The sequence below is a fragment of the Clarias gariepinus genome, chromosome 20 (genome assembly GCF_024256425.1).
Source record: "Clarias gariepinus isolate MV-2021 ecotype Netherlands chromosome 20, CGAR_prim_01v2, whole genome shotgun sequence".
Classification (NCBI taxonomy): Eukaryota; Metazoa; Chordata; class Actinopteri; order Siluriformes; family Clariidae; genus Clarias; species Clarias gariepinus.
Genome location: NC_071119.1, coordinates 26,284,874 through 26,355,487, shown reverse-complemented (window position 1 = coordinate 26,355,487; position 70,614 = coordinate 26,284,874). Strand labels below are relative to the sequence as shown.

The following is a 70,614-nucleotide window of genomic DNA, read 5'->3' as shown; positions in this document are numbered from 1 at the left end:
GCTGGCAAAGTGAGTACAGATTTTGTTTTTATTTTATTATAATTTTTTACAGCAAAAATGCCTCTTATTGTCTCTTATTAATTTCCTTACTTTCTGTCTTTCAGCCGAACTCTGATCGTAATCGTGGGAAGCACTTACACTTCTCCAGCTCTGAGGAGGTGTGTAAAGATTGTTTAACAAATATTCAGAAAAAAAGGCTTACTGTATATATTGATTTACCGTATTTACTGTATAATAAATATTTATTTTATTATATTTATTTTTGTTTGTTTGTTTTTTGCTCTATGTGTTTGTTAGAACCAGATGTGGCCACGTATTCCTTCACTAAACGGCCTGACCCCGGATCAGATTCTTCAGCTGTTGCAGACTTACTTAGGTCTTGGACCTACTCCAACTCCAACTCCAACTCCAACTCCGACTTCGACTCCGACAACAGCAGCAACAGCTCCACCTGCTGGACGCTAAATTGTGCTTCTCCTGCTCTGGATTTTTTCCGAAAATGTTTGCTTTTAGTTTAGTGTAGTATGATTTCTGTTAAATGCATAGGATTAATTAAAGCATGTAATTATCCAAATGTTCCCAGCTGATATCATAACCAAATATATATGTTTAGGTTCTTGATAACTGGACAGAAGCTTAAGTAAAACATGTTAAATAAAGGATTCTGACTTGATGTATTTTTTTGTCTGTTTTGTTTTTTATTTAACAATTAATGTATATTTATACATTAGTGGTGATGAAACCAAAACAGGAAATCAACTGTGGGAGCAATAATTAGAAAATGGAAGACACACAAGACCACTAATAATCTCCCCCTGTGGGGTCAAAGTGATCACAAGAACTGTGAGCAAAAATCCCAGAACCACACGGGGGGACCTAGTTAATGAACTGCAGAGAGCTGGGACCAAATTAACAAAGACTACCATCAGTAACACACTGCGCCGCCAGGGACTCAAATCCTGCAGTGCCAGATGTGTCCCCCTGGTTAAGCCAGTACATGTCCAGGTGCGTCTGAAGTTTGCTAGAGAGCATTTGGATGATCCAGAAGAGGATTGGGAGAATGTCATATGGTCAGATGAAACCAAGATATAATTTTTTGGGAAAAACTCAACTTGTGTGTGGAGGAGAAAGAATGCTGAGTTGCATCCAAAGAACACCGTACCTACTGTACAGTGAAGCATGGGGGTGAAAACATCGTACTGTGCAAAGGAAAGAATGATTAGGCCCATGTATTGTGAGATTTTGAGTGAAAACCTCGTTCCATCAGCAAGGCATTGAAGATGAAACGTGGCTGGGTCTTTCAGAATGTCAATGATGATCCTAAACACACAACTCGGGCAACAAAGGAGTGGCTTCGTAAGAAGCATTTCACGGTCCTGGAGTGGCCTAGCCAGTCTCCAAATCTCAACCCCATAAAAAAAAATCTTTGGAGGGAGTTAAAAGTCCGTGTTGCCCAGCGACAGCCCAAAAACATCACTGCTCTAGAGGAGATCCGTATGGAGGAATGGGCCAAAAAAGTGTGTGAAAACCTTGTGAAGACTGCCATTGCCAAAAAAGTGTATATAACCAAGTATTGAGATGAAATTTTGTTATTGACCAAATACTTATTTTCACCATAATTTGGGTTTTTAAATTAATATTTAAATAAATTATAAAAAAATCCTACAATGTGATTTTCTGGATTTTTTTTTCTTATCCTGTCTCTCATACTTGAGGTATACCTATGATAAAACACAGGCCTCTCTCATCTTTTTAAGTGGGAGAACTCGCACAATTATATATTATATACAGTACAAATAGCTTTTCTCTCACTGGTAAAATCATCCTGGCACTGTTTACTATAACACTGTGACCACGTGTGCCTTAAAAAAAATCATTTTGTATTTGTAATCACATGTGTACAGCGTGCATGTACTGTTTCTTTTAACAAACGTGTGTGCGCGCGTGTAAAGCAAAAGAAAGTCTTATCAGATATGTGCTAATGTGATTGTCCTGCGACTTCTTCGCGGTTTAATGACGTAATGTTATTCTCTGGTGGAAGCGTGTGTAAAATTATAACATCGCAGGTGACATGAATAAGGAAAAGCACCCAGCCCCCCCTGCCCCCCCCCCCTGCCCCCTTTAATGCTTATTAGGGCTAAATAACATTAAGGAATCAGTATTTGGTAAATGAAGCATATGCACAGGCTGCAATTATGCTGTTTTTTTCTCCTTCTCCGTTTTAAAACCATTGTGACGTTTCGCGAACTTTGCATATATCGCAGAGCGTCAAGCATACTTCACCTTCGTCTATCTTGGCTAGTGTTTAGTGCAAGAACCTCCCTTTAAGTATGCGCGATGTTTCAGATGGTATGGCAAGTGTAAACACGTGAATTGGATATGAGTCATAGTTGAAAGAACGTGTAAACAGACGGTCAAAAAAATCAGATATAGGCAACAAATCAGAATTGGGCATCGAGACCTGCAGTGTAAACATAGCCTAAGACTTTAATTAAAGTGTTTGAAGTGCTTTCTTTTTTTTGTGTGTAAGTGTTGTTTTCATTGTTATGAAAAAACAAACAAACACACAAATTCATCATTATTTATTTGAGATGTTTTATTCAAGCATTAAAAAAAAACATAAGCATATTACAATTGTTATTAATCCTATGATGCAGGGTCAGCTAATTCAGTGAGGAAATACCTGGCCACATCTGGTTTTAACAAACACATATTAATACGCAGAGCAAGAACAATGCATCAATATATGCATTAAATATTTTTGTAAGATTGAATTAAAGAAAAGGGCTTGATTTATTTAAACAATATTTATACACCTTCTTAAAGTCTAAGTGCTTATAATACACAACTATAATCATTGTTAGGCTAAAAGACAGAAAGTTGATAAGTAAATAAATTAATATGAGACATGCATTTTTACAGTTAAAAATAATAATAAATTAAATCTAAATCTGCACTTACTTCCTAGGTAGGACATTACAATGCGATTCACCTCCTCTAAAGTCTTAGAGTAAACTAAATTATTTACTGTACAGTATGTGCCAAGCCCATTACAGGACTTATATACAGTTAGGAAAGATGATGACAACACATCCATCTTCATGTTTTACTATAAGAAATTTCTCCATATGCAGATTGCTGAAAGAAAGATAATCCTAGCAATCAACAAGTGGCCAGAAAAACATGCAACTTTACATATTTCTTTAATGTTCAGTATTTTTTGTTAATGATGATCAACTAAACAATTGCAAAAACATTCCAAAATGCGACGTGAAGAGTATTTATTATTACTCGAAAAAACTATCAATGTTTGCTCAACACATTGCTAAACATACTTGCATATTTTTATAACATTACTTTTTCAGTTTTTTCGAAATACACCTTTTTAATTTTGCAATAAAAATAAAACAACATTGTTCTAATAAAAAGACAGCAGGGAGTCAAGCAAAAAGAAACAAATCCATAAACACAAATCAAATAAATAAATAGACAAAATTAAATTCAACAACTGTACAAATACAGCTGCTGCAAGTTAAGTACAGAGTTAATAATTATATCTTTATGAAAATATTCAGCGGGACCATCACTACAGGTGAGTTTAGACTTAGTCTTCATTTCATTTGCCTATATGACTTATCATTGGTTTTTATATTCCATGAGACCTTTTAAAAATATGACAATTACTCACTAACTAGATTTCTGAGCTAGAACTAACCAATTTTACAACTGTATTATAAATCTTTTAGCCTTTTTATATTCATACATTTCATGATCAGGTTTTAAATAGAAAGATAAAGTGCAAACTTTATCAGTAACAAACCTTCCATTATAACTTACCCAATTGGGAGGTTTTAAAAAATAATTAAGTAAATTAAATTTGATTAACCTGACCATGTTTAGGATGGTGGAGCCCACCTAATCTCCAAGGTGAGCCTAAGCTGTTTTTACATCTATGTTTAGTCATAATTACCTTTCTTGGGCAACAGTGTTGGTTGCTCAACTATCAGTATAAAGTATAAATAGAGAGACAGAAGCGGGAGACTGAACTAAAAAGAAGAGGAGGTAAGTACCTGCTAATGGAAGAGTGCACCTTTATATTTTATTGATCAATGTCCAGATATTAATGCTTGAATTAATGTAAGGTTATGTCCCAAAAAAAATTAAAATGCAATTGAAATTACTTATGATAAATCAAAGACTTATCTTTTTTTTTTTTAATCTGACTTAGCCTAAAGGCCTTAACTTTTGCTTTTTACAGCAGAAATGGGTATCCTGTTCCTGGTGGCATTATTGTTTGTTGGCACAATTGCCCATGTAAGTTAAGCAATTTGTTTCTTTTCTTAAGAAAAAATCATAAACAAATTTGTTATAATATTTAGTCTTACATTCAGTAATCACTTAACTTGACAATATATAAAATAAACATATAAAAAACACATATAATGTTTAAAAAATTTCTTTATATTTACAGCTAGAAAATGGCTGGCAGCATGGTCAGCAAGGGCCTGGACAAATGGGAGGAGGTCCTGGACCACTGAGTGGAGGATCTGGACCAATGGAAGGAGGAAGTGGGCCTATGAAAGAAGTGACTGGGTCAATGAGAGGAAGTCCTGGACCAATAAGTGGAGGATCTGGGCCAATGGGAGGAGGGTCTGGGCCAATTGGAGGAAGATTTGGTCCAGTGGGAGGTGGATTTGGACCAATGAATGAAGGTCCTGGACCAGCGGTAGGAGGGACTGGGCCAAAAAGAGGAGGATTTGGTCCAGGGAGAGGAGGATTTAAGCCAATAGGAGGAGGATTTAAGCCAATGGGTGGAGAAACTGGGCCAACAGTAGGAAGACCTGGACCAATGGGAGGTGGATTTGGACCAATGGAAGGTAGATTTGGACCGACAAATGGAGGTCCTGGTCCAATGGGAGGAGGATCGGAGTTCATGGGTGAAGGATTTGGAACAATAGACGAAGGTCCCAAACCAATGACAGCTGGATCAGGACTAATGGGAGCAGGTTCTGGGCCAATGACAGGAGGATCTGGGCCAATTGGAGGAGGATCTGGACCAATGAGAGGAGGTTCTGGACCAATGAGAGGAGGTCCTGACCCAATTGGAGGAGGGTCTGGACCAATGAGAGGAGGGCCTGGACCAATGGGAGGTGAATTTGGACCAACAAGAGGAGGTACTGGTCCAATGGCAGGAGGTTCTGGGCCAATGACAGGAGGATCTGGGCCAATTGGAGGAGGATCTGGACCAATGAGAGGAGGTTCTGGACCAATGAGAGGAGGTCCTGACCCAATTGGAGGAGGATCTGGACCAATGAGAGGAGGGCCTGGACCAATGAGAGGTGAATTTGGACCAATGGAAGGTAGATTTGGACCAACAAATGGAGGTCCTGGTCCAATGGGAGGAGGGTCGGAGTTCATGGGGGAAGGATTTGGAACAATAGACGAAGGTCCCAAACCAATGACAGCTGGATCAGGACTAATGGGAGCAGGTTCTGGGACAATGACAGGAGGATCTGGGCCAATTGGAGGAGGATCTGGACCAATGAGAGGAGGTCCTGGACCAATGAGAGGAGGTCCTGACCCAATTGGAGGAGGATCTGGACCAATGAGAGGAGGGCCTGGACCAATGGGAGGTAAATTTGGACCAACAAGAGGAGGTCCTGGTCCAATGGCAGGAGGTTCTGGGCCAATGACAGGAGGATCTGGGCCAATTGGAGGAGGATCTGGACCAATGAGAGGAGGTTCTGGACCAATGAGAGGAGGTCCTGACCCAATTGGAGGAGGATCTGGACCAATGAGAGGAGGGCCTGGACCAATAGGAGGTGAATTTGGACCAACAAGAGGAGGTCCTGGTCCAATGGCAGGAGGTTCTGGGCCAATGGCAGGAGGATCTGGGCCAATTGGAGGAGGATCTGGACCATTGGGAGGTGAATTTGGACCAACAAGAGGAGGTCCTGGTCTAATGGCAGGAGGCTCTGGCCCAATGACAGGAGGATCTGGGCCAATTGGAGGACAAGGATTTGGGCCAATAGGAGGAAGTTCTGGACCAATGAGAGGTCTTGACCCAATGAGAGGAGGGTCTGGAGCAATGGGAGTAGGGCCTGGACCATTGGGAGGTGGATTTGGACCAACAAGAGGATATCCAGGTCCAATGGGAGAAAGTCCAATGGGAGGAGGATCTGGGTCACTAGGGGAAGGATTTGGACCAATGCAAGTAGGTCCCAGACCAATGAAAGTGGGATCAGGACCAATGGAAGGGGGTTCTAAGCCAATAGCAGGACGTTCTGGGCCAATTGGAGGAGGATCTGGACCAATGAAAGAAGGGTCTATGCCAAGAGAAGGAGGATCTGGACCAATGAGAAGAGGTCCTGGGCCAACTGGAACACAACCCTGGTCAATGAAAGAAGGTCATGGACCAAAGCTTTATCCTCACAGGCCAGAGAAAGAAAGTTTTATGCTAATAGGAGGACATTATGGGCAGAAGAATGAGAGTTTTAAGCCAAGGACAGAACATCATGGGCCAGAAAATGAAGGTTTTGGACGCCAAGATGAAAAAAGATCTCAGTCTCCAGTTGTGGTGAGTATATAATAATAATAATAATAATAATAATAATAATAATAATAAAATTAAATAATGAGTCTTCAATATTTTCTTTTCAATCTTTTCTTCTGAGTTGGGTAAACCTGACAAAAAAATCCATAAATACATTGATTAGCTGTATGAATCGGGGTTGATTGACATAACTTTGTCTTACTCTTTAACAGCCTGGTCAGATGAGGGAATCAGATCGTGACCAGTCTGGACTTCAATTTGAGAACAAGAACTTTAATAGTGTAAATGACAGAAACGATGTGGAACAAGACGTCCCAGGCTGGCCAAAAAATGTAATATGGTTAAAGCTGGGGTGTTAACAGATATTTTTTATACTTCATTTTGTAGCCATAAGTGATGTAAATAAATAGAAATACATTTTTCAGTATGACAAGGTAATACATTTTAAGGGATGTAAATAAGCTTAAACAGTGTAAATGTTAGTAAGAAATGTACCTGTACTATTTGTTTTTGGTTTATGGTTCACATTGCACTTACATATATGGATATTTGGAACATAGATAGAAGGAGAATCATCATGTGGGTTTAGTTAAAACAAATCCCAGTCCCCAGCTTGAACAGTACTGTAAATGGCATACTCAAATCTCCCAAAATTAACAAAACCTTAGTTGAACCAGACCTCTGAGATTTACCTTTGGTTTTACACAATAGTGCCAATTCTGTTAAAGTTTAATGTCAATATTTTGGACAGGATTTTGGATCTGCGGGGCCTTTAGATTTTGCTGCAAACAGAGAAGGAACACATAGGGGAGGACAACTTGGGGGAGAACCACATGGGGAAGGACCACACAGAGGAGGACCACATGAAGGAGAACCACATGGAGGGGAACCGTATGGCCCAGTAAGTGCACCCAGTGAAATCCTATGAATTATCTGTCTGAGTAATTAACATACTGTAGCAACATACCAAATATTCTAGAAAAAGTCAGCCCATGCTTGTCTTAATACATGCTGCCTGAAATTATAGCAAACCAAATTGATCTATTTCTTATTAGAAAAGCAAGCATTTTGTTTGTTTGTTTATGCATATTTGTTAGTTTGTGAAACCTTTCACACATTTCAGACAATAAAGTCTTCTTTTAATGACAGAGTAATAAAATATTTTTAAAATTTAAATAAGTAAAATATGTAATATGTAAAAGTAAAAATGTGCAATATGAAAAATATGTTTACTAATCTAAAATAATTATAATAAGAATTAACAAAAGAGATAAAATATATAAAATATTATTTGCATTTTATTTTATTGTTTTAATGTTTATAATAGCAGTAGAACTATTGTGTTTAACTTATTATCAAAAATTTTAATACATTTAATGTCTTTAAAAAAAAATGGAGAGACCTATATGCTCTGTATATGTACGATCAAAGTATGATATAATACAATTTCAAAATATATTATATATTTAATTTTTTCACAATGTGTGAATTTTGTTCCAGCCCACTCCAGACTTCATCCCAATTTTTAAGGTAAGATTAGGCAATTAGCAGATGCCCTTATCCAGAGCGACTTACATTTTTATCTCATTACACATCTGAGCAGTTGAGGGTTAAGGGCCTTGCTCAAGGACCCAACAGGGACAACTTTGTAGTTGTGGGATTTTAACCTGGGACTTTCTGAACCGTAGTCCAATGCCTTAACCACTGAGCCACACCTGGCCCTACAGTGATAAGATCCTACTATTATGCATGGTTTATTATTATTTATTATGAGATGTTATCCATAATCCATCTTTTATAACTTTACATACTGTACAGGTGGACAATATTACACTCCAGGTGAATATATTATTATTATAATTATTATTATTATTATGTTTATAGATATACCACATTGCAAGATATATAAAGATATACCACAGTGCAACCTTGGATTACAAGCACAATTCGTTCCGGAAGCAGGTTCATATTTTAAAACACTTGTAAACCCCAATAAGAAATAATTAAATAAATGCGTAAGAATAATTAATACAACATATAAAATAAAAATAAAACAAATTAAAATTTAAAAATTAATTTTTTTTTAAAATAAATCGCGACAGATAAGTATTTCTATTTATGCACGCAGGCGCTGTGTGTGTGTGTGTCCATGTGTGTGTGTGTGTGTGAAGCTAACATAAGAAAAACCAGCCCTTCCCTTCTTCTCGTCTTACACAGTAACACTTCCTCTCTTATTTGAGTTTCACACACACACACACGCATGCACGCACACAGACACACACATTAATGGAAAGACTGTTTTATTGGAAAAATTAGCAAGGAACATCGCTAACAACTCTCGCATGAGCGCATACTAATGGAATCACTGCTGTAAAGTAAAAATAAAAAACAAATTAACCGCGACAGAGCAGTGTTTCTGTGTAGAGAGGAGGCGAGAGGAGGAGGGTGTGTGTGAAGGGGCATGCTGTCAAATTATACACGCGCACACACATAACGGCATGCTGAGGGAGAGAAAGAAAATGGATGTTTAACCTTTGGAATAAAAAGACTTTTTTTTGCTTTACACGTGTGCGCACACACATGTTATAATAAACAGTACACACGCATACAGACACAACATAAAACATGTTTTATGGAAACAATTACCCACAATTCCGCAGCGCAAGAGAGATCGGTTGTAATCACATGACGCTCGGCATCAAAATAAGAAGTGCATGCGCAATACATGATACTCAGTACTCGTAAAATCGTTTTCCAGGTCAAAATTTATTACAAATCTTTGCTCGTCTCGCGGAACATTTGCAAACCGTGTTACTCGCAATCCGAGGTTTTACTGTAGTGATTTAAAGACAAAACTGTATTTATGAATTCATTTATTTTTTTTTATCTTAGGGTCTAAATTTCACTTTGCCCCTGAAAAAGGTATTACAGTGTATATATATATATATATATATATATATATATATATATATATATATATATATATATATATATATATATAATCAAATTTTAACTTATATCTTTACATATTCATTCTAATTACTTATTTACTGTTTTTCTTTAGGGTGAAAATATTTTCATTCTACCAACAGTACGTACTTGTCTTATTGCTTAACAAGATCATGAGTATAAAGTGTATATATTCCTACTATAAATTAATATAATTGCTATGTTTAACCTCATTCTTAGATCCCAGGGTGGCCAGAGGTAGCTAAACTCCTCCAAATCTTCAGAATATTTTAATATTTTACATGTTAATAATTAATTAATACAAGTATTCATTTAATTATTTACATTCAATTATTTATTATTTATTTTACAGATGGACAGCAATGCTCCTCAGGCATATGGGGTATTTAAACTTATTTTGCAACTTTTATTGAACCTCTCATTCAGATGTCTGAATTTATTAAAATTAACATTCTCTTTATTTTACAGTACGGACCTGTCTTTGGTGCTCAGGTAACACACACACACACACACACACACACACACACACAGAGATAATTCAATATATTCATGTGAATCAATATTTAAAATTTAAATAATTACAAATTAAAACATTAAATTATTCATATTATAAATAAAGTGATTATTCCTCTGTTGTTAAGCCCTATGTGAAGATCGTCTACAACCCCAGTGCTTCGGTAATTAAAATTCTAATTAGTAGTATATTTAATGTATATCTATCACAGTGAGAAAAAAAAATCAAACAATCATCTTTTCTGTTCCAACAGCAACGGTTCTCATTTGAATACGGATTTATGCAATTTGTAAGTAATGATTTAACCAATAAAAAAAAACACAATTTGATTGTATTGTATTTTCTTAATGTTTTCTTTTTTCTCTTCCTTTTTTTTACATTAAAAGCTTCCATCTTTCCTAAAGGTCAGTGTGTCTAATGTTGTATTTACAACATTATATCTGCCTTTCTGTGTATAACACTCCTTCTCATTTTATTTATCTCTTTAGGCTGAATCAGAGGAGCTTCAAAATGCAGTGGTGTAGAGAGAACAATAAGAGTACATCAGGCACAGCTGTAAGGGAATGATCTATCTATCTATCTGTCTATCTATCTATCTATCTATCTATCTATCTATCTATCTATCTATCCATCCATCCATCCATCCATCCATCCATCCATCCAGTTTGTCTCTTTGTATTTATTTTGCATCTATTCTTACCTGCACTGTTGCCTTTTATTTACAGGACACCAGACACCCAGAGATCTTCAATCACTACAACATAAACGATTTTACACATTTGTACGATCATGTATTTTAGAGTCCTTTGTTCAGTTTATTTTTTGCAACTCAAACTTATTTATCCTAATGTGTCAGTGATGTAGATGTCTGTATTGGTGTACTCTGCTTCTTTATTAAACATTAAGCTTGTTTTTTTTTTTATCATTCATTAAACGCATCAGCATCTCTACTGTTCTCTAATGTCTTCATTTTGCTTTAAAATAAACTGATTCTTAGGACACATGACTTGCTACACTGTCACAATATAAACCTACTGGTCCTGTACAGGAACATCAAACTTTTTTATAGTATCCTAGTATTAAGTACACTGTAAAAAATGATTTTGGTGGGTGGTAAATACTACCCTTGCAAATAGTCTACCATTTACCTATTATTTTCGTCATCAAGTTTAATTATATAATAATGAGTAAAATTTACCCACGCTACCTAATTATTTATAGTAATAACTGCAACCTAAAAAAACATTGTAATATATACCCCAAAACATTGGATCTGTTGTAAGCATGAGCTATTTGAGGCACATGTTCATTTGTCAAGCTTCTGGGCTGAATGTAAGATATGTTTGTAACATGCTGTCTATTTATCATATCATGAAAGCAAAGGGTAACATTTATTCTTATCTCTCATAAGATTTGTGGTCATTGTTGTATGTTTGATGAGGAGTTCACATTTGTAGCTTTCTTTAGGCAAACATTTGTCATAACAAGCTAGCTTAGCTAATGGTAATGTACAGGAGAAAAAGTATTTTCCCCCGCATTAGTTAGGTATAAGTGGTACGGAAAAAAAACACGATTTCAAACATTTTACCGGGAATATAATATTGTCTCGTATTTTATGCCTGTAAAGTAATAAAGCACAATTTGTTGTTACCGAAACATTAGCTAGTAGGACAGACAACTCTTATAACTAGCTAGTGACTGCCTTAGCCCAAGTCTAACAGATAAAGTTAACGAAAAAGATAGAAATAACTTCAATTACAGAAAGCTAACGTTTAAATACAAGTATTTGTGTTTTTTGCTGGTAAAACAAGAAGTTTGGAGTTAAGCTTTAGCTACAGCATTTAAAATATGCACTTGCCTGATATTAAAGATGTGTTTAAGAAATGTTTGTCGCTCAAACAAATGTTATTTTTGTGTTGGAAAAATTATAGACATATTAACTTAATTGTAGTTAAATTTTTACTTTAGCAAGCTTGCATAAATTAAAACTACAATTGTCCAGTATATGATGCTAACAGTGCTGTTGTTGATATTGAGTTTAACATAGTGTTGAAATCTAGAACACTTGTTTTCTAAATTATGTTTTTAATCCATTTCTTTATTAAAATTAAAAAGTTTAATACAAACTAATTAAAATTAGGACAGTCACACAACATTTTCCTTTTGTAACATGAATATAACTGACTTTTAGATGTGCTTTTATGAGCTATGATTAGATCAATGCCATATATGTGTTAATAATAAAGAATCGTTATAATCCTATGTTAAATGAAATATTACAATTTGAAATGTTTATACAAGTCTGTCCGTAGGATTTGGACTTTCCTGTCTTTACGAATTGGACTCATTTGTCTGCATGAGGTGCATTTGTCTGCCTTTGACTGGTAAACTTAGCTAAACTCCACACTGAATGGGATAGAGTGCTTCCTTGCTTTATGTTGGGGACAGTTACACAAGTCTAAGTATGGTTATTCAGTGTTATTCTCTTGTTCTGCTATTTTTATAAAAGATAGTTTTGTACCTCGTTTCTTTGTTATTTGATTATTTAATAAAATATATATATATATATAATCATGATACTGTGTCGGGTGAACTTCTTAAATTAAGTTAAACTTTGGCTAGTTAGTCATAAACTACCTATAGAATCTACCCAAAAAATGTGAGGTAACAATTTGCATTAACTTTGTTTGGGTACATTTCACCCCATATTTTTCATAAAAAGTACCAAAATAAATTAGCTATAACATGCCAATTTAAAATAGGTAAAGCCTACTCATTGCATGAACATAATGTTACTTAATTTTAATAAGTAATTCATTATGTGATGCAATGAGTAGACTTACCTAATTTCAATTGGCATGTTATAGCTAATTTATTTAGGTACTTTGTATGAAAAATATGGGGTGAAATGTACCCAAACAAAGTTAATGCAAATTGTTACCTCACATTTTTTGGGTAGATTCTATAGGTAGTTTTTTACAGTGTATAAACATTGTACATGAAGACTTGCAGGTAGACTTTACAGGTCATAAAGTTGTAAGGATGCAGCTAAAATGAGCATTTAAGATCTAAAATATTCTCCCTGGAATCCGAAGCAGAGACCTGAAACATCCTTGGCAGTACAACTGGTTTAATAACATGGAGTTGGAAAGTAAAGGCAGGGTTTTATACAGTATGACTCTTTCAGATTAATGATTGTAAAGATGATAAGATGCAGGATATCCTGAGAGCAGCACAAGCACAAGATAAAAACTTGATAACAATCCTACAAAAAAATCATGGCATGCGAGTTTAATCTGCTTCGGAGTCGAGTCCTTGAGGAGAAATTCCTTAAAAACCAAACTGAAAAGGGCTCTTTTTTTTTTTGCTACCAGTTTTGTTAAGATTCTCAGAACCCATGCTAGTCTTCACTAAAGCTAGTAGAGAATGGCAAACAAATCACCAAAACATATGTAAGCCTGCTTTGACTGGTTTCGGATATGCCGAAAATGCTTTATTTTCTGAGTCAAAGTTTTTTTTTTTTTTTTTTTTTTAAAGGCATATTAAGTAAAAGTAAAAATTATTATAAAATAATAAATATTTTTTCTCAAAGCTTTAATCGGCAGCAATTTTTTTTTTTTTGGGCGGGGGGATCTGAGATGTGTATGTTTATCCTTCTGCGTTTATAAAATCTAAGAGCCTGAAATTAGAATGAAGTCCATATTTCCACTTAAACCATAAATAATTCAATAAAACATGTAATAACAGGATGCATGAAATACAGTATCTATTGTTTGGCATCCCCTCTGTAAAACCACCATCCCCTTTAGGTGACTAATGATTATTATGTAATATTCATCATAAACATAAAATATTAAAACTCACTATGTATGATCATTTTTTTATTTAATACCGGTGATTAGCCGAACAGAATTCAGTATTGTAATGCGCTGCTCACAAGCTTACACAAGTTTGTCGTCTTTTTTAATCCTGTTCGCATTTTCGCAATGGCCAAGAGAAATGTTCAAGCACAGCTTTTGACATATTACAAAAGGAAGAAAACTGAGGGTATGATACATACAGTAAACACAAATAATATGACATATTTTGCAATAATTTTGTATGGTTAGTTATAGTCATATATATTTTATATAATATATATTTTATATTTACCTAATATCATTATATATATTTAAATTAACTATAAAATAAAATAATTTTATGATAAACAAAAATACACAAAGCTACAGCTAGAGTTGCACATTACTGTAAGAACTGCAAAAAAAGGCAAGATTCACTTTTACATTTTTTACTAAACATAATGTAATTTGCTGGTGGATAATGCAGAAAAAACAAGCCTTTATCACTTTTTGATTCACTCACTCATCGTCTATACCACTTTATTCTGTATTCAGGGTCGCGGGGACCTGGATCCTATCCAGGAGGCTTAGGGCATGAGGCAGGGTACACCCTGGACAGGGTGCCAATCTATTGCAGGGCACACACATACACACTCCGGGCAATTTGGGAACGTCAATTAACCTTACCTACATGTCTTTAGACTGTGGGAGGAAACCGGAGTATTGACCGGGAATTGAACCCGGACCCTGGAGGTGCAAGGCGTCTGGGTTTTGGTGCGTCATCATTGTGGTGTATTGTGTGTGTGCGTGTGTGTGTGTGTAAATTTCATGATGGTTCATATCAACACACACTGCATTAGAGAACGTTAAACTGAAATGGACCTTAAAAACAATGTCTCATTATTTGAGAATAAATGCTCAAATCTTGTAAAAACAGGTCCGTATGGTAATCTTATTATCCCATTTCCTTTATGTTTGCTTTTAAAGCTTCAGGCTTCCTTGTATTGTTTAAAGTAGTCTCAATAGTTCTTTAGGCTTCCCGAAGGCTCGCATGTTATATTATGATTTTTTTTTTAAGACACACAGTGACAGGTGAATCATTCAAGCAGAAAGAAAAACATCTAACTTGAGCAATAAACCAGTGAGAAACAGGTGATGACAGATGATCAGGCCAGTAATTAACTTCCTAGATATAAAAATAAATAATAAATATTTCACTGTGTTGTAAATTATGTGTGATACATAATTTGTTATTATTATTATTATTATTATTATTATTAATTTAATATGAAAAAATTAGGCTGGTTAGGACTTTTTCACTTTAGTGTACACACAGATGTTCACACTGTACTATGTAGACATTAAGGTGTCACAATCATGGCAGTGGGTGTAGACGGTCAGTCGTGAGATTAGGTGAGATTAAAGTGACTCACTGGTGGTTTAAGTTTACACCCAGCAACTCACAAAGATTGTACATTCATTCAAACAGAATAAAATACAATAAAAATGTTTTTTTTTTCTTTAAGGACAAAACAAACCTACCAATAAAACAGAGGAATCATAGGTTTACAGATATAATCTATCAAATATTTGATGCCAATATTTAATCAAATGTTTATAATATTCTTACTCACTCACTCATCTTCTTTACGCTTTATCCTGTATAATACTCCTGTTTTCAAAATGCACATTATTATTATTATTATTATTATTATTATTATTATTTACATATCATTTTTCATATTTTCATCCAAAATCCTAAAGAAAATAAATATTTAAACTTAAATAAAAACAAAATATTTTTGGTGAATAATGTGGAAATAACCTTTGCTATATTATGAATATTTCCACTAAAATGCTACCATTTTAAAAATATTAACTTGTCAGATAAATTATAAATCTATGTATTGTTTACAGTAATGTGTACCACATGAAATATTAAATATATTGCAATGAACAGTAAGAAACCTGTTAAGAGCTGAAGAGTAGAGTTGTGTTTCAAAGCTCAACACATATGACGCAAGCTTGTTTAAAGATCAATGTAAATATGGTTTGTCGTAATACCAATTAGACTCCTGAAATATCTTCTTGAGTAACATCCATGGTTGTTCAACGATCAGTATTAATAGAGCCTCAGCAGGCTGAGATGAGCACTGAGGTGAGACGAAGCACAGGTACGAGTCTTCTGGTTTCTTATCTCCTCTCATGTGTGAGTACTTTCTTTTTGACGCTAACATGCAACTATTATTTCAGGCAGCAATGAATTTCCTGTTCGTGGTTGCGTTACTGATCATTGGAGCGACTGCTCATGTGAGTAAAAAGCATTTAATTTTATTTATAAATTTATCATAAAATTTTCTGACAGTACTGGAGGTTTTGTTCTTGATGAGAACAAAAATGTTATTATTAAAATAGAGCACAATTTTCAAGACTTGTCCAGTGATACTACACTGAGAATAAACAGATTAAAAGGCTTATTTGTCATGTATGGAAGGAGTCTCCAGTGTCAGAGCTTAAATTTAATTTCTCACATTTTGATGTCTTGAAGATAGAGGAGTGTATTCATCAGTGTTTTTCTCAGTAAATAATATATTATATATATATATATATATATATATATATATATATATATATATATATATATATATATATATATATATACATGTAAATAACTGCTGCAAGGATGACAACAGGAAAAAAAGTTTCTACTGTTTAAAACATTCAAAAAAGCAGTAAACAATACTAATTAAAACACCTGCATTTTGTTTTTTTCAACCATGCAAAGGTCAAAAAATTTATATATATATATATATAAGTTATATATATATATATATATATATATATATATATATATATATATATAATAAGAAACCAGTACTCCGTGGAACCTGCATACTGGTATATACTTAAGTGAAGTTTTAATCAGAGCTTTTTAATAACAGAATTTTGGATCTTCCGGCCCTTCAAGTTATGGAGCACAAAGAGGAGGACCACCACATGGTGCTGGACGACGACCCCCTCATGTACGTTCTGGTCATCACATGCTTTCTCAAAGGTTTTTTGTCCAGTTTCAGCTTCTTCACTTTATAAAGATTTGCTCAGTTCTCAGAAATAACTTTATTTAGTGCATAAAAGCTTTCCTGCTTCATCTGAAGAAACTGTTAAAGAACCAATATTAGCCGCATAACCTGTCGAATAACATTTCGAATAACAGTGTCAGTTTAGTTCATAGAATTTATTTTTATTTTTTTTTTTAATATTCTGTAAAACATTGTAAACATGATTTTTATTTTCTTGTATACCTTCAGAGAGGTGGAAAACTATTCTGGTCTCATCGCCCTTCGCCAGGTTCCAGTGTAATGCGTGGAAAACTACTGAAACCCAATTACACTGTGAGTTTCATAACCAGTTCCTAACCAAGGAACAACATAAACAGTTTGTAGAGATGCAAAAAAAAAAGTTCGAAATATAAAATATTTCTGTTTATGATAGAAACTGTTTCAAGAATTATTAATTACACAAAAAAGATTTTTATTAAATAAGTTAAATTTATTTGATTTGCTAGTATTAAGTATTATTTGAATTAAATGTTTCTTATAAAATCTCTAACTTTATACATAGATGTAAATACTGTATATGTCATGTTCTTACAATAATACAATAATCATTCAGAATTTATTATTTAACTTATATATTTTTTTCAACTTATTTCGACTTTACTTAATGTGGAGTTGTTTGTTTACCTTACTGATGTATATGTAGTAATCTTTACTATTTGCCTTCAAAGTCTTATTTACTTAAATATTTCTAGTTACTATATGATTTGTTTGAGTGCCATTTTGTTTAGAAAACTTTTTATTGGGTCAGTTTCCATTCCACTGTCTTTTTAGCTTATAGTTGGAAGATCCCAACCTTTAAGAACCTACATGGGCTAATCCAAACACAAAAGCTAAATAATAAATAAAAGTCAGTAGAGAAACGATATGAAATATGAATGAGAGTGATAAGAATATGTCCTTTTTTTTTTTTTAAAGATTATTTAATAATGAGTATTTTTAAAAGGGGAATTCATCATGCATGCTATCAATGTTCAAGATTTGTAGGTCATTTAAAACCAGAACAAACGATGTTAAAATGATAAAAAGCGTTTTAAATATCATTAAGAGTAATGGCGTCATATGATATAGAAAAAACGATGTAATTTTTAAACTTCTTTGTCATTGTACACCAGGGTAACAGGCGGCCAAATGCGCAAATTAAAAAAATAGCCTATATATACTGTGTATAGCAAGACTCGCGTAAAGCGGCGAAGAAGAAGAAGAAGGATTTTAATTGGATGAAAAGTTTTGCACCGCGCGGGGTAACAGCCGTTAGAGAAAGCGCTCGTGCGTCGCGCCAATTTCGCTTGTACTGTAAAAAGTCGTTACTGTCAGCATTTCATCAGCAAGGAAGGAAGAAATCGAACGGAGGAAAATAACCGACGAAACTGTGACTTCGGGAACATTCTGGAACCCAGCGCCGTTTATTTGGCCGTGTAAGTATTGTTTAAAACAAAACTAATATTCAGAATTTTATTTTTAAATCCAAATAAATGTTTCCAGTATAATGTTATTAGGACGATCACAAAGGGGGCATAGTAATTTAAGCAAATTTAAAAGAAGCAAGAATTTCATGCTTCCAACATTACTTCTCATACAGTACTAACCCATTGACCTAACCTTAACACCACAAACATCATGGGGTCACAACATCCCCCTGCATGATCACTCTCGTGACAGACTGGAAGCATTGATTTGCAGTTAAAAACTTTACAAATATTACTGTGTTTCCTGCATACACCTGCATACAGACTATGATTTGTCCATGTGGGTTAAACAGTATGTGTTATTGTCATGATCACTCTGTTATTTACTGTAAGCATCAAACTAGTAGCCCATTTGACATATAACCACCCCCCCCCCCCCCAAAAAAAAAATAAATAAAATAAAATAAATAAATAAATATTTCCTTAAAAATCTTTGTGCTATTTTTCATGATTTTTTAAATGTTAAAGAAAAAAACAGTTCATCAAAATGAGATTTAATGTCATATTTCAATTTGCAGATAAAGAAACTACACTGTTACAAATTACAAACCACAAGTAATTTTTACACACTCTAAATAACATGGAATTTCATAAACGCCTCTGTTCCTGTTTTTTCAGGAAACAGAAGTTACAATTCGATGCATTGCGGTTCTTCGTGGTATCCGTGTCCTTCTTGGGGACAACCCCTCAGAATTTTTAAAAGTTTGCTTTGTAAGTATAGCTGTAAAAATTGATAATTAATATTTTAACATTTTTTTATATGGTTAATGAATTTTGACTGTTTTGTGTGACCAGTGCTACAGAAAGATCTAATATACAGCTCTAATTTCTATTTGCATATATTTACTTTATCATTTTTTTTTCATATTCATATCTATTTAGGACTCAGAAAAAAACAACAAACTTTGAGCAGATTCCTGTTGGCATTCTGTAAGTCGACAACGAGGACTCTCTCCACTGCTTCGTGGATCCCTGTACGTCCAGTCTCCACTGCTATCATCATAGAGGGAGGTATTGTTATGAATAATGTCAGGGACCTGCCTCTTGCTGTTTGTCTCTTGTTTGAACTATCATACACACTCCATCTTGATTAAATCAAAGTGCATGAAGAACACATTCAACTTCATCCAGCAAGTCATGCTTGATCTGGGATCGAAGTCATTAAAACCAAAACTTCAGACTTTAAAGAACCAGTTATTTGCTTAAATCAACACATTTAGGTCAAAATTATCTGACCTGCAGTTCATAGCCACTACTGGGAAGTCATGATTCACAACATGTCATAGCAAGAAACATTTTTTTGTTTAATTCCACTTTTTAAATAGGTTTAGTTTGTTCAGCAATAATATTTGTTTAATAGCCTTAAAACATTTAAATTATAATTTACATCATTTATTTTCTTTGTTTGACATATGTTAATGGATTATAGTGTTCTTGTATTAATGTTATTGTGTTTCTGTCAGCATGGTCTGCTTAAAAGCACTTTAAATAAGGATTGTAAAATGTTATACGAATGTAGAGATGTTTAGACAGCTGAGGTTTTCCATTCAACCGTTCTGTTAACTTTATTTCTGAGATGTCAGTTTAGTGCATTTTGATGCAGTACTTTTCATGTAGCACACATATTTAGCACCTAGTGGCATCATCCAATAAATTATAGTAATGTGTATTGATTAAAATTCTCTCAATTGCTTCAGCCATTTCTGCTGTAATCAACATTTTGAAAAATAAATGTTTTTAAACTGATCTAAATGGAGACCTGTGATTTTTACTAGTTGCAATGTATTTGAAACTGTAAAAAACATTAATAGAAAAATTGCTGTTATTTTATTGATAAATTATAATAATTATTGTTATACCCTATAGTTAAACTTTACTGGTACCATTTCTCAAATCACAGATTCAGTTAAGTTAATAAAACTTAAATGCTTTAAGTAAATGTGACTGGATACAGGTAGGGAATACTTTTGATATATTAGTAAATATGACTTAAATCACACTTGATATAATAAAGTTAATATTACTTAATTGAATTAACGCAATGAAAGCACAATTTAAATAAGTAAACCTAACAAATTACTTTTTCCAGTGTGTTTATAATTTGCTTATAATTTACTACTAAATGTACTACTGTAACATGGATTAATTTTAGTTTAATGTCTATTTGTTTTAAATAAAAGTGTATTAAATAAAATGCAATGTGATGACAGAATTATGACTTATGTTGCAGAACAACCTGAAATTCAGAGTGGTGTACCAGGTGTGAGCTTCATAATCATGTAGAAATATAATAAAATGATTATGATGTAACAAATCTGCTTTAATTTTTTAACCCAATATTTTATATATTTTGTGTGTAGGCTGAGAACGTCACACTGCAGGTATTCATCCATTCATTTATTCATTTGTTTGCTTGTTTGTAAATCAATAAATCTTCTACTGATTTTGTTTCCCTAGAATGCCAACAGCACTCTCCCAATCAAAGAGGTAATGTATTATTTTCAGTTATTAGCTGTAGATATTATTTAATAATATTTAATATTTGTTACATTTTTTTTTTTTTTGTCTGCCAGGGAGAGACGATTTTCCTTCTCCCTTGTGTTGTAAGTTTATTGTTACGTTTTTATTAAGACATTTACAAATTAAAGCAAAGAAATGTTATATATTAAATAATTTAATATATGGTCTTTTAAAATTCTACATTTTAGCCCCAAGGACCTCCACCCAAGGTACAAACAATCTTTAGATCTTAAAAGATTATCAATATATTAAATATATTATTAACCGATACAAGTACAATAATAATAATAATAATAATAATAATAATAATAATAATAATAATAAACATTTTTCTTTTATAGGATGGAAGAAAACCACCTGAGCGATTAATGGTGTTTAAATAATCTCTAAATTAATTTAATCTATGTAATATTACTATAACATAATGTATGTATTTTTTTCCTATTAATGTACCACAATAATAAGCTTTTTTTTATCCTCCTCAGTCCTACGTTAAGATTACCTACAAGTCCAATTCTACAGTAAGTCAATTTTAATTGATCTTAATGCTTATTCTTACATTATGTTTACATATTTGTATAACACTTAAATAAAAATGATATATATTTTTTAATATCCAAATGAATATTTGATCACACAACTTCTTTTATTTTTTTTTTTTTAAACAGACTCCACTTTCTTTTGAATATGGTGTGATTCAAGGAGTAAGAATCAGTTTCTCATTAACAAAGAATATAAATAGATGTTTTTAAAATATTAAAATTTCTCATTTTAACTCCCAAATATAGCTCCAACCATTCATGATGGTAAGTAAAAAATGCAATATTTTTTTTTGTTTTATTTTATGATTGTATTGTTTTAATTTTATTTATTTTTTATTTATTAATTTTTGTATGCTGCAGTTTGGATCTGGCAGTCATGAATATTGACCGCAGTCAAGACGAACGTCCACCTGCACTTACAATGGTACAGATATCAAAGTATTTATTTATGTTATTCATTGTTTTTGTTTCACCTTTTTTAAATGAATAATTTTTTCTGCTCATTATTTTCAGGTTGTCACATGATTTAAGTTCATGTATCATTCTACAATCAACAATAAATTGTGTTAGTAAAAGGAGTGACAAAATCTAAAATTGATTTAACAGAATTATTAGTTAATAATCATTTTCTTTAAATACTTGTAATGCTAATTTGATTATTAAACTCACCCGCATCCATAGTTTCCTGTTTTCCTGTGTTCACTGTGGTACTGATCAAAGGATAAATAATTACATGCACTGGTTGTTTATTATTTATAAAGATTTTTATTGTCAGTTAATACAGGTGAAGTGGAAAACTAAAAGTTGTTATAACTGTTACACAAAGAGTTACATCGCTGGATTCATGGTCATGTTGGACATACTGTAGGTGCGACAGGTTTCAGCTCTCTGGATGCTTCTCAGAAATCTATGGAGGAAAGGAAAAGCCTCTATTTACACCATTATATTTACCTTTATAACCTTTATATTTAAAATGTTTATTTGTAATACTCAAAATCAATCATATGATCAGGTCTGGTACAGTACTCACATGATTCTCTTCTGACCTACGGCTGGAAAAACGCTGGATCCTGTCATTTACAACAAAACAAAAAATCAGTTTATTACAGATTATTAGATATAATAAAGACACAAGTGTGAGTATATATATATTTTTTACCAGCTGTCGTCCTGGAAGATCTCCACGGTTATCAGGGGGCGGAGTCATACGCACTGGCTCGGACATCTTCCCGTTGTTCTGATAAGTTAGAAATATTTTCACCTTTTAAATTCCAAAATTAAAACAACAACAACAGCTACTCTTATCACTCGTCACTAATCCAGCTGTTTAGCTTGCTTCACTATCAATTAATCACTCAGTGCATGTGGAAAAAAATGAGAGCAAAAGAAAAGAGAAAGAAACTAAAGAGACACTGAATAAGCGATAAGATGTAATGAGTGTGAGCTAGAGCAGAGCTCCTGATTGGTTAGTTGCTGTATGACATCATCACCTAAAGCTGTTTGAAAAGCAGTAAGAGAAATGTTTTTTTAATATGAATTTAATGTTTATGTTCTATATGTCAATTAATTTATATTATTTTGGGATCTTTTTGAAAGAAAATTGCTTTAACTTAATTTAGTAATTTACTGGACCTTACCTGTGCAGGCTGAGGGACTTTAGTGGCCCCAGGTGGATTCTGATTGGCCGCATTTTGATTTACTGTGTTCTGATTGGGCAGAAATTTAGGTATTGTGTTTCTTGATGGGAAGCCATAATTTATATAGAAGGGGAAACCCTGTGAAGAGAAACATAAGTGTTAATCTAAAAAATGACTTAAATCTATGGGGTGGGGGGGAGGTAAAAACACACACACACACACATACACACACTTACCTGTCCTCCTGGTAGCTGGGGGAATGGGAAATACTGAGGAATCACCTTTAACACATAAAAAAAAATCATTATTGATCCATACCACATCTTTACTGGCTATCATTAACCTGTACTGACCCTCACTAGCTGTACTGACCTTCCCAGACTAGTACTGACCCTCACTAACTTTAAAAAACATCAATAAATAAGTTTTATATAGTATTTGTGTAGTAATTTACAATATAAACAAATTATTGATAAATAATGAATTTTAAAGAAGTAGTCTGTAAGAAATAGCATTAGGATTAGGATTTTTTCACAGGAGTTTGAGGTTTATTTGCAAAAAACCTACTAGTTGCAAAAGTAGGCTGTACCTGGGCGGGGTCCTGGTTGTTGGGGAGGGGGTTATTGGGGTTGATTGGCCCTATGGGCTGCTCTTGCTGAATGGGGGGCAATAGGAATGAGGGTAGGTTCTGTTGTGGTGGCAGGAACGCTCCTGGAACCTGAGGACCGAAGTTGACCACCTGGGGGAACAGCTGGAGATCCGGCTGGGGCTGGACCAGGAATGGAGAGAGAAACTGAGAGCCCTGAGAGAAAAGGTGAAAAAAACCTGAGTAAATCTTTCACAAATACAAAATACAATGCAGAAAGAAAGAAAGAGGAAAAGAAAGTAGAAATAAAGTATTTTTTGTTTTAAATAAACTTTTAAAGTTTGGTTTTGTATTATGCTAAAAAGAGATTTCCATCATTTATTTTATTGCTGTACCTGAATCTGTGTCTGTCCCAACCCGACACTAGCGAGTGTGAGTCCTGGGAGACGCAGAATCTACAAGCAACAAAGAAGATTTTGTAAACAAATATAAAATATATAACAAACTACAAACATTTGTGAGAATAAAGACCTCATTGCTGTTACTGGCGATTATTCCAAGCTGCTGGCGGATGATCTGGAAGAGGACAAAGTGTTTATTACTGAATGAAGATTACAGAATGTGTGTGATGCAGTTACAATAAAATAGTCGAAGCCAAGGTGGTATGAAAAAGCAATATTACTGTAACCACAGCTCAGTCCATTTTTCACTTTGGCAAGTCTTTTGTTCCTCTTATACCATTTATATTATTATTATTATTATTATTATTATTATTATTATTATTATTATAGATTGTTACATGGTTATTTTAGTTACATTTAGTCTTTCCCTCACCAGTTACAGTTTTTTCTTGTTTTCTTTTTTTGTCTTTTGTTACCTCTGACTGTTACAAAGTGCTAGAACTGGAGACTATTTCCATAAGTGTGAATACATAAATGTATTTTCTAAACAGATAACTTTACCACATGAGGAATAATATATTAAACTGTGAAAAAGCTGTTGCTATAGAAACAATAACATACTGGAACTCATGCAAACAGTTCAACTTTCTCCACTGTCAGAGATGCTGTTATACACTGAAAAAAATGATTTTTTGGTGTGGTAAAATTTATTAAATTAACCATCATAATTTTTACATTGTAAAAATACATTTCAAGGAGAACTAGAATTTTCTAAGTAAAAGTTTAAATACCTACACATTTAATTCATGTAATAAATTAACTAAGTGGAAAGAGTTAAATATTATTATGTATTTACTTGTAACATTTACATGTTTTATAGTCACTGCACATAAACCTAATAATATTAAGTTAATTTTACTTTTTAAGTTTAGTTTAAATTTCAAATTAAACCGCGCATGCGTGTTTGGAGACGCTGTACCCGCGCTGTGGATCAGTCGGTTGGGGATCATCACGGAGGTACAGCACGGCGTGGCTGGAGCTGGAGTTTGGCGTGTTCGAGGTAAGTTTACCTTTCTGTTTTGGATGTGATTCTCACTTTCATGACCCCCAATTAATGTTCATCTTAATCTCAGGACGTACAATTAGCAATATTTCAGTTTTTCATAGTGTGGAGATTCACAAAACACCGTTTTTCGTGTAAAAACCTGAACCTACGGAGCCCCCCAGGAGTCCTGTGGTAAAAATTTAAAAATAAATAAATAAATAAATAAAATAATAACGAACCGAGCGCGTGTTTTAATAGAACGAGATGCGTGTTTCTTACCCCCACCCCTCGTGAAAACGGCGTGTTCAGAGAAAGGCTCGCCAGTGGGATGTCCTTTCTGAACAAACTGAGTCAGGTGTGTTAAAGCATTAAATGGTAAAAGAGCACTAGCAATAAACGGTTTTTTTTTTTGAATCCGAATTTTTATTAATAAGTTACAAGTTAAATTTCAACTGTAAAGAACCTGTACATATGTTCATACAGTATTGACAGAAGCTCTAATTTGTCCAAATCGCATTGCAGACAAGAAAAAGAAGTAGAGTCATCCTGTGACCTTGCATGCTTCATCTTTCCGCACATGATTTTTGCTTCTCACTTTTTCCTTAATCCCTGACTATTCTATCTTGTATTTTTCTAACAATGTCAGAAACGTTGTGTTAGTAGCACTGCTTGACATGCTTGAGGCCTTTCTCTTTTGTAATTTTCTTTAGATAAAGGCAAACTTACAAAAGATAAATAAATGGCTAAATGTAGTTGTACTAATAAAAGATTATGTAATGATACAATGTAAATATTTTCACAGAAACAAAGCGTAGAACTGAGACGTGAATCTGAAGAGGATCTCTGATGATTGCCTGGTAAAGCATTGTTTTCTTATTAATTATACAATTTAAAATGTTAAATTCACTACAAGATAAAGTTAGATGAAGGGGTGGACATTTCCTGCTTAGTGATGACCATCTACAGTTTATCTAGCTCAAACAGTAGAGCATGGTGCTACCAAGGTCATGGGTTTGATTCCCAGGAAAAGCAAGTAATTGTAAATTACAAGTTATAAATAAAAACTTGTACCTTGAATATAGTGTTTGTTGCATTGGACAGAAGCATATACCAAATGCAAATGAATACATAAATCTGAGTAATGATTTGAAGAATTTTCATGTTTGGACTAACTCTTTAAATACAAACTCAGCATTCATCATAGGATTTCCTGACACTGTAAAGGTGCAGAGTAATCTATGGAGTGTAGCCATCTCATGCCATGTTTTAAAATGTTTTACTGATGCAAGATTATTGCTAAAGCAATTTAACCCAAGTTTAACAATCTGAAGTATATGAAGTGATGGTCATTTTTTTTATTATCAATCATTTTTATTATTATTTTTTCTCTGTGATAATGAAGTCATCACAGGTGATTGAAGCAATTTAGATTTTTTTGTTTCTCAAAATATATATTTTTTTTTATTTACTTGTAAATTTTATGCAGGAGGACAGACGAAGTGATGCCAGTTTGCACATTCTTAAAATCCTTGTTGTCCGTGCTGTTGAAGGGGAGGAACCAGTTGGTGTATCCATAATCCTTGAAGGAAAGGAAATTTTGCAAGAATGTGGCAATACTGCAAATGCATGTGCACTGCTTATGGGAATAATTTATGCCATAAACCTTGCAGACCCCCGAGCACTGCGCTATACATTTGAGCTATTTCAGAAAGTTCTTTTAGAACTTGGTGGGATTAAGCTATCACCAAAAGTGCAAGCTTTAAAGATAAAGTTATCATCTTAAAACATTTGATATGGCTTGACTACTTGTCTTTACATGTTCAGTGTTTACATGTTCAGCTTAAAATGTTTTAATGGGTTAAGTTTCAATGGCATACTTTTAAGTGCACTAGTCCAGAGTGCTAATTTGAATGTTGCAACTTCACTGCTACAGAGGGCTATTAAGTTTTAAAGTTTATTCTACAATTTGTTTAATGTATTTTCTGCTGTATTTTATTTCTAAATGAATGCTGTATTTTATTAATTTATTTATTTATTATTATTATTTTACACAATTTTGTTTAAAACAAGTATTTCAGGCCCTGGTGCTGTGCGGATGTTCCTATGGATGCAAAATTTATCTGAATGCACATTTATTAAAAAGACAACCTGTATCTAGACTGTGAATGTCAAAAAATATTTGGTAATGTTGGTGAATAAACTGTTTAATTATATTTTAGTTGTGTGATTTATGAAAGATATAGATGAAATAATTACTTAAGTTTCTTTGCAAAACATAAATTAGCAATGTGTACATTATTATAGGGAGTAATATAAATTAATAAAACCAAGTAAGGGAAAATCTCATAAAACAAAATAATAGTAAGATTTACTTAATAATTTCATAAAATCAAGGTTCCTGCTGATACAACAATAAATTAACTTTACTAGATTATTTTAAATAAATCTAACTTGTGCATTAAATATAATTATGTAACTTTTACTTAATTTTTTTGATTGTTAATTTAATTGTTAATTTAATTGTTAAGTAGATTTTACCTGACAATTACAGGTGAGTTTAACTTAATATTGGAGCAATAAAATTTACTTAAAATCTATGTGTGCAAATTGTTACGAGGATTTTATTAAGTAAATCTTACAAGTTATTTTTTTCAGTGTAGAAAACTAATCATCACCTTCCAGGATACAACAATAATGTAAAAATATGGACAGATACTAGATACTCACTGGAGCTGCAGAGCAAATGCAGAGAAGAACAGCTGAAAGGATGAATGTCTGGAGCTTCATGGTGTCCAACTGAGAAACAACAAAACATCAAGAATCACAAACTTCAACAATTACCTGATTTTTTTATCTGTTATAATAAAGTAGATCACAGTATCCGACTTGTACCTTTACTGTGAAATAGACGTAAGAACTGTGAGGATGTGCTTCTGGCTTTGGCTTTTTAAACCATCTCCAAGCACCTTATCTCACATGCTGAGGCGCCATGTGGTCATGAGCTCATACACACACCAATGACTTCACCTGACCGAGGAGTTGACCAAGCCATAAAACTCAGCCAATTACACCAAGTCTCACCGTTGCTAAAGAACTTCTCCATTCTTACTCATGGCTGTCTAGTTTTGGTCACATGACATCACATACTTCATTTTAACCTGAAAGCTGTCACGGACTTGTTTTAACCGGATCCAACCCTCATGCTGTGTCAGTGACTGGAGTTTGGTGTTAGACTAATTACCATTTTAAGGAGAAGGAATTTTTGAGGTCAGCGTTCTGCTTAATCTGCACCTAAACGCGACGTCTGAGCTTCGTGTCATTATCGGCTTTTCTGACTGGGAGAAAGATGATAAAAAAAAGACATGTGCTAATGTTACAAATTCTGGGGTTAAGCTGTAGTGAAGCTTTACTTTCCGTCTCATCATCTACATACAGTTCTTATTCTCATTAATGGATACTGTTTGATCAGAAGGTGTTTGATCATTTTTTTCTAAAAACAGTGCAGCTGCACATTATAGGTTTAGACATATATTTTAGACTATAGTTTAGACTTTTTATACATACCCATCAGCCATAACATTAACTCTACCGAACAACACTGATCACCAACAATACCCCAGCAAACTGGTGACAGCATCATGGGCACCCAAGGAGCTTGGTCCCAAACTCAGCCTCTAAACTCTGTAGATCCCATTTTGATCATTCACCCATGAGATACGCAGGACAAACAAGTCTGATCCACTACGGCCCCAATCCAGAATCTATTGGCCATGTCTTGATGCCAGACATTACAACAAAACCCCAGAGGTCTTGCGGAGTCTTGCCTCGATTCATTCCTGTAAAGTTGCTTTTCAAAACTGAATTAAATTGCATTGCATTAAAATGAAATTAAATGGAATTAAACTCACATGAATGATTTAAACAAGTCATAGATATGGTGAAGTTTTCTGTAAGGAAAAAAATTCTGTGACGTGTATGGAAGGAGTCTCCAGTGTTGGTATATTTATATTAAACAATGGCTAAATTATAATGAAGTCTTTATTCTTTGTGGTTTCTTTGTTTGTTGCAATTTTATCTAATTGACTTCAGGAGTGAGAGAAAGACTGGCTTCTAAGGAAAAAAAACTGTTTAAACTGCTACAGCATGTTTATTCATTTATTCATGTATTTATTTATTTAACTGAAGATGTTTAAAATATTATGGCAACCTCTCATCATGCAGTATGATAGTTACAGTTGCTAGATAGATAGATAGATAGATAGATAGATAGATTGATTTCCATCTCATTCTCCTCTAAGTAATAAATCAGAACAGTCAGCAAACTGATGTAGTGTAAGAGGAATAAACTGCCTTATTGCTTAATTAATTTAACACTTTATGTAAAATTTATCATACAGTAATACAATGCGTGTTTAAAAAAGTAAAATAAATACTCTCTAAAAATCTTTTTGATCGCCTTCAGTGTCCAATGTGAGACACTATGCATGATGGACGCATATGTTCATGCACTTCTTACCCTGACACACCCATCACTCTGGAATATGCTCATTCTGGACTCATTGGGATCCAATAGTTATGCCTATTTATTTTCTTTTTTGTTTGTTTGCTTGTTTCTTCCAAAAGATGGCCACACAGCTGTTTACCCCAATCCTGTGAGTTCTCATAACATTATCTACTATAAAAAAGAAAAAAAAAACTCTGATTTCTATTGGCCATTTTGTTTTCCCATGCAACTTTATCGAAAGTGTGTGCTCTCTGTTCACACTGACTCATAGTGTCCTGGGATTAATAATGTGTTGGACAGTTCTTAACCCAATTTCAGTCTTTTTAAAGTTTTCTTTGATTAATTAAGGTCAAACATTTAACCACTTTGAAATAGCAAGTTTTATTTTTGGCCAGACAGAGTATGAAAACCTCAATAAAAAAAGCACAACCAATTTTATCATGAATAAATCATTTTATTAGTGATAATTAAATAAATCAAAGTCAGGAATTATTATGCTTTTCCTTTTTTTTTACAATTCTAATTTAATTCTAATAATCAGTCTCCTATATCTACTATTTCTCCAAAAGAAAATTAGGATCCACTCTGGGTCAAGACTGTACATAAGGGAGAGAAAAAGAAAGAATTAACACATTAAATAATACACAATACATATATTTTTTTCTTATATAAATATAAAGATATACCTAAGACATATGATGAAGCAGTAAAACCAGAGCGGTTTACTCGTCAGGGTGCTCAGTTGTTGCCGGGCTCACGGTGGCCTGAAATCAGAAATGAACTGTAAATAAAAAGATGTTGCTCCTGAGCATTGTTAACGTTTCTAATTAGTGTGATCAGTGCATTACCTGATCGACTGAATTGACCTGCATTCTCGACCAGAGAGCACGCTAAGAAAGAAATCAACTTTCATTTAAATTTCTCATTTACTCACTTCATTGCAATTAATGACTTTCAGATTATTACACATTTCATGCTAACTCATATCAGAAATAAATAATAACATATTTACAAGATAATTACATCAGGTGTCTGACTGTAGACTGTAGACTGTAGATGTAATAATATGTTTTTAAAAATTATATAATATTATAATTGAATACTACATGCAAAAATGTGTTTTATAATACTTTTTATTATGTTATTTTATTGTATTTATTGATTTGTATATATTTTAGCTTAATTTTTTTTAAGGTTAAAATTGTGAAGCAGAAACTCCTACAATAATTACCCTGAATCGTTGTGCTGGGCCGGCGGGCATGTCACCCTGCGGCTGCTGCCCGTTTGGATTCATTTGTCCCTGTTAATGCACAGCATGACTCATTAAAGAGAAAATGTCTACATACTCAAATGCACATACACACACACTGTTATTACATCAAGCCTCTCCTCATTATGTAAGTAAGTGGAGGTAAACGTACCGCTGCCTGCTGCTGAGGAGGTAAAACCTGACGATTCACAGGATTCATGAAGGGAAATCCCTAATTGCCACATAAGCAAAAAATAAATAAATAAAAATCTGAATTAGATAACAATAAATGATATTTAAAGTTTATTATAAATTATTCTTGTTTTTTAGTTAAGTAGCAAACTTTTTTTTTATATAAATGAAAGGCATAAAAACAAGTGTTGTGGAGAATAAAATCCTTGAAGCTTTATAACTTTCAAATGAGGATTCAATATACGTACAGTATTTGTTTCCTTTTTCTTTCTTTCTTTTTTAATGTACAGACTTTTTTAAATACACCCAAGGCAGGTTGGTGTGTAACATTAAAGTGAAAATAAATGGAATGAATAATAATAATAATAATAATTATTATTATTATATATATATATATATATATATATATATATATATATATATATATATATATATATATAATATTGTATATTTTTAAAGAAGAAAACAAGTAGAAAAAGTACTATTTTAATAAAAAGTACAATATTAACTTAAACTTAAATTTTAAAATAAATTTACTAATTCTATCAAAAATATCAGTTTAGTCTAAAGCTCCAGATGGCTATAAATGCACATGAGAAAGAATGAGCAGCTTGGTGTTTATCCAAACATGTACACCTCTGTGAGAAATCTTGTTGTTTCCCCAGATAGTTATACAGGATGCATCATAGCAATTAAAACTTGAATCATAAAAACTGTTTACCCCATTAGGCTGGACAGGAAATTGTTGAGGGAGCTGAGGCACGGCGTTAGGGAACCCGAACTGAGGCTGGAACATGTATGGAGGAATCATCTGGAGGAAAGAAAAAAATCCAAAACTGATTACTGAAGCAAACCACATCCCAGACCAGCAATCTTTATAGCACCTAACTGTTAAAATTTACATTACATCTTTAAGTCAGTTTAAACACACAGAGCTTTATCATTATTGCACTCAATAAATAAACCAAATTCCAAAAAAATCCAAATTATTTATTTTTCAATTTATAATATAATATACATTTTTGTAACATGTTTTTGGCAATGTACTTAAAAATATGAAGATGTTCTTACTGGAGCGATGGCTGGCTGGCCAATGAAAGGTCCGCCAGCTCCAATCAGTGCTGGATTCACTCCTCCAACCACCAGCCCTGGATTCAACTGTCCTCCATTTAGACCAACCACACCAGGGTTTAGACCAATCACACCGGGGTTTAGACCAACCACACCAGGGTTCAGGCCATTCAAGCCTCCAACCACCAGCAGTTTCTACAAAATATGGAATATATGATAAAATGTTGGTGATTATCAGTATTTACCACAATATTTAGTGCAGCCCAACATGCAAATGCTGTCAACACACAACCTTATTCATTGGTTTAAGTGTGTTTATAAATTGCAGTTATTGTAAATGGTTTATAGAGTAACAACAAGTTGCTTGTTAAAGATCCAACAATATAGCATTGATATAAAGCAAAATAAAAATCTACAGTACAAACTTTAAGCTGACAGTTTTTTTTTTTTTACCTTTGCTGAAATCACCTGTAAGGATGAAAGCAAGGGAGAAAAAATATTAGTATTAAACAGATAAAGAAATTTTTGAATGATTGGAAAAGATAAAGTTAAATACTTACATAGGCAGCTGAGGCCAGTAAGGCAGCAAAAAGGAATATCTTCATGACTGAACCAGAGAAAACAAAACCTTCAAAAGGAGGAAAAAACACAATTTTATTTTGATTTAGAGTAGAAAATTGAAGTTTAGAATTCTCTTCCTGACAGACAATCATGTTTATTATTGTGCTTGTTATTCATGGTATTCCTCAAGGTTCAGTTCTGGGTCTGGTTTTGTTTATAATCTATTCAGATTTTTGTTTGTTTCCTTTTTTCTGTGACTTACGACTTAAAATATTCAGCTGTTCAAGCTTTAATTTACAAATAAAAATGTTCTGAAATATCTGAAATACAAGACACGAAATATACAGTAGAAAAATTCAATAATCTAAAAATAAAAGCAGGATGGAACTTATCACTGTAGCTGTATTTCCTGGCAAACTTTCATGGAGAGTATTCGAGCTGTACTTACTGTACCTCACCTCAAGCTTGCAATGCGTCTGTACTTTTTCCTGCTCAGACTCTGGCCTTATATCGGTCCTGAGAAATTCCACCTGAATGACTTCCTGCTCACAAATCCAGGTGTTTGACCGCTGTTTGTTTCCCCGCATTACTCTTTCAGTAAATATGCACTAAACTTGTGTTTATGTTTTGTCAAAATCTAAATGCTTTAATCCGAGGTATAAAAATAGATGATGAGCACAAACTCTGTACCTGAATTTTGAGGTTTTCGTTCTTTTTGTATGACCGGTTTTAAAAAGCCACATGACTTCATGACATCATAACGAACACCTGAAACATGTGCACAAACACACGGTCATTAAATGTTATCTTATAAGAGTTAATATTCACTATTATTTCACATGAGTACTATTATTTAAAATAAATAAGATCTTTTAATTTCATCTTTAATTATTTCTTACACACAGAACTGCTAATTATTGCATTTTGATTGGTCAAAATGTTGTTGATTTTTGATATCTTAAACAGGTCAAACAGGCCATGACGATGCCTTAAACTTACGCTGAAAAGTATTTAATAACTTTCTGTGTGGCATTATACTGTATTACAGTTTTTTCTGATTGCTTAAGCACATTTTTTGTAACTATTGGCTATTTTTGCAAAACTCTACACACAAATAAGAAAACCTTTCACCCAATTATCAAAACATTTTAGTTCTCTTGCAAAAGAGTATACATCTTGTTTAACTCTACAAACCTTTGTAAAAATGGTATTTTTGTACCAAACAGTTAACACTAACCATCATATTTATAAGCACACAAAGTGCCAACTACACACTGATGGTATAAATAAAAAACACATCTGGCTTTTGCTTTCTCTGTGCACAAGGTAGGTGAATTTGAAGTAATACTTTTGACATAATTTTGTCATACAAACACACAAGGATTCAAATTTTACTTACTGTAAGTATGAATGTTTATTCATACATATCAAAACGAAGCACAAAAAAAACATACAATTTCACTGAAAGAGAGAGAGAGAAAAAATATCAATCATGTCGTCTTTCTGGGTCCGGCCACAGAATTTCATCGACATCACAAGCAATGTCTTCTTGTCCAAGGCACCGTGGAAAATATCTTCTTGAGTGCCGTATCCAGGCCTGACATGATGCCTGGTCAATATCCTCACATGCCTCTTCCATTGCCTGTAAAAGAGCCATGCGCTGATGGGGATGACGGTCATAGACCTTCCAGCGCCAGGCAGAGAAGAATTCTTCGATTGGATTCAGGAATGGAGAATATGGGGGGAGGTTTAGTACAGTAAAGAGTTGGTGATCTGTGAACCAGTTGCGGACCAAAGCAGCCCTATGGAAGCTAACATTGTCCCATATGATAACATATCTCATCTGCTCTGCTCTCTGAACATTAGTGAGTGTATGATATAGGGTATCCAGGAATGTAATAATGTGTGCAGTGTTATATGGGCCCAGGATTGCATGATGGTGCACAACACCATTTTGACTCATAGCTGCACACATAGTTATATTACCACCACGCTGTCCTGGCACATTGATTATAGCACGTTGTCCAATAAGGTTCCTGCCACGTCTCCTTGTTTTAGTTAGGTTAAAACCTGCCTCATCTACATAAATCAGTTCATGACCCATGGCATCTGCCTCTAGCTCCATCACTCTCTGGAAAAGACAAAACAAATGCAGCACAGCAGGTTCATACACAGCACTACAGGATGGACTTCCACATTCAGTACCAATGATATTATAGCTTACCTGAACATATTCATATCGCAGTTGTTTTATGCGCTCACTGTTTCTTTCAAAAGGGACTCTGTAAATTTGTTTCATTCTTATTCTATTTCGTGCCAGTACACGAGATAATGCAGAGATGCTCACGTTGTTTATGTTTTGGAATGTGATGGTATCCTCTATTATGCGCTGCTGTATTTCTCGCAGCCTAATGGAATTATTGGCCAACACCATATTGACTATATGAGTCTCTTGTTCTTCAGTGAACATTCTTTGTCTGCCCCCAGATGCTGGATTTCTAGCAACTCTGTAAAGTAACAAATTCAGTTTTTACATGTCAAGTACTGTATTGTTTTTCATTAGGGTATGGTGCTACTAGAAAACTTACTGTAGTATGAAGTAACTGTACTAACCGATTCTCATTTCGAAATGTCCTTATGATACTTGCTACAGTGTAGCGGCTGAGGTTAGGCTGAACCCGTTGGCCAGCTTCCCTTAGGGTCATTCCATGGTTGATTACATGGTCTACTATTGTTGCTCTGATGTCATCAGGAATTCTGATTCTTCTTATCCTTCCTCCTTCCTCTTCACCTCCTTGTCCTCTTCCTCTAAATTCACCTCCTAGTCTTTGTCCTCCTCCTCTTCCACCTGCTCCTTCACGTCCTCGTCCTCTTCCTCTTCCTCGCCCTCCTCTAATTCTCACTCTTCTCAGTCTGCCCTCCATTGTTCTCCACATTGAAAGCTTACCTGTGGCTTATTTATAGTGCTCAAGCTGATTGCAAAGTGAACTAATTATATAAAACTGTTTTCACATGTGCAGTGTGGTCAAACAGTTACACAAAAAGTGTAAAAAATGTCCATAAATGTGTATAGTTTTACTAGAAGTGTTCTGATAATTTGGAAATTGTGTGTAAAGTACTGAGTTGTGTTTACAGTTCTGCAAAAGGAGTGCTGTGGATTAGATTGTATTTATACATTTGCAAATTGTGTGTTATAAAAGTGCAAACTGTGTGCAAAGCAGTGTTTGTGCTTTTAATTTTGCAAACTCAGTGAATAGTTTTTCTACAACTATTAATAATTTTAGAAATTGTGCTACAGGAATCATTATTACTGTTTAAGCAATCAGAAAAAACTGTAAGTGACATTATATTCAGTGACATGTTCAGTATCTAATATACTGTATCTAAACACAGTTTATTTAAACATGAAATTCAAGAACATGTAGTGTTTTATAAATCTTTTTTGTTTATTATTTAAACAGAGGTTTAATCATAGTCCAGGTGTAGAGCATATTTCAGTACAAAAAGAACATCGAAGGCCTGAAAAAAAATGATACTTTGGATCAACTTAAAAAAAAATCCCTCAATTTTTTACAAGTATTATTATTATTTTTTACTTTCTATCAAATTAAATGTTAAAATTTTATTTAAGGTTTAATTCTGATGAAATATACATATATTTTTTAAAGTTTCCCCAAAGCAAAAAAAAAAAAAAAAATACCCTATTCTATAAATTTATTTAAATCATAAACAAAAGTTGTTACAATGCCTTAGGCCAGTAAAACTAATTTTTCTACTATGTAACAAGATGATTATATCACTTTAAAAAAACCTAAAATTTAACATTATATTTAAGTTTAGTTTTTACTTTGAAAGAAACAAATTACATTTATGTTGTATTACAGTTTTTGCCTGTTGCTTGAACTCTATAAACCCATGCTTAGGCTTCAAGTAACACAACTTGAAGCTTTTGTTACCATACGTCAAACACATGTACCCATACCTTAAACAAAAGCGCTGCTTTGCACTCTACTGTAGTTGCATGTATGTAACACACTTAATCCTTTATGCAACACACATGGTCCTGCATACTACACTCTATTTCATACATAAGACACTTCGTTCAAAAATGAAATCTCAGGGTGCCATTTGGAAAACACATGTATCCAAAATACAAAACACATTGAGTAATTGCCACCACTCAAATACACACCTGAAGGCACTTACTTGCGAAACTGAACACCAATTAGCCAACTACAAAAAAGAAGAAAATACTTGCAGACAGGCAAGTGTTCAACAACATAAACCATGTGAGCATCACCACCATCAGATGCATTTTGGGAAAACACAGCATCACCATGAAGCATGGTCAAAGGACTTCGAGCTGAATATGTACGGGTAAGTGTAACTGTCCTTTACATTTACAATACAGTATTGGTGAAATCCAGTAGCAGCTGAATATGTACCATATCAGTACCACATGGATCCATTCTGAGAGCTACACAGGTACCTGTGGATGGGGTGAGGGTTCTGTATGTGTAGCACTGTAGTACAGTAATATGTTCTCTTTTTTTTTATAGAGAATCTTGGCCATGGATGGAGCTGCACAGCCTCATGAATTCATTTTCATTGATGAAGCTGGATTTGACCTGTGCAAAACAAGACGACGGGGTCGTAATGTAATTGGCCAAAGGGCACGTCCCAGGGCAGCGCAGGGGAAATATCACATTGTGTGCCGCCATAAGCCTTCTGGCTTCTACATCATCATGCAAAACTAGGTCCATACAATAGCCAACATATACGCACATTTCTAGATGCTCTCCATAATATAGTTGTACAAAACAGACCAGATCAGCCCAGGTTTAGTGTTGATATGGGATAATGTCAGTTTCCATCGGGCTGCTCTGGTCCAGACCTGGTTCTCCAACCACAATCAATTTGAAGTGGTATACTTGCCCCCATACTCAACATTTTTAAACCCTATAGAGGATTTTTTTTTGGCTTGGAGATGGTGTGTATATGACCGCCAACCACATGCCCGCATGCCTCTTCTGCAGGCAATGGAACAGGCCTGCGGCGACATTCAGGTGACAGCAATCCATGGATGGTTTTGACATGCAAGAGCATATTTTCCCCAGTGCCTAGCGGGAGAAGACATTGCTTGCGATGTCGATGAGGTTCTGTGGCCAGACTTCAACAGACAGCGAGATCCATGAGCCCACGTATGCACAATTGTCATGATTTTTTTTGTGTTTACAGTATAGTGTTTTTTCTATTACCGTATTATGTTTTTTTTTTCCTTTGCTTTATATGAATTCATGGTACTGCAATGTACAGTGCTGCAATGTACAATATTGAGTAGGCCTATTTGCTTTTTTGGTTGTTTAAAAATGTGTCTCTTGAAAATATGCCTTCTGAATAAACAATGAAAATCAAAGACTGCAGTGTTTTATATAAAGTAGACTAGTGTGTTTCCCCTGATCTGAAAGTGTTTGCATACTGTATGATGCAAGTTTGTGTCATTTTGTCAACAGAGTTACATTTTGACAAAGGAATGTTAGGTTTTGATAGCAGAGTTTAGGTTTTGAGAGTAGAGTTTCAATTGCGCACAGATGTGAATGGTATATTTCCCAGTGTTGTGTCATGTTTACTTGAGTTTAGAGTTTTGGCACAATGAGCGAAGTTTTGCAAAATGGGTTCAAGCAACAGACAAAAACTGTAAGTAATAGAAGTAAAGTAATCTTTTTCATTATTCTCAAGTTAAACGTATTATTACGTACAAACTTAATTTCATGAATTACGGAATTTACAGAAATCAAATAAATAATGTGCAAAATCTTTAAATACCAAAATAAGCTAATTAGATTAAAAGTGCAGAAAAAAAGGGCCAACCCTGAACATTCAAGTCTAAACCAGGATGTTCATATTACAGTTTTTCTCGATTGCTAAAACACATTTCTTGAAACTATGCCTCATATTCTCACAACAGTAAACACAAATCCATAACATTTCACTCAATTTCCCAAACATCCTATTTTCAGGTCAAAATGAAGCTCTACACTCAAAACTATTCACTCTTGCTGAAAAACCAAACTTTGCCCTCAGACATCAAACACAAGCCCTCAAAAACACACACACTACAACAGAGTTTTGCACACTGGTACAATTAATTCAAAACAATAGTTCCAAAACAATTAGGTTGCTTATGGTTCTCCCCTTCAAAAACCTTTTCACATGATGAACACAAAAGACGCAACCAATGTATGTACAGTGGCACATTTTTATTCATGTACTATACAGTACAACACACACCAAAAAACATTATTCCACCTCAGCATCTTGTCTTTGGTCTGGGTCAGGCCAGAGAATCTCATCCACATCACAGGCTATATTGGCCCTAGCCAGGCAGCGGGGGTAAAATCCTCTTGCATGCCTGACCCACCCCTGGCATGCATCTACTGATATGTCTAGGCAGGCTTCTTCCATGGCCTGAAGGAGGTGAACACGGACATAAGGTTCTCGGTCATACACTTTCCACCGCCATGCCGAAAATAACTCCTCTATCGGGTTTAGAAAGGGAGAGTATGCAGGCAGAAAGATATTAGAAAACCTTGGGTTATTGGTAAACCAGTCACGAACCAGAGCAGCGCGATGGAAGCTGACGTTATCCCACACAACAACGTAGTGAGGCTGCTCTGGCTGTGCTGGTTCCCTGTAGTCCAGCTGGAACATATGTTGTTTTAAACCATCAAGAAAAGCAAGGAGAAGCATAGTGTTATAGGGTCCTAGTACGGCATGGCGGTGGAGTACCCCTCGTTGGCTGATGGCTGCGCACATAGTGACATTCCCTCCACGCTGACCAGGGACATTTACAATAGCCCGATGGCCAATTATGTTCCTCCCCCTTTTCCTTCTTTTGGTCAGGTTAAAACCTGCCTCATCCACAAAGATTATTTCATGGGGAACAGGCCATCCTTCAATCTCAAAGATTTCCTGCAAAACACATAACACAGTAGAGTCAATCGGTACCCTGAACCACAGTTCAAGAGTGCTGAAATGGCAGCATAAACTGCCATGCTGTGATGGTACACAATACTTTATACAGCATCAAAACTCATACCTGAACATATTCCACACGTTGGTTTTTCACTCTGTCAGAGTTTCGTTCGAAAGGGACTCGGTATGCCTGTTTCATCCGGAATTGATTCTTTCGGAGGATGCGGTCAATTGTGGAGAGGCTGATGGCATTTATGCCTCGAAAAAGATCCTTTGAATCTCTTGCAGGCGGATTACATTATTTGCAATTACCATGTTTACAAGTTCCCTCTCTTGCTCCTCCGACAAAAGCCTTAACCTGCCTCCACCAGGTGGTCGTCTCTGTGTCCTACAAAAATAGAAGCACTCATTACTGTAACTGTCACACATTCTTTTTACAGGAAAATAATGGAAACATACTGAAACTCAAGAAACATAAGTTCAGTAACTTAAAAGTTACTGTACAAAGCAGTCTTACTGCAAGTACACCTACCTGTTTTCCTCCCTGAAGGTTCTGATGATGGAGGCAACAGTGAAGCGACTCAAATTTGGTTGTACTCGTTGCCCAGCCTCCCTCATAGTCATCCCATGGACAAGGACATGGTCAACTAAAGTGGCTCGAATTTCATCCGAGACTGACTGTCTTCTTGCCCTTGCTCTTCCCCTTCCTTGTCGCCGTCGTTCTCCACCTCCACCTCCTTCACCACGTCCTCCTCCTCCTCCACCTCTCCCTCCTCCTCCTCCACCTCTCCCTTCTCCTCCTCCACCTCTCCCTCCTCCTCCACCACCTTCCTGTTGTCCTAGACCACCTCCTCCTCCTCTTTCACCACGTCCTCTTCCTCCACCACGTCCTCCTCCTTCACCACGTCCTCTTCCTCCACCACGTCCTCTTCCTTTGCATCTCTTTGGATCCATTGTTTTAAACCTGAATGAGCTGACTTTGGCCCTTTTATCTATCCATCGAAGGTTCTGATTGGTGTGTGATAAATTTTGACTCCTAGTGTTTCCACCTGGTTAATTGTGTGCTAATTGAGCTCAAGCTATGCTGACTTAAGTTAACATTATTGAATGCTAGTGCTTTCTAAATGACTACATGGTGTAAGCACTGAAAAATTTAGGGATTTGTGTGTAGAGTTTTGCAGTAACAGTTCACCAAATTTGACTCATGTGTCAAAGCAGGGAATAGTGTTTATAGTTCAGGGAAATGGGTGAGCTTTTTGAAAAATAACGTTACGGTTTTGAAATTTTAGTTTAAAAGCCTGGTTATAGTGTTTAAGCAATCGAGAAAAACTGTAATCAAATTAAGTTTTGTAAAATAATTTTTTTTAATAATGTCTAAATGAAAACTATGAATGAAATGAAAAATAGCTGAGAGAATGCAGGGCATTTTCATATTGAGATTGAGGTCAGATTATTTTCTAGTGATTATGCTCTGCACTCTACATGTGGATCAGTAGATCAGTGAATCAGTGGTAAAGGCTTTGGGCTAAAGGTTGGATAGATCAGCTTATGCACCGTTTGACTTCAGTCTTCGCAACTGGAAAAAAATTTCAACACTGTAAAATATTTCTGAATGATCGTCAACACACTAGTAAAGAACTGTGGGCCTACTTGTCTTCTATGACTGGTAGCTTTATTTAATGCCAGTGTGACAAAATGATCACTAACACTATTATTGAGTTTTGCATTGTCTTTCAGGTCAGGGCAAAAATGTTAAGCATCCAAACTACAGTAAAATTTCACAGTACCATCAAAACAAATGAGATGTAAGAATCCTCAGCCTGTGGAGTTTTATATTCTTGTTTAAAGGTCCAAGGATCCGATAAAGCATTTTTTTTCAGAAAAAGAAAAGTAAGACACTGTTGTTGAGTCTAAACCTGAGCAACTAAAGCAAACTGAAGATCATAACACTGCCTCCAAAGGCTTGTACCACTACGCATGATGGACGCATAACTTCATGCGCTTCACTTTTTACCCTGACACACATTGCTCTGGAATAGGCTCAATCCGGACTCATCAGGTCACATGACCCTTTATCATCAGTATAAAGTCCAATCTTAATGCTCCCTAGCAAATTTATTTGTTTGTTTGTTTGCTTGCTTGTTTGTCTGTTTGGCCCCAATGAGTCTCACTAACAAGTGGTTTCCTTATGCCCACACAGCTGTTTAGCCACAATCATGTGAGTTCTCATCTCATTATTCACTATAAACCCTTAGCTCGAAATAGTACTGGCCATTTCCTTTCCCCCATGCAACTGTACGAAGAGTTTGTGCTCTCTATTTACATCACTTAAAGTGTCTTTCAAAACTTTCCTAGGTTCAATAATGTGTTGGACAGTTCTTAACCCAGTTCCAGTACTTTTAAAGTTTTCTTTAAACAGTCTCAAAAGTCTCAACTTTTATTTTTGCCCAGACAGTGTATGAAAACCTCAATAAAAAGCAAAAACATTTTTAATTATTCATAATTAATTTTATTAGTGATAATTTAATAAATCAAAGTCAAGAATTATTATGCTTTCCTTCTTTATAATTTTTTTTTATTATAATAACTAGTGTTCTATCTCTAATATTCATGTCATGGATTTTTTTTCCCCCTCTGGGTCAAATCTGTAAATGGAGAGAAAGAGAAATAGTGAATGCATTAAATATAATAATAAATATTTTTTTTCTCCATATGATTAAAGATATACCTAAGACATATGACGAAGCAGTAAAACCAGAGCGGATTACTCGTCAGGGTGCTTAGTTGTTGCCGGGCTCACGGTGGCCTGAAATCAGAAATTAAGTGTAAATAAACAGATTTTTTCCTGAGTATATAAACGTTTCTAATCAGTGCATTACCTGAGCGACTGAATTGTCCTGCATTCTTGCCCAGAGAGCACGCTGAGAGAGAAATCAACAATTTCATTTAATTTTCTCATTTACTCACAACTTAATTTCAATGAATTACTTTCAGATTATTACATATTTCATGCTAATTCATATCAAAAATAGAAAAAAATATTCATGTAATAATATGCTAAAAAATAATTGTATATAATATTATAATTGAATACTACATGCAAAAATGTGTTTTATAATACTTTACATTATTTGATTTTATTATTTTTATTAATTTGTATATATTTTAGCTTAATTTTTTTTTAAGGTTAAAATTGTGAAGCAGAAACTCCTACAATAATTACCCTGAATCGTTGTGCTGGGCCGGCGGGCATGTCACCCTGCGGCTGCTGTCCATTTGGATTCATTTGTCCCTGTTAATGCACAGCAAGACTCATTAAAGAGAAAATGTCTACATCACACTCACCTACACACATATGCATGCACGCACGCACACACACACACACACACACACACACACACACACACACACATGCACATATACACACACACACTGTCATTACATCAAGCCTCCCCTCATTATGTGAGTAAGTGGAGGTAAACGTACCGCTGCCTGCTGCTGAGGAGGTAAAACCTGACGATTCACAGGATTCATGAAGGGCAATCCCTAATTACCACAAAAGCAAAAAAAAAAAAAAAAAACTCAAGCAATTAGATAATAATAAATTATATTCAGTTTTATCTTATTTATTCTTGTTTTTTGATTAAATAGCAAACCATTTTCTTTTTACAAAATACAAATAAAATTACACACATTGGCTATAAATACACATAAGCATGAATGAGCTGCTTGGTGTTCATTCAAACATTTACACTTCTGTGAGGAATAATATTGTTTCCCAGATATACAGGATGCTTCAAAGCAATTATAACTTGAATAAAGAAATGCATTACCCCGTTGGGCTGGACAGGGAATTGCTGAGGGAGCTGAGGCATGGGGTTAGGAAACCCGAACTGAGGCTGGAACATGTACGGAGGAATCATCTGGAGGAAAGAAAAAAAAAACTGATTACTGAAACAAACCACATCCCAGACCAGCAATCTTTATAGCACCTAACTGTTCAAATTTACATTACACATTTAAGTCAGTTTAAACACACAGAGCTTTATTATTATTGCACTTAATAAATAAACATAAAAATCAAAATTATTTATTTTTCAATTTATAATATAATATACATTTTTATAACATGTTTTTGGCAGTGTACTTAAAATGTATAAAAATATGAAGATGTTCTTACTGGAGCGAGGGCTGGCTGGCCAATGAAAGGTCCGCCAGCTCCAATCAGTGCTGGATTCACTCCTCCAACCACCAGCCCTGGATTCAACAGTCCTCCATTTAGACCAACCACACCAGGGTTTAGACCAACCACACCAGGGTTTAGACCAACCACACCAGGGTTCAGGCCATTCAAGCCTCCAACCACCAGCAGTTTCTACAAAATATGGAATATATGATAAAATGTAGGTAATTATCAGTATTTACCACAAAACAATCTTATTCATTGGTTTTAGTGTGTTTATAAATTGCATTTATTGTAAATGGTTCTTAAAGTAACAAGTTGCTTGTTAAAGATCCAACAATATAACATTAATATGAAGCGAAATTTTAAAATTTACAAACTTTAAGCTAACAGTTCTATATTTTACCTTTGCTGAAATCACCTGCAAGGATAAAAGCCAGGAAGAAAAAAATATTAGTATTAAACAGATAAAGAAATTTTTGAAATATTAGAAGAGACGATAAATACAGTTAAACACTTACATAGGCAGCTGAGGCCAGTAAGGCAGCAAAAAGGAATATCTTCATGATGGAAGCAGAGAAAGCAAGACCTTAAAAAAAGAGGGGGAAAAACTATTTTATTTTGATTAAGATTAGAAAATTGAGGTTTACAATTCTCTTCCTGACAGACAGGCATTTTAATTTATTGTGTTTGTTATTGATGGTATTCCTCAAGGTTCAGTTCTGGGTCTGTTTTTGTTAATATTCTATTTCAATATTTTCTTTTTTTTCCTTTTTCTCTGTGACATACAAATTAAAATAATTATCTGTTCAAGCTTTAATTTACAAATGAAAATGTTTCATATCTGAAATACAAACCAGAAATGCAGGATGGACCTCATCACTGTAGCTGTATTTCTTGGCAAAGCTTTGATGGAGAGTATTCGAGCTGTACTCACCTCAAGAGCGAATCTTTAGAAGCTTGGAGTGCGTCTGTACTTTTCCCTGCTCAGACTCTGGTCTTATATCTGTCCTGAGAAATGCCACCTGAATGACTTCCAGCTCACAAATCCAGGTGTTTGACCGCTGTTTGTTTCCCTGCATTACTCTTGCAGTAAATATGCACTAAACTATTATTTATGTATTGTCAAAATCTAAATACTTTAATCCGAGGGACAAAAATAGATGATGAGCACAAACTATGTAACAAAATTTTGAGGTTTTTGCCCTTTTTTTATGACCGGATTAAAAAAGCCACATGACTCCATGACATCATAACGAACACCTGAAACATGTGTGTGCACAAACACATGGTCATTATAATGTCATTTTAATAGTGTGAATATTCACTATTATTTTACATGAGAAATATATATTTTTTAAAAAAGATCTTTAATTCCATCTTTATTTTATTCTTAGCTGCAGATTTGTGCTTTCTGATTTTTTCTTTTTTTTTTTTTTGCATTTCTGTTCACATGACAAGTTAAATTTTGTTTTACTAATACCAAGAAAGAGATGCTGGAGAAAGCAACTCATTATACAGTAGCTCTTGAAACTAATTTTAGCTTTAAAGCTCATGAAACCTATTTGTTATTTAGTAAATAATAATTGTAATAGTTGTCAAATTGCTTTGAAATAAGAATAATAGCTTTGCATACTTGTAAGAATGTAGTTTAATATAAAAAAAATAGGGTTGTAACAATAACTCATCATCACTAATATTATCTGATTTTCCTAAAATTTGAAACAAATCTAAAAATTCCCACTGGTTTAATAATCATTTGTATTTTCAGGATAATTTCTCAAAAATATGATTTTTTCATAATATTTATGACCTTGTTGAAATGGTTATTTTTGTTCTGAGAGAAACAACAAAAGCACATTATATATTACTCTTGCACATAAGGTTGACTTCATAAATTATGGGACGCTTCAAAACAGTGGTTAAAAATGGTGATATAAAATAATCAGGATTTGGAAGAAAAATGACTGACGAAAGCTACTTTAAAGGCTTTAATTACAGTATGCTTTTTTATGAATACTGTACATTATGATAGAAATAATCATACTGTATGTTTCATTATTTAAGTATAAAAAAGATCCATAACATTTTGTTCATGTATTTTATTTTATTACAGTAAAAAATATTTAATTCTATAAAATAAAATAGTAATAATGGAATAATAAAAAAAATAAAGGACAGAAGAAGTTTACAAAGAAGTACGAAATTTAGAGAAAAACAGAAAACAAAAAGAATGGTCCTCATTCTTGTATAATGTCTAAAAAAAAATACAGAATTTAGCGAAAGCACAGAAATAGTGTCAGAAATCTTTAAATACTAAAATAGGTTAATGAGGTACATTTGTGTGCTTTTAGATAAAAGTGCGTAAAAAAGGGGCCGTCCCTAAACATTCAAGTCTAAACAGATACATTCACATTATTGTCAAATTCACTCACTTACACATCACTTTATAATGTATTCAGGGTCACACAGGGCCTGGAGCCTACCCCAGGAGACTTAGGCCTCGTTCACATGGGCGATAAATTTTTGGATAAGCGAACGTGCTCTAAACGTCCTAGACGTTTGTGTTGCATTTTGTAGTGTCGCTCGATTGACTTCTACACCGGCGCTCGTTTGTTTCTGTCTAACGTCAGCCTGCAGCCCATATTCTAGTTTGTGTGTTATCCTGTGGGGGCAGTGTGTCAGGAACTGGATATGAAAGCCCTTGTCATTTTATTTGAGGTGACTCCTTTAAATATGGACCATTTTGCTATATTAGACATTAATCTTCTTGTTTAAAAATTCTCGTAATACGGCGACATAGGGAGAGAAAACAATCGCCGCCACTACCGGGTTCACCCTCTTTATTTAGCTTTTTTCCTGCATTTTCCTATGTATAGCATGTAGGATCATGGGATATATCCGGTTCTCCGAAGTGTAAAATGAACGCGACGAAAACCCACTACAAGCGTTTTCCTTGCGTTTGTTGGGATTTAAAACCAAGAAAAAGCTGCGTGCACATTTTTTTTTTTTTTTTTTGAAAAATGCACGTCCCCAAAGCCCGTGTAAACACTCTCATTGACTCCTATGTGTAGAAAACCCTCGGCACTTGATCCGCGCTCAACGGACGATACGAACGCCAGAAAATGCTTGATTTCAACGCCTGCGTGAACAAGGCCTTAGGGCACAATGCGGGGTACACCCTGGATGAGGTGCCAATCCATCGCAGGGCACACAGACACACACTCACACACTCATTTACACACTACGGGCAATTTGGGAACCGTAAGGGGAAACCGATGTACCCGGAGGAAACCCACCAAGCACAGGAAAAAAACATTTAAATTGCATGAATACAGAGATGGTAATCAAACACGTACCCTGAAGGTGCAAGGTGATAGTGCTAACCTAACTACATCACTATGCCGCCTTGTTAAATTCAGTTTTGTAAAATATTTTTTTTCAAGTAAATCAATGTCTACATGAGAACTATGGAAAATTAATAAGAGAATGCAGAGCATTTTCATATTAAGGTTGAGGTCAGAATAATTTACATTAACCACACAATTATAAAAGGTGATTAAAGTTTACTAACAACAGCTCTCACGACTTTGTACTCTGCTGTTTCAGTGATTAAATGTTTCCAGTGAAAAAATAAAACAGGTTAAAAAAAAAAGTAGTGGATCAGTGGTAAAGGCTTTGGGCTAATGGTCGGATGGATCAGCTTATGCACCTTTTAGACATTAATATTTTTAATTGGAACAAATGACAACACTTTTTGTAAAATATTTCCGGTTGACCGTCAACACACTAATAAAGAACTGTGGTCCTACTTGTCTTTTATAACTGGTTGTTACATGCCCGTGTGTGTGGCATCACTGTCACAATCACTGGTAGCTTAATTTAATGCTGGTATGACAAAACAATCATTAGCACTATTTTTGAGTTTTGCATTGTCTTTCAGGTCAGGGGAAAAAGTTAAGCATCCAAACTACAATAAAGTTCTACAGTAGCACCCGAACGACTTAGATGTAAGAATCCTCAGTCTGTAGAGTTTCACATTCTTGTTCAAAGGTCCAAGGATCCGATAATGCTGGCACAGTAGTAGGATTTATCTTTCACCTCCTGAAGGATGTATTGTCTCATACAATGGAAAATACACCACTATAGTGTTGGGTAGTTCAGGACGTAACTTTACCATATGCATACTGTATGTTTGAAGGAGAAGCTTTCGGATAAACATATTGCAGCAGAGTGACTTCCCCTTCTTTACAGCTTGTTAGTGGTTTGCAGATGGTTAAGGGTGGAGCAGAGGGGCTTAAGGGCCTTTGATTGAGCAGATTGGTGGTTCGTTTGCTCGAAGACTTAGACCTTTTGAGCAGTAACCCAGAGCCTTTACCATGAATCTACTTCATTAAAAAAAAAAAAATTTCAAGCTTATTCTTTTAACTAAAGCACACTTACTAAACTACATAATACTGAGGTAATTAAAATTGAATAAGGTGCATATAGTGCATATAGAGCAGCAAATGAAAATGAGGTAAAGTTAAAAAAAATAAACAAAGAAGAATAAACAAGTAAAAGTGCTTTATCTCCCATCAGCCACTGCAACTGGGTGATGCTGTGCATTTGAACAACACAGACCCTTAAATAGCTTTTGTCTGTAAATCCAGAGAAGAACACCAGCTCCAGCAAGTCCAGCAGCAATGAGCAACACTGAGATATAATGAGTCCAGTGTAGTGGGGAATCTAAATAACAACAAACAAACAAGTCAGAATTACATGAAAAACTAACAATAGTAATATTTTGAATTGAATATTATATTTCCCTTTCAACAAAAATAATTCTTATATAAAATGATAAGTTTGTCTGAATTATTTGCTCATTTATTGCCTAGTAAATCTTAATTCCTGGCACACGTTCTAGAACAAATAGTTTCCTTATTACTCAGTATCAGGGAATATTTGTCTTCAGATTTAAAATCAGGGGTTTCTTAGTTTATAACACTGCCTGCAGAGCCTTGTACAGTGGACACTATGCGTGATGGATCCATCGCTTCACGCGCTTCACTTTCACGTGACTTTTTTCCATCACTCCAAAGTCTAATCTTTATGCTCCCTAGCAAACTAAAGCCTTTATTTCTGATTAGTCTCACTAAACAAGTGGTTTTCTTATGAACACACCCGGTTACTCCCAATCCTGTGAGTTCTTAGCACATAGATCTCATACCTTTTTTTTTTTTTTTTTTTTTTCCTTTTAATGCATCTTTACTAAGTGCTTAGGTGACTAATCTTTCCTGGGTTTATAAATGTGTTGACAGTTCTTGCAGGACACTTTGGGTACAAGGAGGGGTATACTGTACAATCCTTCAATGTTAGGAATGGTTATATAAAACAAAGACATACATACGGTGGCCCTGAAGTGCAAAACAAATTAACAAAACTGAAAACAAAATAACAAAACCTAAACCAAAATAACAAATTCAAAACCAAATTAACAAAACGGAAAACAAAATAACTAATATCTGACTGGCCGAGAAGTGCAATACAAATTAACGAAATGGAAAACAAATTAACAAATTCAAAACCAAATAACAAAACCCAAAACTATTTTTAGGGAGGTTTGTTGTTTTGTTTTTGTTGTTTTGTTTTCGGATCTGTTAATTTTGTTTTGAATTTGTTAATTTGTTTTCCGTTTTGTTAATTTGTATTGCACTTCTCGGCCAGTCCGATACAAACCGGAAAATGTAGGTATAGTTTGCGAATGAAATGCTTACCGCTAATTGGACGAGACATCTGTCACTCAAGATATACAGGAAGTACTGTAGTAGCGGTAGATTCGTGTGTGTGTATGAATGTGCAAACATTATTGTGGTTTCAAATATGGCATACTTACGGTGGCCCTAAAGTCAGTTTTGTTAATTTGTTTTGCACTTCACGGCCATCATAGTTTAAAGTGAAGCAGAACACACAAGAAACAAAGATAGAGAAACATGTTCCTACTTCCTGTATATCTTAAGTGACAGATGTCTCGTCTAATCAGGGGTTAGCATTTTATTCGCAAACTATATCTACCTTTTCCGGTTTGTATCGAACTGGCCGAGAAGTGCAATACAAATTAACAAAACGGAAAACAAATTAACAAATTTAAAACCGAATTAACAAATCCGAAAACAAAATAACAAAACCCCCCGCCACCAAAAAAAATAGTTTTGGGTTTTGTTAATTGGTTTTAAATTTGTTATTTTGTTTTCAGTTTTGTTAATTTGTTTTGCACTTCACGGCCACCATACATACAGGCACATGTCTGTCACTATGTAATTATGTCTGAAATCTGAACACAGATATTCATGTTTTCTCTATTAAATGCTCACTGTGTGCTTAACATAACACTGAATATGGATTACAGTTAATACGAAAGGTAATAAAGACATAACAACCTGTTACAGTGAGTTCGACGACCTCAGGGTATTTAGATTTTCCATTCTGGACAAAACATCTGTATAAGCCAGTGTCGGGGGATCTGACATCATCGATGGTGAGGGAGAGGTCTCCTTTATTGTAATCCTGTTTGGAGACAGAAACTCGATCCTTAAATCCTGCACCAGATTCCGTCTCTCCGTGTTCTAGCTTTGCCACAAGCCTGTCATCTTGTTTCCATTCGACATAGGCCTTAGATTCAGCTGTGAGTTTATCCGTTTCAGCATAGCAAGGTAGCTTAGCCTTGTCTCCAACCATGACAGTTACTGAAGTTGGAACTGAAAAAAAAAAAAAATATATATATATATACTGAATAGGTTTATTTGTACAATTCCTTTTTGCAACCAGCACCAATATTCAATTTGCTCTATCAATGTTTCCTAAAAATCAGAGTCTAGTTTAACCTTACTGCTCGAAAGGTCTAAGGCTTCGAGCAAACGAACCACCAAACAGGGCAAACAAGGCAACTTCAAAGAGCGAGAGTAATGAAAAACCTCCTGGTGTAACTCCAGAAGAACTTACCAAGTACTTCCAGGTAGTGGTCGCAGCTCTTGTCACCATCACAGGAGCACAGGTACCAGCTTCTGTCATTGTACACAACACTGGAGATAGTGAGGGAGATGGTTCCCTGGCTCAGGTTAGCTTGCGAGAACTCAATCCTGCCCTCAAACTCGGGCGCGACATTGAGCTTTCCTTCTGTAAAACTACACACCAGGGAGTCCTTTCTGAACCATTCAAAATCAGAGCACCTACGGTTACAGGGAATGGTGGCCGTGTGACCGAGCATCACCGTCAGGCCAGAGGTCACAGACAGGAAGGTAAGCAGACCTGAAAAAAAAAGAGCTTGAAATCTATAGAGACCTTATGATCAGTTATAAATTATTTTAAGCAACTTTTAAACTATTAAAAATAAGCAATAAAACCTGGTGTGTTTTCATAAGGTGGTGTGCTGAATCTAACTAGAATCAGTTAATATTATAGAAATATACACGAAAACGTAATTATAAATGTAAGTGGTGTTCAGTTCATACTAGGACTTTTGATTGTGCAAAATAAGAGAGCAATTAAAAAAAACACATCACAAGTCCCGACCATTTATTGGCCAATGTTATCACACAGAAGGAATTTGAGTCTGGCTTGCAGCAAAGTACAGAAAAAATAACAACAATGTGCTTATTAGACTATTGTTCAATAATATTCTCACTCACTCGTCTTCTATACCGCTTTATCCTGTATTCTGGGTCACGGGGGGCCTGGAGCCTATCCCAGGAGGCTTAGGGCACAAGGCGGGGTACACCATGGACAGGGTGCCATTACATTACAGGGCACACACACACACTCACACACTTATTCGCCCCCTTCGGGCAATTAAGACAGAGCATGCAAACTCCATGCACACAGAAACGGGAATCAAGCCTGGTCGGGAATCAAACCCGGACCCTGGAGGTGCAATTTAAATAAAGACAGCATTGCAAACAGTTCAAAGTTCAGCAAAAGTTAATTGTGACTGCATTATTACTGTTTTATAACTTCCAGATGTTAGCATTACATTCATAATTAAACATGTGTCCAGGTTCATGCTGAACAATTCTGCATCACTTGCAGATTTGATAAACGAGTTATTAGGAATTGTTCCCTTGCACACATTAGAGATCAGGGTCTCGACGCCCGCACCCATTTTTACAGCGCTTACCAAGAAACTGCAGCAAAAACATCCTGCTCACTATCAGCTGCATCGTGTTTCCAAAAAAAAAAAAAAACCTAAGAGAAAAAATCTTTAACACTTTTTTAATTGTCTTTTTTTTGTTTTTGCATTTCCACCACTGATCTTGAGAAACCGTGTCTTCTTTTTTTTTCTTTTTCTTTCTTTTTTGTTCTTCTTCTGCTTGTTCTTCCTATTCTTCTTTGATACTGCCATCTCCTGGAATCTCCTGAGGTTTCAGAAAATCAGGGTAAAGACTTTAAACATGGCCTTTTCCTGCATGTAAATGTATGCTTATTTATTTATTTATTATTATTATTATTATTATTATTATTATTATTATTATTACCACTATAATTATTATTGTTATTATTATTATTATTACCATTATTATTATTATTATTATTATTATTATTATTATTATTATTATTATTCATTTGTTTTTGTTTGTTAGTCCATAATGTACACAAAGTTTTAAAAGCTTTTACCTAACAAGCTAGCATATTTTATTCCCTTTTCATTCCAAAGTACATAATCAAATAATTTTCTGGCCAGTACTTAAACCACACACACACACACACACACACACACAAACACACACACACACACACACACACAAGCTTGTATATTTCCGCATTCAGTATGCAACATTCATAAAATATATTCACTCAATACATAAATGTTCTGAAAAGTAGATACTCAAGGATTTTTTTTTATTCTATGACTCATTATTGTAGTTGGTATTGATTCACTTTGTTATGTTTTTTTTTTAGTATATTTCACTCAACTGTACTTAACGTAACCGTAGCATTGAATCAGATTTTCCAGTTTCCTGTTGTTGATAAGATTAAAAAATCTTCTGATATGTTTAGCAAAGAAAAACAATGAAATTAAACTGATCACCATTAAACATTTTGTGTAAATGACCTTTTTAAAAAAATATTAACCAGCAACCACCTCAAAAAAAAAAAAAAAAAACATTACTTTCACAGTAATTGACAAAATTATGTATTTAAATGTTGCATACACATATATTATTATTATTACACATTTCCATCATTTTATTTCGATTCTGTAAAACTACTTGAATTTGACGATTACCATTGGTAAAGGTGCTATAAAAATACAATTTAATTAAATGAAATGTAAAAAAAAAAAAAAAAAACATTTTAAATGATCACTTTACTTGTTGATTTTTTTGATAATGCACTATTATTATTATTATTATTATTATTATTGTTGTTGTTGTTGTTGTTGCATTGATCTTTATCATTGTGCTTGGTTCTATTACAGTTATTCCCAACATGAATGATAATTTAATTTCCATGGCAGCAAAATATGTGGCTCAGGTGTCTCGCATTATAATTATTGATAATTTTCTGACATAATAATAGCTAAAGGAAAAAAAAAATCTGAAATAACATCAAGCAAGACACAGATGTGAAATGTTAAAGTGAGAAAAGCAAGCCATTGATCCAACAGAAATAAACAAGAATCAGAGCAATTCAGTAAAATAGTGGAGTTGATTATAGAAAACTTGGTTTTGTCTTGTAAAACCACAAGACATTCCAGCACAAGCTTTTTATCTGGTCATTATATGGACAGCGATGATGGTGAAGATCATAAGGAGAACACCGCCGCTCAACACTCCTGAGACTAACATGTGAGTGTGAAGATGTCCTCCCAGATCTTCTGATTTGGTGTCTGAGCCTTAAATAAAAAAAAAAAAAGACAGGAAGTTAGAGCACAGGATGTGGGCAATGTAAAAGCATTTCTATTTACAGCTCATTATATAAACAGTTCATAAATAACAACACGGATTGTACATATGCAACCTTGGGAAATTGTCAGATTCTCAGCTGGAGTCTGTTTCTCATCCAAGAGAGCTGAAAAAAAAAAAAAAAAAAAGATGATCGCGAACATGATCTTGTTAACCAAGACAGTGAAAATGATTTTTCACCAGACATCCTGTTCTTTACCATATAACCGCATTCCTTCACTCAACTTGATCTGCTTGTCATTTACCGCCGCGCAGAAGTACGTGACGAGGTCTGTCTGGGAAACGTGTACTATTTTCAGATGGATAAACCGATTATTAATGAAACCCTGGAAACTGGAGCTGTTAGAATTCCAGGTGATGGATAAATCCCCATTTTTGTTCAGCCCCAGAACCATCAGGAGCTCAGGGTTCATTTCCGAGCTCATCCTTACCCAGTTAATCTCATAATGATATGATAAGTTACACTGTAGCGTCACCGCCGCTCCAAGCCGGACCTCCAGAGCCTTCGCAGCCAAAGACGGTGTCGCGGGCAAAACAACGATTCCTGAGGGAAAGAAAAATCATTAAGTATGATGAGTAATTATGATGGAAGAACACTGTGGTTGGATGGGCAGTTATAATTATCTTTAACCACAGACATGGTGTTTGTCACAAACAAGTCTGCTAAACACCCATAATTATCATCTCAATCTTATATAATTTTTAGCAGTCACCAACTTCAAATGAAATTTTATTAACATTTTAAATGATATTGTTGGAAAATACATAATGTTTTATTGGTGGATTTAATGTATTGCATCGATTTATTATTTAGATTTGTTTATGCCGTGTTTTTTTAAGTATGTTTTTTCACCCCAGCGTCCCGGTCTTTTTGGACGTCTTAACACGATGAATCAAAATCATTACACGGAATGGAATCTGCTGTCATTAGGACATCTAAGTGTGACACAGGGCCTTTTTAACAAGATTTTGCTAAATAGCTCATACACACTTGTATGTACACATGCAAAACCCAGTACACATTTAGATCTCATTTTTCCTGTGCGTGTCATGGGCTCTACTCAACGGTAAGTCAGTTATTTTGGTTTGTTAGCAATGGATTTTGGGGCCAGGGGTAGCTCAGTGGTTAAGGCATTGGACTACGGTTCGGAAGATCTCAAGTTCAAACCCCACAACCACCAAGTTGCCACTGTTGGGCCCTTGAGCAAGGCCCTTAACCCTCAACTGCTCAGATGTGTAATGAGATAAAAATATAAGTCGCTCTGGATAAGAGCGTCTGCCAAATACGTAAATGTAAATTTTGATATACTCCTCTCATGGGGTTTATATGATCGCCATCAAATCAGGCTTATATGATCTCAAGACATTGTGGATGTATAATTGTCAAGGGATTTTCAGTATCTCAAACAGGTCAGATGTGGTGATGCCTTAAACTCATGCGGAAAAGTGGCTTATAACTTGATGAGTGACACCATATTGAGTGACATCACATTATATTGTGATGCTTTTGTTTCAGAATTTGGGCCTTTTAGGTATTTAGATGCTTACTAAGCACACAAGTTGGCACAGGTGCTTGGGCCTGATCATTATTGCTTTGCATCTATATTATACATGTTATTTTAACTTTAAAAATAGCAGACAAACCAAAACTTTTTTCTTTATTTTTTCTCTTTCTTTATTTATTTTTTGATGCAACTGTAGGTCATCTATTTCTCTCCACACAGGGCTTTCAGGTTCTTCAGTCTGTTACTACTTGTCTACTGCACTAACCTCCTTTTATGTTTTCCGACTGCTGGAACTGATCCCATACCTGCCCACTGGTGAACTTCCTCCACAGCTTTTCCACGGCCTGCACACACCTCACCCTGGCCTGTACCTCACTCCCTGTGATGCATTAGCACTGCGTGACTGATCCCAACATCCCAACCTGCTATACCTTTTTTTTCCCTGTTCTGCACTCAGGTGATGGACTGAACGTCCCTTAGATGTCCAAACAGCCGTGTCTTCAAACGAACACTAAAGACTTGCTTATTTACCAAGTGATTAAACCAGCAATAAATGTATACTGTACATTGTTATCTTCTAAGCCTGTTCTGTCTTTAGTGCACTGAAAATCTCACAATAAACATTAAGTAACCGGGTTTAGCCTTATATCCAGTATTCTTATACACTCACACTTTTATATTCATCTATATTTGCTTAAGAAAAAGGACACGGAGACTTCAAAGCAATTCTGAGAGAGCATGATCAAAAAATTCTTAAAGGTAATCAATTAGACCCTTCTTCTGCCTCTAAGTAGGTAGTTGCTGCATGTAAATATTTAAATATAGATATATACTGAAGACAGGTTTGTTTTAGACATTAAGAACCAAAAAGTTTTTTTGCATTTCAGTTATGTTGTTTGTATTCATATTCATATGAGTTATAAAAATCACTGGGGCTGAAATTTACTTTGTTTTAGTGAAAAAACTAAGGGTTCTTATCCTGTTGATGTTGGGTTCTACCTACAAAGATTTATTTATTTATTTATTTTCCGATTGGGGCAGCTTGAAAGCCCGGAACAAATGGGCAACAAAATTTGGCCAGCTATTGTTATTATATCACCAATCTATGAACCAATTCTTAAAATATGCATAAGCACACACACACACACACACACACACACACACACACACACACAATTTATTATTAAAAAAAAAAAACATGTAAAACATCATAAGGTTTTTAAATTATGTATAAGAAATAAATGAAGCAGTATTTGAATGGCCATTTCAGCGTCCTGACATTAAAATAAGACATCTGTTTGTCATTTTTGTTAAAATTTAAAGGGTGCGTGAATGCTTGTTGGTTTAAAGATTAATCAAATAAATGTAACTCACCTAAAAATCGTATGATGACAGACCACAGCATTGTGTTTGTGTGGAGGATGCAGTGACTGACTGACGATCGAAACCAAGTCTTGTCTGCAAAATGTGTGAAACTCAAATATGGCTTTTTTCCACTGAAGTTCTTTCCAGCTCATTAAAGTCAAACCACACGATGCTTGTGCGTTCTTTAACCCACAGTGCTTGTCGAGGCTTGATGTAAGGGTTAACCCCTAGAGGGCGCCAAGGCGCCCAAAGACTGGTTTTTGTTGTGTTTTTTGTTATGTTATAGGTTGATTAAAGAGAAACTTCAGTTCCCAGGCTGCACCTCGGTCAGGTGACGCAAGCATTCACCTGAACCGAGGAAAGTAATTATGTTAATTATAAATTGCCTGACTGAAAGTCAGTCCGGCGTCTAGCTTTTGTTGTTATAGTTATGCTGGTTGTTGTTATCGTTAAGTTTGCTGTAGTTATAGTTATTATGGTTGTGTTTGTGAAAGAATTGCAGTAAAGTTTCCAGGTGCTCTAATAAAAGAGCTTTCGTTTTGTTTTGCTTTGAATAATCAATAAAAGCACCGTTTGAACAAACATCTTGCCGACTATGCCATGCAAACACTCAGGCCGGCATCATGACAGAAAGCTAGACCGCCTCTGTGGCATAGCAGAGGTCTCCCCCCTAGACGTTTTTTTAGGGGGAGCTATCACTATCTCGCCCGAGCTGGCGGAATTGCTGGACGACAGCGAGAAGCAAGGAGAGAGGCACGACAGAGCTGGGAAGGCTGCAGGCTCGCCATCTGGCGGACGCCATTCAGAGGTGATGCAATCACCATCTGCCTGAGCTGGCGGACTTGCGGGATGACAGTGAGGAGCAGAGAGAGAGAGAGAGGCGCGGCAGAGCTGGGAAAGCTGCAGGCTCGCCATCTGGCGGATGCCATTCAGAGGTGATGAAGCTGAGGGTGATAGGTTCCCATGCTCTGAAGGTGAGGTACGGCCCGGGAAGGTCAGGTACGTCGGAGGAAAGGGAACAAGAACCCCAGGAAAAGCGAGGAAAGAAGGAGGAGGGGACCCAGGAACTGTCCAATTTTCGGTGAAGATAAATTATGAGCGCATTCAAGACCTGCTGGAGCAGGCAAGACAGCTCCAACACCTGCTTGTACAGCTTCAGCTTCGCAAGAGCCGTGAAAGAGGATCATAGCTTCAGGAGAGCTACACAGCAGGCTCTGATCTTCATCCTCTTCCTCGGCCCCCCGCCTTTGCTCGACGTGGAGGACTATGCCCTGCCGCTGAATGGCGAGGACGACGCGCTTCCTCCACCTCTGCCTCTGCTTGATGTTGAGGACGACACGCCGCCGCTGAACGGCGAGGACGACGCGCTCCCTTCACCCCCGCTGCCTCTGCTCGACGTGGAGGACTACGTGCCGCTGCTGCACGGTGAGGAAAATGCACTTCCTCCACCTCCGCCACCTCTGCTTGAAAGCAACAGTGGTGAGTCAAGGCGCATCCTGGAGAGCACATAGTGCCCAATTCTCAGCCAAGCTCCGCGAACATTGCTTCAGCTCTGCAGACGCTGAGCTCTGTAGACATGACATCAGCGCCGCTGCCGCCAAGCTCTGCGAACGTCGCGTTAGCTCCGCAGCCACCAAGCTCCGCGGGCGTGGCACCAGCTCCTCAGCCTGAGGACGTCGTGCCCGCTCCTCATCCCGACCCAGCAGAAGGCGTGCCAGCCCCGTCACTCAGCGTCACGGACATAGGTCCGGTGCAGGTTCAGCCGACGTGGGGCTTTGGGGGCCAGGTCATGCAGGCAAGGCAGCACAACTCGGGGGAGGATGGCAACCGCCTCTGGGTTAGGGGGCCAGACTCAGGACATTGGGGCGGGAGTCCTGGGCCTCCGTTAACGCTCCGGAGAAGCATTTTTTAAAGGGGGGTTGTATTTTAAGGGTTAAGCCCTAGAGAGCTGGTTTTTGTTGTGTTTTTTGTTATGTGATAGGTTGATTAAAGAGAAACTTCAGTTCCCAGGCTGCACCTCGGTCAGGTGACGCAAGCATTCACCGGAACCGAGGAAAGTAATTATGTTAATTATAAATAACTGAAAGTCAGTCAAACGTCTATCTTTTATTGTTATAGTTATGCTGGTTGTTGTTATCGTTATGTTTGCTGTAGTTATAGTTATTATGGTTGTGTTTGTGAAAGTATTACAGTAAAGTTTTCAGGTGCTCTAATAAAAGAACTTTCGTTTTGTTTTGCTTTGAATAATCAATAAAAGGAACATTTGAACCAACATCTTGCCTCTGCGACTATGTCACGCAAAACACTCACGCCGGCATCATGACACTTGAGGAAAAGGTCTGGTGGTCACTTTTGTTTTCAATTGAAAATAGCCAAAAAAATAAAAAAATCCATGTCCATATATGAATTATAATATATTAATATTTCTGATAATAAACTTATGACCATCTACCACAAACAAAAACACTAAAGCTACCTGTTTGTGTATTTGATTTTTTATATTTATGCAGCAACATTTTAACAGGTATTTATATACAGTGGAACTTTGAATTACGAGCATCCGGAAACAGGATCATGCAGCCGTAAACCAAATCAGATTTTCCCATAAAAAATAATGAAAACTCTAATTATTTGTTCCACAGCCCCAAAAAAAATAAATACATAAGAATAATTAAGACAAAATATTAAGTAAAAATAAAACAAATTAACTTGCACTTTACCTTAAAAAAAGTAAAAATAAATCCCAATAGATAAGTGTTTTCGTTTGTGCACACAGGTGGTGCTGTGTGTGTGTGTGTGTGTGTGTGTGTGTGTGTGTGTGTGTGTGTGTGTGTGTGTGTGTGTGAATCTAAAGTAAGCTCCCCTTTCCCCTTCTTGTCTTACAAAGTTACCCTTTCTCCACTCTTTTCACACAGACAAGGAGTCGCCACAGAGTAACAAATAATAATCATGATATTTGTTGTACTGTGTTTGTTTCCCTAATGTGTGGTAGCAGTGGGCAGCGTCATCATCAGCGTTTATCATCGAATTTGATGTCACAGTAGGCAGCGTCATCATCAGTGGTTATGTTCTAATGTGACGTGATCATCAGTTTTTACGTCATAGTGTGAGCGTGTCACAGGCGCAAAAAAACGGGTATGTTAGGCTGAGCTCAAAGCTACTAAAACCCATTTTTAGTATTCAGATTGCAAATCGTCTACAGCGACAGCACATACAGCAGGCAGAAGTAAAGGCTGACGAAACATTGGGGCGGTGTGAGGAGCAACTGCGAGTTGACCGCACACTCCATTCACAGGTAAATGCAGTGCATGTAGCATACAGGCATGTGGGTAATCTCCATGAGTAAATCTCATGTAACTGAGCAGAGTCGCGAGTAAACCTCAAAATGATAATAAGACATACAATATATACATACATACCTTTTACAAATATCTTCTAAACCCTAACAGCTTATATACATATACTATATGAAACTGAAATGAAACTGGGGACACAGTTTTTGATTTTTGATGTGATTCTTCATGTGCAATTATATACTCAGCAAAAAAAGAAACGTCCTCTGACTTTCAACTGTTTTTACCTTCAGTAAACTTAATGTGTAAATATTTGTATGAACACTAAAAGAGTCAACACCATAAGACATAAACTAAAAATGTTTCCCAATGTGTCCCTGAATGAAGGGAGGCTCAAAATCAAAAGTACCAGTCAGTATCTGGTGTGGCCACCAGCTGCTTGAAGTACTGCAGTGCATCTCCTCCTCATGGACTGCCTATTGCGGACAGTCTGAGCACTGATGGAGGGATTGTGTGTTCCTGGTGTGACTCGGGCAGTTGTTGTGGCCATCCTGTACCTGTCACGCAGGTGTGATATTCGGATGTACCGATCCTGTGCAGGTGTTGTTACACGTGGTCTTCCACCGCGAGGATGATCAGCCGTCCTTCCCGTCTCCCTGTAGCGCCGTCTTAGGCGTCTCACGGTGCGGACATGGCGATTTATCGCCCTAGCCACATCAGCAGTCCTCATGCCTCCCTGCAGCATACCTAATGCACGTTCACGCAGATGAGCAGGGAGCCTGGGCATCTTTCTTTGGGTGTTTTTCACAGTCGGTAGACAAGTCTCTTCAGTGTCCTGCGTTTTTAGAACTGTGACATTAAATGCCTACTTTCTGTAAGGTGTTAAGGTCTTAACGACCATTCCACAGGTGCATGCTAATTAATTGATTATGGTTAATTGAACATGCATGGAAAAAACTGTTTTAACCCTTTACAATGAAGATCTGTAAAGTTATTTGGATTTTTACAACATTATGGTTGAAATACACAGTCCTAAAAAAGGGACGTTTCTTTTTTTTTGCTGAGTATATATTCTGGTTTCCAAAGACATGCATATTAGGATAAATGGTGTCCCCACATAGCACAAAGTGTGTGTTAATGTTAAAAGAGGTTCTACCACAGTCATAAAATGGGAGTAAATTCAATGGTCAATATATATATATATTATATATAATAATCCGTTATTATATATATATATATATATATATATATATATATATATATAATAATTTTATATATATAATAATATATTATATAATAATAATAATAATATATATATATATATATATATATATATATATATATATATATAAAATTAATATATTTGAAATATATATATATATATATATATATATATATATTTATATATATACAACCTGTGTAAAAGACTAACAACATACAATATATACTGTACATATACATATATGTGTATTATATAAGTGTATTATTTTTTATATTTTCATATTTAGAATGGAGCATCCTTGTAAGTCATGACCACAAAAATTATAATAAAACAATTTACTGCTTTATTACACTTAATTTTATTATGTAATTATATATAAATGATTGAATAATGATAAATAAATTATAGATCATTGTTATTATTTGAGTATTACATTTCTTGTTTAATATTTATGATTTCATTTTTTATTTATTTTTTATTTAATGATTTATTCAGGCGTTAAAATAAAATAAATTAAATTATTTATTCACAGAGTAACACGTTTACCAATGATGACCAAAAAAAAACTTTGTATTCGTTCCAAAATCCCGCCTTTACGTCTCATAAAATTGACGTCACCCGGTGCAGCAGCGTCTGTCGCGGTCTGATGACGCAGGTCCTCCGTGTCAACATTACAGCGGTACCGCGGCTGCGGCTCGATTCTCACTCCGGGGTTTGTTTTACTCCTCGTGTCTAGGCTTATATTTGTATGTTTATAAATATATATATAAAAAACAACAACAACAATAAAGACACGGTGCTGTTCCGGGGAGCAGGAGTGTGAGTGTGTGTAGGACCCGGATGAAGGTATGTAGCGCGTGCGGGTTTGTCATAATATCAGAGATTTAAAAACCATAAAAAACATGAGATCTGATCTTATTAAAGAGTTTAGGTCGGGTCTAATGTCACAGAGAGGACACAGGACACGAGTGTCGCGTGTTAGAAATGCTACATATATGAACTTTGTGTGTTTTTTTGGTCTGATCTAACCGACCATACAGCCTTTATATCACGTGACACACCTGTCAGACCTTTACATCAGATCACGTGACACACCTGATCAGATCAAGATGTTAAAATACTGACTGTCTCTGTTTCACCATCACATGTAAAAGTAAGGTTTAGTCTGTACATGGGGTCTGAACTCACTCTGTCACTGATATCTTTATGTTTCATTCACTGGGGGACCAGAAACCAGTAAAACTGTCTGGACAGAGTGTACTGAAACTTTAGCAGTCCTTAGATCTCTACCTGAAGTTTAATCTGCACCATCAGTGAAATCTAAACGTTGAGTAAAAGTGATGTTATGAACAGTTACGTGTGGGATTTAATAATTTACTTTACTATAATCTACTAATGCGCTACTGTCTCAATGTAAACAAACACCTGCACCAATAGATATTAATTAGAAAAGATAAAGTGAATATTTTTACTGGGATTAGTTCATATTTTCACTTTGGCTAAAATAACAGCGCTGAAGTGGAATAAGTGAATTTTAACACGCTGGAGTGGTTTTAAGACAAAACTTCATCTTTATCCTTTGATCTACTTTTTCCATTTCTCATCTGTGATTCACTCTCCTATTACCGAACAGGGAGTGTGTTTGTGTGACGACTAAAGAAGGACAACTTAGTGTAAACAAGGCGTAAGATACTCAACCTTACAGAATGGGATTTCTTTGTATTAATAAGTTAGACAGAGAGTTCTGCTGTACAGAGAGACACACAGACATGTACGTAGGCTTCAACCTCATATAATAATAATAATATTACTGATTAAAAATTTTTAAGCGTTAACCTTTTAGCTATTTCTACAAACTCGTACTTACATAATAATGATAATGACGCTGCCCACCCTGTGCAAACAACGGCCGCTGGCGAAACGTTTAAAAACCAGCGATGTCATCAATAACTATTATGTCATACTGTGAGTGTGTCACAGGCAATCCGCACTAACCCTAACCCTAACTGTAACGTTAGCTAATCAAAAATGATGATAATAATAATAATAAAATAAATGTAAATATAAATGATTATTAATAATAATAATAATAATAATAATTAAATAATTAAATGCAAAAATTTGTGTTGTTTTTTTTGTTAGTCTTTCCTTGAAACAACAACAAACGACTGTTTTGTTTATAAGCTGCGGTAGATAAAAAACACTAACTTAGATCATTACTCTAAATCTACATTAATGGCCAAAGGTATTCATTCAGACAGCATGTAACATGTCTTACATACAGGTGATGTCACTAATCATCTGGCTGAAGAGTTGTGCTAATGAATAAAAAGAAATTCGTGATAAAAACTGACTCTACGACAATGAGGTTGAGGTTCTTCCTGGAGCCGAGTGCCCAGGGTCATCGTCTGTCCGAAGAATTAATAACTTTACATTACATAAAATTCCCCAAATTTATTCTTGTTATCGTGACTGACGTTGGTCTTTCGGCTGCACAATAATAATAAAAAAAATGAGTGTCACTACAACACTGAATTTTATTTTTTGTTTTTGTCGCAAAACTCTTGGTCCTCGGGGGTAAGTGCAGCTGTGTGATCACTTTCCCCCTCCCTGTTTATCTTTTCACGCAGAATCCAGATAAATAAAAACATGCCAGACGGAAGGCTCGTCGCTCAGCTGAGAGATTTTCTCATTCTGAAAAAAACAAAAACAAAAAAAAAACTGATCCTGGGGGCACACGTATCATTCATTCATTACACAGAGCGGTGCTCCTGCATGCTTTATTACACAATTACAGCAAGAAAAAAACGGTTAGGTAGGAAACTTCACTTTGGAATTTAACAAGAACCTACTGCATTTTAAAATAATAAAAATAATAATAACTAACAATATTCACCCAGTTTGGAGCCAAGTAACGAGGGTTAATCTTTCTCCTACAAGATACTGTACAGTTTTGTTCTGTTCTGTCTTTTTTTCTCTCGGTCCATTAAACAGTTAAATATTAATTCCAGAGCGTCTATGGTCACACACAACGCTCACAACACACCAAGCTGCCACTGTCGGCCCATCATCTTCAGTCCTTTTTTATTTTAAATTCAGGCCTCGTGTTTGTTTGTTTGTTTATTTGTTTGTTTGTGGTTGTCTTTTTAGCAAGCAAAGGTCCTACAGTACCACACCAGTGACTTGTGGGTAGTTTTTTATTTATTTAATTATTTTAGCTTTTTAAAAATATATGTATTTATTATTTTTTAAATTAACTACACACTGTTGCACACACACACACACACACACACACCCCACCCTCGATCTTTTTGACTCATCAGTTCTACACCACGTCGAACAAAAACCCTGATTAGTGACTATTGTACTCAAAACACATGACTCAGGTTTAAAAAAGAAAAAACCCAGATGAAGTCATGTAACTTTTGCCCCAGCTGTTTTCCCTGAGACGTCACTCAGACGGTCTAACATTAAAAAATTACATCGGTGCAATATTTTTAATAAGAAATACAGTGTCTCCTACAGGAATTTATGGCATTAGCATATAATACATAGGGAATGTGATGAACTGAAATTTATCTAATTTTAACCAACTATACAAACAGGACACATAAAAAATGGGTCTAATAGGCAAAGAAATAGCACGGATCAACATCAAGTGTTCTTATGGTTGTTTTTGGTTGTTTCTCTAAGAAACTTTATTATCATTATCATAAAAAATAATCAATTAAAATATTAATAAATATGTATAATAATAATAATAATAATAATAATATATACAAAGAAGTAACCCAAAATTAATTAAGGGTTTGTTTTTTATTATTGTTTTTACCATTAATGTCCCAGTTTGTCAGGTGGGTGTGGTTTAGGGTCAGATTATTATTATTATTGTTATTATTATTTTATTATTATTTTATTAATCCAAATTAATCGTGATGGGGCCCGGCTGTTAAAAAATAACGCAAAAGGAACATCACAGCGTTTAAATAGCATTTTATTTATTTATTTATTTATTTTTTTTTTTATTATAATATGAATTATATTACTTAAATGAAATTCCATTTCAATTCATGTTGTAACTACATACCATCATTTTAAATTATACTAAAGATGCATCAATAGCAATGCTCCTGGCCTTTTTTTTTTTTTTGTCTAAATCACAGATTTAGATTTTGCCCAACCCCAGCTTTCTTTTCTTTCTTTGTTTTTTAAGGAAAATTACTCTGCCTGGTAGGCGTGCTCTGATCGATTGGCCAGCCTTTAGGAATCGGCTGATAATCACTTCATTTTTTGCTGATCGATTGTCTCTCATCTGGCTGCCGCTTATTCTGATTATGCAAAACACATCAACATGCCATCTTTCGTCTGGGAATTTTAGTTAAAAAATCTGTTTAACTGACATTGAATTTGCAATAAGCAAAGTTTTTTTTTTTTTCCCCCAAAACAAAACCACAGGAGGAAACGTGGTCAATTCTGATAGTTGTATAGAAATGTCGGCGCTCGCTGCTTACTAATGAACAGCCATGATTGTCTCACCAAATACACACTGACTGATGTGTGTGTGTTTATTTAAAAAACGCTTACCATTTAACCACCTGGGGAAATTTGCACAGTAAAAAAAAAAAAAAAAGAAGTGAAAACCAGAGCTATGTTTAATAGTGAAAGTAAGAGCATTTCCATACGCACATGCACAGCGTGATGAGAACCCGCAGGATTAGGACTTAACCACTCATCAGAAAAATAAGCTTCAGTTTAAATATAACGCATAAAGATTGAAAAATTAGGCATAAAGATTGGACTTTGGAGCGATGGAAAAAGGCCATGTGACCTGATGAGTCCAGACTGAGCCTATTCCAAATCGATGTGCGTGTCAGGGTACGAAGGGTAGCGTGTGAAGCGATGCACCAGTCATGCATAGTGTCCACGGTACAAGCCTCTGGAGACAGTGTGACGACTCAGACAGGGTTGGAATTCCTGCTTGGTCCTGCAACAAGGCCCTCATAACCCTCAACTGCTTAGTTGTGTAAACAAGACACATGCTAATGGTGCTAGCCAATTTCATAAATATAAGCCTAAAGGCTAATGTTATACAGTAGTTGATCAATTGGAATGGTTATTACCGTCGCGCTCACCGCCGCGTAAAAACGTCAGCGGCCAAAATAAATCAGTTGCATTTCAAAGTCATTCGTAAAATGGCCGCCAGGTGGCGCAAAGTGACATTTTCGCTCGTTGCCGTAAATACAACAGTGACCGTTATACAGCGTATCTCTGTATCGGTTTATTGTTATTTAAGTTCTGGATTATTTCAGGTACTTTAAACACATTGTTGGGTTGCTCATGTTGGCTCATATGAGATGTAGTTTACAAATGAACACCTGGTTGGGTTATTTTGACCCAACAACTGGTTTATTCATTATTCTTTCCTTTCTCCAAATATCAGCCTGCAGAATGTTTGAAATATTACTGTTTATTGTGTTACAGGTGTAGTTTTAAGAGTTGTTTAGGCAGGAATGCGTGTGTATACAGCTCAAAACCTCCATCAGTTATTAAAGATAGCGGCTATTTAGAAAACATGCCCAGTGATTTCTGAGCTTCAGGAAATCTCCCGGCGCTCTGCGCATAACACCGGGCCAACTCATGTCGGAAAGAATTTATTAACGGTTTCTAAACGTGGGCTATTGTTTTTTTACTTATAATATTTGTTAATTTAATTTAAATGAGGTTTGGGCTCAGGACTCGTGATTCTCCTCTTTAATTTACTCCATAGTTTTAATCAGCGCTCAGCCGCATGCATGGAGTTTTCCAGAGCGCACCGGCAGAAGTAGACTAATGATTATAAACGTGTCGGGAAAACAGCAAGCAGACTGACTCTGACCATTTAAAAAAAACGTTTGCGTTCATTTTCTGACGCGCTCAAGTTCACCAAAAACAATACAGAACAGCGCAGCTTACAACACTTACAAAATCACAACGTTTTTTCGTTATTGTGAGTGCGCTTAAATAAAAGTTGGGTCTTATAACGCCATGTAGTCTTATATAGTTTTATTATATAGTTTTTGCACATTAGTCTGACACAGTTTTTTCAGCCTGTCACGGCGTGCGCCCAAATCAATATCGCTCCTCGCTGACTAGTTAGGCGGCCTCCCCTTCAGACATGCGAAGCAGCGGGACCGCAGAATTACACATGACTGGTGAGCTATCGTTAATATCGTTGCCCGGGCTTGCACCCCGCGCTATAAAATACTCGGGGTTTGTTGGGCTACAGTGGATTTTACTACGTGCTGTGTATGCAGCGCGCGTGCAACAACGCGGAAGTGCGGCATGCAAGCAAGGCAAATGGAACGCGCCCCATGGACTTCAAAGGAGCGAGAGGAGGGAGGGGGGCGGTACGGCCATCCGCGGAGAGCAGAGTCAGCGCGAGCAGACGGATGGCCATTGCACTCACACCGCGTAGTAAAATCCACTGTAACCCAACAAACCCCAATCATCACCAGCCGTGCCTTATTCCGTCATGTCATGTGGGCATTATAAACTTTGTATTGAAAACTTCTAACTAAAAAGTGGCAGCTGGCACGCCTAAAAATAGACGCAGGTTATTTTTTTAATAGTCTAAATAAAAACCCTCCAATTTAATTTCCTATAGTCTAAAAAGCGCTCAACCGCACGCATAGTTTTCCCGAGCGCGAGGAATTTTTTTTGTGCTAAATAATGTTTATGCAGTATAAGAATTCCTATTAATCCTGGGTTGTTCTTTTAGTGTCACTATAGTGCTTCACAATGCCAGACAACATTCAAATACAAATTATTCACCCTCCCCAGGTGTGAATCGGCTGTTCTCACCTATACATTTAGAGGAACTGAAGTGCACTTCTCCCCACTTTAAAAACCTCTTGAATCTGAGGCTCTTCTGGAGACTTTCATTGATTTCAATTTGTGTAATTTTAATCTCCTGGATTCTAGATTCTAAAGTTGTCATTGTTACCTTTTTTAATCATTGGAATGGAAGAACTTGTTATTTTCCTTATGATAGCATAAATTGCATTGTTTTTAATCAGTCTATACACAATAATATTCTTTGGTATTTTTTATTTATTTTTTAAACGGGTATGGGGGCTATCTTGGTTCATTAATCTCCGTGCCTGGTTTAGGTTTAGTATTCAGAGCGCATCTGTTATATTACAACTATCATAACACTCAAATACCTTTTATTGGGGGTTAAGTGACTGATGTGCCTAACATTTTTCAGCTGAGCCTTTGTTTCACTGAAAACGACCGCGACACCCCCCTCTCTCTCTCACACACACACACACACACACAGAGCCGACCAAATCATTAGCACGTCCCTCCCCCAAACAGCACAGACATTTACTTTCTATCCATTTACATTTCACCTGAACTGAGTTGTTTGAGTAACATGGGTCGAACCCGTTACAAATCATAACAGTCTCCTGCATTTCATTCTTATAATAACGCAAAAACACAAGCGGGGCTGAAAGACCGACATCTGCTGACGCAGTAGAACGTCCTAACACTGTTTTAATTTTATGGTCATTTATTTCAGTTAATAAATCTACTATAAATTTAAAGAACACAAGAAATAAGATGACACAAATCCATACACGCTTTTTTTCTAATTACAAGTGATAAAATCAAAAGGCTCACTGTGTTAACATTTATTGTGCTTAAATTTGATCCTAATAAGATTTGATTTAATTTGAATTTTAGAACAGTGGCAGCTGGAACACCTAAAACAGATGCAGGATTATTTTTTATAATCTAAATAAAAATGCTTTTTTAAACGTGGGCTATTGTTATTTACTTGCAATATTTGTTAATTTAATTTAAATGGGGTTTGGTCTCCGGAATGTTGAGCATCAGGATCTTCTTCTTTACTTTCCTACGTAAAATCAGCGCTTATTTGCACGCATTAAGTTTTGTAAATTCGTTTAATGTTTAATAGTAAATAATGACCCCCGTTGCGCTGTACCACCGCTCGGAAAACCTTATGAAATACAAGTTTAGGAAAATTATGATGATCTGCCACGGCGTGCGCATGTGATGGGTGTACGCCCAAATCTACTATAACTACTCCCTCACTCCGTAGGCTCCCTGAATAGGCAGCAAAGGGGACGGGGCCGCCTATTTGTGCCGGCTGGCGATAATTAACGTTAATATGATCTCGGGCTTGCTCCGCATTATAAAAGCAAGGCGCGGAGGTTTGTCTGAGGTCTGGGAAGTACGTGATGTGATGGAGAATATAAAAAAAGCATGTCAGTGGGGAGATGTGACGCGGCCCAGGCGCTTTAAACAAGGACACTAGAATTCCGCCCCTTGATCTCCGCGCTGAGGACAGCGCGAGAAAGAGCTGCGTGAGCTCCCGCGGCATCTTCACTCCCGCACCGTGCCCGCCCTCGCAGCCCCGCTGCCGAAGAGGAAAAGTGTGGTTAGGTTTTTGCGTCAGCGAGAACTCGCGCCGGCCATCGACAGCGGAAGAAGCGCCGTCACGAGGGAGCGTGCAGGAGCGCTGCCTCCGCGTGCTCAGTTCTGCCACTCGCACCAACACTTATCGTCAGCTGTGTGCCCGCATGCCAGTGTGGCACAGCCCCCGGAACTGCACATGCACAACCTTTATCCCTTTCTTTCCATTCTTCCTCCTTCAACACTTTCCTTCCCCATTTTACCTAAATAAATGACCCTTTTCCTGTAAGACCTCGCCTCGTGTCCGTGCTTTATGGTGCCGCCCGTGCAACATGGGTCGAATCCGTTACAGATCATAACAGTCTACTGCATTTCATTCTTATAATAACGCACAAACACAAGCGGGGCTGAATGACCAACATCAGCTGACGCAGTAGAACGTCCTGACAATGTTATAATTTTATGGTCATTTATTTCAGTTAATAAATCTACTATAAATTTAAAGAACACAAGATATAAGACGACACAAAACCCTACACGCGTCTTTTCTAATTACACGTGATAAAATTTAAAGGCTCACTGTGTTAACATTTATTTTGTTTAAATTTGATCCTAATAAGATTTAATTTAATTTAAATTTACATTTGTATCGTCATTTTAGTTTTGTGATTATAAATTTGTTTAACTACAATGTTTTACTTGATTTTATCCGCTACTACGTGCAGTTCTAAAACTCTGTGTCTCATTAATCCAGCAGAGAATGAACTAAGGCATGAGGCGTCAGCCTGTAGTTATATAGCGCCACTCAACGGTAAAAGCCAGCAAACGCACAAAGCCAAACGGTACCGCCGAGCGCGGCGACGGTAGGACCTACATTCCGATTGATTAACCACTGTATTTCCGGTTTCTGGTTCTTTAGGATGGCGGGGGTGTTCGACATCGA

At 35.7% G+C, this 70,614-nt stretch overlaps 7 protein-coding genes and 2 long non-coding RNA genes across 12 annotated transcripts in view; 5 read left to right on the top strand and 4 right to left on the bottom strand.

The window, feature by feature from the left end:
- LOC128508226 (endoglucanase A-like) overlaps positions 1 to 654 on the top strand; it is an 812-nt gene extending 158 nt beyond the window's left edge. Inside the window, exons 2-4 of the mRNA XM_053479451.1 lie at positions 1 to 9; positions 105 to 158; positions 298 to 654. The exon at positions 1 to 9 is cut by the window's left edge and continues 65 nt beyond it. Coding sequence (XP_053335426.1) covers positions 1 to 9; positions 105 to 158; positions 298 to 465 — 231 coding nt within the window. The 3' untranslated portion in view covers positions 466 to 654. The remainder of the gene's footprint in view (positions 10 to 104; positions 159 to 297) is intronic.
- A 4,885-nt stretch (positions 655 to 5,539) lies between these two features.
- On the top strand, positions 5,540 to 10,925 carry LOC128508809 (collagen alpha-1(III) chain-like). Of its 2 annotated transcripts, XM_053480283.1 has the most exons (15): positions 5,540 to 6,577; positions 6,766 to 6,885; positions 7,305 to 7,454; positions 8,054 to 8,083; positions 8,372 to 8,392; positions 9,446 to 9,475; positions 9,618 to 9,644; positions 9,743 to 9,760; positions 9,876 to 9,905; positions 9,992 to 10,015; positions 10,165 to 10,200; positions 10,291 to 10,326; positions 10,424 to 10,441; positions 10,526 to 10,592; positions 10,763 to 10,925. In XM_053480283.1, exons 1-14 carry the CDS (start codon positions 5,543 to 5,545, stop codon positions 10,559 to 10,561), a joined length of 1,611 nt encoding a protein of 536 aa, XP_053336258.1. In that variant the 5' UTR covers positions 5,540 to 5,542; the 3' UTR covers positions 10,562 to 10,592; positions 10,763 to 10,925. The 2 variants fall into 2 exon arrangements, with proteins under 2 accessions (XP_053336258.1, XP_053336259.1); XM_053480284.1 differs by lacking the exon at positions 6,766 to 6,885.
- A 7,297-nt stretch (positions 10,926 to 18,222) lies between these two features.
- On the top strand, positions 18,223 to 20,674 carry LOC128508700 (uncharacterized). The gene is made up of 3 exons (XR_008355940.1): positions 18,223 to 18,410; positions 19,080 to 19,172; positions 19,344 to 20,674. It is a non-coding gene; the product is annotated as an uncharacterized LOC128508700 (long non-coding RNA).
- A 1,628-nt stretch (positions 20,675 to 22,302) lies between these two features.
- odam (odontogenic, ameloblast associated) lies at positions 22,303 to 28,159 on the bottom strand. Its single transcript, XM_053480244.1, has 10 exons — positions 28,085 to 28,159; positions 27,920 to 27,988; positions 24,278 to 24,322; positions 24,142 to 24,201; positions 23,750 to 23,962; positions 23,397 to 23,441; positions 23,161 to 23,298; positions 22,683 to 22,760; positions 22,554 to 22,593; positions 22,303 to 22,430 (listed from the first exon to the last, which is right to left on the bottom strand). Exons 2-9 carry the CDS (start codon positions 27,977 to 27,979, stop codon positions 22,570 to 22,572), a joined length of 663 nt encoding a protein of 220 aa, XP_053336219.1. The 5' UTR covers positions 27,980 to 27,988; positions 28,085 to 28,159; the 3' UTR covers positions 22,303 to 22,430; positions 22,554 to 22,569.
- On the top strand, positions 24,918 to 27,166 carry LOC128508770 (uncharacterized). The gene is made up of 3 exons (XR_008355947.1): positions 24,918 to 25,207; positions 25,995 to 26,049; positions 26,679 to 27,166. It is a non-coding gene; the product is annotated as an uncharacterized LOC128508770 (long non-coding RNA).
- A 2,079-nt stretch (positions 28,160 to 30,238) lies between the features above and the next one.
- Positions 30,239 to 44,890, bottom strand: scpp9 (secretory calcium-binding phosphoprotein 9). Of its 2 annotated transcripts, none has more exons than XM_053479580.1 (10): positions 44,865 to 44,890; positions 44,449 to 44,516; positions 44,334 to 44,348; positions 43,925 to 44,119; positions 43,578 to 43,667; positions 43,231 to 43,290; positions 42,968 to 43,036; positions 42,624 to 42,665; positions 30,383 to 30,460; positions 30,239 to 30,292 (listed from the first exon to the last, which is right to left on the bottom strand). In XM_053479580.1, the coding sequence occupies exons 2-9, from the start codon at positions 44,491 to 44,493 to the stop codon at positions 30,419 to 30,421; spliced, it is 558 nt and encodes a 185-aa protein (XP_053335555.1). In that variant the 5' UTR covers positions 44,494 to 44,516; positions 44,865 to 44,890; the 3' UTR covers positions 30,239 to 30,292; positions 30,383 to 30,418. The 2 variants fall into 2 exon arrangements, with proteins under 2 accessions (XP_053335555.1, XP_053335554.1); XM_053479579.1 differs by lacking the exons at positions 30,239 to 30,292; positions 30,383 to 30,460 and adding exons at positions 42,305 to 42,389; positions 42,473 to 42,550.
- On the bottom strand, positions 33,833 to 35,842 carry LOC128508309 (uncharacterized). Of its 2 annotated transcripts, XM_053479578.1 has the most exons (3): positions 35,383 to 35,842; positions 34,994 to 35,276; positions 33,833 to 34,900 (listed from the first exon to the last, which is right to left on the bottom strand). In XM_053479578.1, the coding sequence occupies exons 1-3, from the start codon at positions 35,703 to 35,705 to the stop codon at positions 34,256 to 34,258; spliced, it is 1,251 nt and encodes a 416-aa protein (XP_053335553.1). In that variant the 5' UTR covers positions 35,706 to 35,842; the 3' UTR covers positions 33,833 to 34,255. The 2 variants fall into 2 exon arrangements, with proteins under 2 accessions (XP_053335553.1, XP_053335552.1); XM_053479577.1 differs by having other exon boundaries at positions 33,833 to 35,276.
- A 1,187-nt stretch (positions 44,891 to 46,077) lies between the features above and the next one.
- si:dkey-22i16.9 (matrix remodeling-associated protein 8) lies at positions 46,078 to 52,235 on the bottom strand. The gene is made up of 4 exons (XM_053479555.1): positions 52,080 to 52,235; positions 50,909 to 51,214; positions 50,347 to 50,664; positions 46,078 to 48,655 (listed from the first exon to the last, which is right to left on the bottom strand). Exons 1-4 carry the CDS (start codon positions 52,120 to 52,122, stop codon positions 48,495 to 48,497), a joined length of 828 nt encoding a protein of 275 aa, XP_053335530.1. The 5' UTR covers positions 52,123 to 52,235; the 3' UTR covers positions 46,078 to 48,494.
- Positions 52,236 to 61,903: 9,668 nt separating this feature from the next.
- Positions 61,904 to 70,614, top strand: part of LOC128508546 (ribosomal protein S6 kinase beta-2-like) — a 17,582-nt gene continuing 8,871 nt past the window's right edge. The window contains exons 1-2 of the mRNA XM_053479903.1: positions 61,904 to 62,099; positions 70,591 to 70,614. The exon at positions 70,591 to 70,614 is cut by the window's right edge and continues 31 nt beyond it. Coding sequence (XP_053335878.1) covers positions 70,592 to 70,614 — 23 coding nt within the window. The 5' untranslated portion in view covers positions 61,904 to 62,099; position 70,591. The remainder of the gene's footprint in view (positions 62,100 to 70,590) is intronic.

Bases quoted from the DNA above. Each gene is read 5' to 3' on its own strand.
- si:dkey-22i16.9 (XM_053479555.1), bottom strand. From the start codon at position 52,122: ATGCAGCTGATAGTGAGCAGGATGTTTTTGCTGCAGTTTCTTG. The intron at 51,215-52,079 runs GTAAGCGCTGTA...TTTTTTTTTCAG, and splicing joins GTTTTTGCTGCAGTTTCTTG to GTCTGCTTACCTTCCTGTCT. The intron at 48,656-50,346 runs GTTGTTATGTCT...GTTGTTATTTAG, and splicing joins CGTCGAACTCACTGTAACAG to ATTCCCCACTACACTGGACT.
- LOC128508309 (XM_053479577.1), bottom strand. From the start codon at position 35,705: ATGTGGAGAACAATGGAGGGCAGACTGAGAAGAGTGAGAATTAGAGGA. The intron at 35,277-35,382 runs GTTAGTACAGTT...GTTACTTTACAG, and splicing joins ACATTTCGAAATGAGAATCG to AGTTGCTAGAAATCCAGCAT.
- scpp9 (XM_053479580.1), bottom strand. From the start codon at position 44,493: ATGAAGATATTCCTTTTTGCTGCCTTACTGGCCTCAGCTGCCTAT. The intron at 43,668-43,924 runs GTAAGAACATCT...TCTTTCCTCCAG, and splicing joins GCCAGCCAGCCCTCGCTCCA to ATGATTCCTCCGTACATGTT. The intron at 30,461-42,623 runs GTAATGCACTGA...TTCTGATTTCAG, and splicing joins AGGACAATTCAGTCGCTCAG to GCCACCGTGAGCCCGGCAAC.
- odam (XM_053480244.1), bottom strand. From the start codon at position 27,979: ATGAAGCTCCAGACATTCATCCTTTCAGCTGTTCTTCTCTGCATTTGC. The intron at 23,299-23,396 runs GTAAGTGTGTGT...TTCTCTTCACAG, and splicing joins CCCAGCTACCAGGAGGACAG to GGTTTCCCCTTCTATATAAA. The intron at 22,761-23,160 runs GTAAGGTCCAGT...CTAACTTATCAG, and splicing joins AAGTCCCTCAGCCTGCACAG to AACAACGGGAAGATGTCCGA.
- LOC128508809 (XM_053480283.1), top strand. From the start codon at position 5,543: ATGAGAGGAGGTCCTGGACCAATGAGAGGAGGTCCTGACCCAATTGGA. The intron at 9,906-9,991 runs GTATTTAAACTT...TTTATTTTACAG, and splicing joins ATGCTCCTCAGGCATATGGG to TACGGACCTGTCTTTGGTGC. The intron at 10,016-10,164 runs GTAACACACACA...TCTGTTGTTAAG, and splicing joins GACCTGTCTTTGGTGCTCAG to CCCTATGTGAAGATCGTCTA.